We start from the raw sequence: 63,656 nt of genomic DNA on the forward strand, positions 1-63,656 counted from the left end.
TGCATGGTAAGGCTGTGGGTGCAGGGCAATGCAGCTGCAGCTGCTGCAGGGATCTCCTCAAGCTGCTGCCTGGGACAGTCCATGGGATGTGTCAGGAGGACTCTCTTGGTTTCTGTGTGTAGATAAGGAGGAGGATGTGGTGCAGAGCAGGGCTTCCCTCTGCACCATGGCAGGGACAGGACAAGGCAGGTCCCTTGTGCCGGGTTGTGCTGGCTGCAGGCTGTGAATGTGGGTGTGCAGCCAGGGGTGCCCAGCGCTGTCCTTGCGAGCAGGGTCCCTGCAGCCCAGGGGCTGTGTGCAGGGGCAGGGACTCTGCTGCCTGCCAGGGTCAGCACTCAGCCTGACTGGGAGCTCCCACGGTGATGGGAGAGAAACTAGAGGGGGAAGGAAAAACTCCTGGCATGGAAGAAAAAGTGTTCTTGTGCACTGGAGAGGGTTCTGTGTGGGTCAGGGCTGCTCAGAGCTCCACATCACTCTGAGCACGTTTGCAGAGGGTCCTTCTGAAAGACACTGAGGCAGCATTTGCCTTAGTAGGAAGGATCCAGAGCTTTTCACTCTTGGTGGGCAGGTTGGGCAGTGGGAGCTGGGAATTCACTTCTGTGCTTTGGAGAAGGCACCAAGAGTCTTGTCAGGACTTGTGTGAGCTGCTCCTGAGCCCCTGCAGAGGCAGAGATGCCCCTGGGCAGAGCCCTGCTGCCGGGAGGGGTGTGCAGGGCAGAGCTGAGCACACAGCCCATGGGATGGGCTCTGGCAGCACTGAGAGGGAGCAGAGCTGGGCACAGAGCAGCAGCTCCTGGCAGGGACAGCTCCAGGCAGCAGAGCCATGGGCAGGGAGTGGGGGGAAAGTGCAGCCCAGGCCTGGGGAGGCTGCGTTCAGGCAGCTCTCTTGGTGTCTGCCTTCCACTGCAGGTGGCTGCTGGACATGCTCTGATGGGCAAGGAGCTGACTCTCTCTAGAAAGTGCAGGGAGCTGAGAACCAGACTGATGGACACTGCAGCAACCTTGAGTAGGCACTAACCCACAGACACTTGAGCCCTTCTGTCTGTCCCATGTTGAGATTCTTCACAGTTGCCTTCAGAGACCTACATAGGAATTGTAACCCTGAAAAAGTCACTTGTCAGCTGTGACACTGGGAAAACAAACAAACCAACCAACCTCAGAGACAACCATGAGCAATTCACTCTCAGCCTTTCCTCTGCAACCTGAAAGTGATCACAGTCGTGAGTGTGTAAATTGCACTTCTGTATCTGACATCCCTCCTGTCCTAACCCATCACTGCCTGTTTCTCCCATGACAGTGCCCCATGCCCAGAGGCAGCAGATGTCCAACGGCAGCTCCATCACCCACTTCCTCCTCCTGCCATTCGCACACACGCGGGAGCTGCAGCTCTGCCACTTCTGGCTCTTCCTGGGCATCTCCCTGGCTGTGCTCCTGGGCAACGGCCTCATCATCACCAGCACAGCCTGCGACCAGCACCTCCACACCCCCATGTACTTCTTCCTGCTCAACCTCTCCCTGCTGGACCTGGGCTGCATCCTCACCACTGTGCCCAAATCCATGGCCAATTCCCTCTGGGACACCAGGGCCATCTCCTACACAGGATGTGCTGCACAGCTCTTTTTCTTTCTCTTTTTTATCATAGCAGAGTTTTATCTCCTCACTGTCATGTCCTATGACCGCTACGTGGCCATCTGCAAGCCCCTGCACTATGGGACCCTGCTGGGCAGAAGAGCTTGTGTCCACATGGCAGCAGCTGCCTGGGGCAGTGGCTTTCTCAATGCTCTGGTGAACACAGCCAATACATTTTCACTACCCCTCTGCAGAGGCAATGCTGTGGAGCAGTTCTTCTGTGAAATCCCCCCGATCCTCAAGCTCTCCTGCTCACATTCCTACCTCAGGGAGGTCGGGCTTGTTGTGTTAAGTATCCTTTTAGCACTTGGCTGTTTTGTGTTCATTGTGGTTTCCTATGTGCAGATCTTCAGGGCTGTGCTGAGGATCCCCACTGAGCAGGGACGCCACAAAGCCTTTTCCACGTGCCTCCCTCACCTGGCTGTGCTCTCCCTTCTTGTCAGCACTGGTTCCTTTGCCTACCTGAAGCCCCCCTCCATCTCCTCCCCATCCCTGGATCTGGTGGTATCAGTGCTGTACTCGGTGGTGCCTCCAGCAGTGAACCCCCTCATCTACAACCTGAGGAACCAGGAGCTCAAGGATGCTGTGAGGAAGCTGCTGACTCGATGTGTTTGATCAGCAATACACTGCCTGCTTTACCCTGGAAAGGGCTCCCAGTGTCGGTCATGACAGGCCACGTCTGTTTTTGCTGCTTTACATTTGTTTTCCTGTTTCAATTTGTGATTATTTTGCATTCATAGAAACGTCAGTTTTCATCTCCTCCTCCTTTAGTAGCTATTTGTGTTGTGTGACCAATACACTTTGTGTCACTGGGAGTCTCTCACTTTATTTAAGGGAAATAAATGATCCTGCAGGAACTTCTTGTCTGTGCTATGTCCTCCCATGGCAGGAATGAAGGGGAATGAAAGCAGCTTTGTGGCTGCTCCAGCTCTGGGATGGCTGCTCTGTGCCTGCAGCAGGAAGAGCTCTTGAGGAGCCCAAGGGTCGGAGCTGTTGTGCTGGTGTGAGGAGATGGGATGGCATGGGGGGGGCTGCAGAGCTCTCAGGGTGTCCTGGGCAGGAGAGCAGGGGACACAGGGGTCCCTGCAGGGGACTGCCCTGCAATGGCCCAGGCTGGGGCTGCCTGGCTGGGAGCAGCCCATGGGAAAGGTCTGGGTGGGCAGGAGCTGGACAGGAGGCAGCTGTGCCCTGGCAGCAAGGGAGGACAGCAGCATCGTGGGCTGTATGAGCAGGAGCACGGCAGGAGAACAAGGGAAGGGATGCTCTGGGATACTGCAGCCAGGTTTCAGATTCCCAATTTAGGAATGCTATCAGCAAGGAGCTTTGGTGTGGAGACAGTTCTCACAGGAGAATGGATATTTGGTATATGAGCTCTGAATAACTCCAAGGGATACAGCAAGGCCGTGGGAGGCCCGAGGAAGCCTAAACAAGCAAGATAAGAAGAAGCTGGAATTCACTGACTTATGAGAACTGTGGACTGTTGGCAAGTGTTCGAGGTCAAGTTCTCACACCTGTGTTTAACCAATTATATGTTAGGCGCTAAGGGTCTTCAAGACAAGTATCCAATCATGATATGCCAAATTACTGTAGGTGTGTGTGAGCAATAGTATATAAGGAGTTAATGCTTTGCAATAAATGGCTTTTTGTCTGATCACATTGATCTCTGACTGAGTCCGTTCGGCTGCACTTTGGCTTTAGCTACAGGCCCTCAGGACATGCAGGGACTGGAGCATGGTGCCTGTGGGGAGAGGCTGGGGGAGCTGGGCTTGTCCAGCCTGGAAAAGGGAAGGCCAACGGGGACCTGGCAGTCTCTGGCCTTGTGGTTTTCCATCTTGGACTGAATCAAGCATCAAATCAATTGCTCTGAACCTGTTCCTGATGGGTTAAAGTTGGGACATCCTGGGGTGCCTTCCAACCTCTGTTCTTATATGATCCTACAATGATGGGCTTAAGAAGGGCCACAAATATTCTTTGAGGGCTGGAGCACTCCTCCACACATCTTCATAACTGAATGAATACAGGCTGAGAGAGCTTGAGGTGTTCAGCCTGGAGAAGAGAAGGCTTCAGGGAGACATCTTGGCAATCTGCACATACCTAGACAGAGCCTACAGGAAATCTGGAGAGGGGCATTTTACATCATGTGCAGTGACAGGGCAAGGGGGGATGGTTTTAAGCTGATGTTCACAAGGGATGTCAGATGAAATCCAACTTTATTTTAAAGTTCACTAATACTCATGATTCAGATGAGTCTGGGCTGCACAAGTGCTGAACAAGAGAGGCTCAGCATGGCCTTAGAATCATTTTGTCTGTGTTACTTACTTAATAGTATAACACTGCTGATTTTTTTTAGGGCTATAAAACATTCTATGTATGACTGACAATCAGAAGAGTACTGAAATAGCCAGAAGTATTCAGCTCTTTCTACCTTAGTGCAGAGCCAGGAGAGCTGCAGTGTCCATCAGTCCTTTGCCGTTTGCCCTGTGCTTACACTTGCACTGCCTGTAAGATGCCTTCACACACAAATGGATCTGAAGAACCCCCACAAACACGTGTCCTGTGCTGAGAGCAGGGCAGCAGGGTTCAGAGGGCAGATCAAGGAGCTCTCATGGGGAGAAGCAAAGGACTGTGCCCATCAGAGCATGTCCAGCAGCCACCTGCAGTGGAAGGCAGACACCAAGAGAGCTGCCTGAACGCAGCCTCCCCAGGCCTGGGCTGCACTTTCCCCCCACTCCCTGCCCATGGCTCTGCTGCCTGGAGCTGTCCCTGCCAGGAGCTGCTGCTCTGTGCCCAGCTCTGCTCCCTCTCAGTGCTGCCAGAGCCCATCCCATGGGCTGTGTGCTCAGCTCTGCCCTGCACACCCCTCCCGGCAGCAGGGCTCTGCCCAGGGGCATCTCTGCCTCTGCAGGAACCTCACACCTGGCACTCCATGGATCCATCAATGGGGAATGGAGAAACATGGTCACCCCTGAGGAAGCCTTGAGAGCTTCTGGACTCTTCAGTTGGTTCCTGGTGGCAATGAGCAGAGTGCAGGGAGCTGAGGGAGGCTGGAGGGAAGTCAGCAAGAAGCAAGGTGATGGTTCAGGGCTTTAACAAACCCTTACAAGCAGGACAGAGCCCAGCAATGGAGAGCAGTTGATGTCTGTAGGTGCAGGAGGAGTAGGTGTTCCTGCAGTGTGGCTGCAGGCCCCGGACACACCAGAGGCTGTCTGAGAAGTTTCCCTGATGGGAACATGCCTCAGTGTGGCACATGGGGAATGCCCAGAGCTGGGGGTGCCTGAACACTGCTCATCTGCCCCATGAGCCGACCTTCCTGTCTCCCTCTCCTGCACTGCCCAAACTCGCCTGGAATGCAGGATCCATCCCTGAGCCAATGCAGGAACCTCCTGCAGTCAGGTGTCTGCTGCAGGGGAAGTGCAAAGCTCCTGTGAGACACTGGTGAGTGCGGGCAGAGAGTGGGGTGTGCGCAGCAGAGAGGGGGCTACAGGCAGGAAGCTGTCCCAGATGAGGTGCCCTGTCCCCACAGCATGGGATACCTTGCACCCAAGGACAACACCTTTCCTCTTGGCTCTTGCCAGGAAGTTCTCAATCCAGACCATTGGCTTTTCCCACTGCTCTCCCATGGTGCTCAGTTCTCTATCCTGATGGCATCCCCCATTCCTCTAGAAGCCTCCTTTAGATCAGCTTGATGAGGGATATTCACTCCACCTTATGGATTGACACTATAGTAGCAGCCTGCAACTACTGGAAATGTGGCTGCAGAGATGATGGAGGTTTTCTTGCTAGCAGGAAGAGAAGGAAACCTTTACAGAGTGCAGCCTGGAAGGTTCAGACTCCAGGTTAGGAAAGAGAAATGTGTGTCAAAAGGTGGACTTGTGGTGCAAGAGGTGACCCAGAGGGAGTCTGGCTCAGCCCATGGCTTTGTGTTTCAAGGCACAGACAGCCATGGGTGCAGAGATGGGACTGAAGGGACAGAAATGCCAGGGGAGAGCTGGCTGGGAAAGCAAGATGGGTGTCAGCAGCCTGAAGGGACAGAGGTGCAGGCATGGGCTAGTGCAGGACAGCCTGCAGCAGAGATGAGGGAGGATTCTGGCAAGGCTGAAAGGCCCCAGAGAACAAAAGGTCTCTGTCCCCTGCCCTATGGCACTTGCCTCTTTCATCAAGGCCTGGGAGGAGAACTTTCATTCTCAGCATTTCAGGCTCTACTTCTCCAAGGGCTGTGCTCAGGGCTTGGCCTTTCTGCTTCATCAAACACACCAAGGGTGTTCTCACCATCAGACACCTGCACTTTGCCTTTGTCTGCTGTAATCACAGCCTACAGGTACTTGCTTTAATGAGGCCCTGGGGAGGCTTTGTCAGGAGCAGCCCTCAGTGGGGCCCATTAATGCTGAAGGGACTTGGGGCTTTGTTTAAGTAAGCAGTCTTCCTCATGTGGGTAGGGGTCTTGAGGATGAAGTAAGCAGTCTTCCTCGCAGTGTGCTTTTCACCGTTGGCCCAGTTGGACGCCCCAGTAATTACACACTCACTAAAACCAGCCAGATCTGTAATTATTCTAATAACTAACACAGGTTTGAAACAGTTGTGACCTTCCTGCAACATTGATAGCAGGACAGGAGTATGCCAAGGGAGCAGATGGTTGGGAGGCTCTGTCTCTGAACTGACTGATAAGTACAAGGATGGTGTGAAATAACTCCTTCATGCTTAGTGGAGTCACTAAATCTTGTTATCTCACCACAGACTTACAACACAAACATTGTTCTTTACAACTAAAGATACTTTAGAGGACCAGTGTGAAACAGTTCACTCACATTTAGTGGGGCCACTCAATTCCACAGGCTAACAACATAAACATTGTTCTCTTTCTACAACCTAAGTTAAGCTCAAATGTACTTTAACTCTCTTATTTTATAGGCATCAGCTTTTCTTTTATCAAGCATGCAAACCCCCCCTCCCCTTTTCTTCTTTTTAACTTTACAGATTCTTCTCCTATATGACTCCGGTTTGCTCATCTTATGTCTTTATTGAGCTTTGGGTTTGTTACTATAAACTTGTATGGTTATATCCCCATAATCACATCTATGATTTGCGAAAGCCAATACATTGGTGTGTTTATCACAGGGACTAAAGGGGGCCCATGGTCACATAGGGGGGCCCGTGGAGATATAGGGGGCACATGGGGATATAGGGGGCACATGGTCACATAGGGGGGCCCATGGGGATATAGGGGGGCCCATGGGGATATAGGGGGGCCTATGGGGACATAGGGAGGCCCATGGTCACATAGGGGGGCCCATGGTCACATAGGGGGGCCCACGGGCACACAGGGGTTAGACCCCTGTGTCATTGAGGATGCTCTGCATGAACTGGGAAAGGCAAAGGGCATAGGAAGGGGGGGTTACTTGATTCCTGGTGAAATCCATTGGGTTTTAGCATTTGGTGCCCTATTTTCCACGGGAAATGGCATGGGTTTTGTTATGAAAGGTGATATCTCATTCCCTGCTCCCCTGTGTTCTGATGCGAGGAGGCAGGAAAGCAGGGAATGTCATCAGTTCTCAGTGATGGGGAGTTTGGTGGCTTTGGAATGGAAAATGATTGGGATGCCTGAAGGGAGCTGGTTTAGTTTCAGGTCCTTAGGACCTTAGTACAAAAGGGGTAAGGAAAACAATGGAAAAGCAGGACTTGGGAATGGGGAATATCCGGGACTCCTGCTGGCCAGGATGGGCACACTTAACACTAACTGGTAAGTAGAAGGATGGGATGTTGCTATGTCCGTAATATTAATGAAGCTGGGGAAAATAAAAGACCCTAAAGACCACCATCCCAATCTTGTATCCATGCGGGAAACTCCCTGGAAAACAATGTCGTATTCCCAGTGCCCATATGTGGATGCCATGTATAACAATACAGGGACACACATGAGGAGGAGCTATCCCCCCGTGTCTCCCTTTGCTGCCATGAGGAATACCTGCTGTCACCTTGGAACTGTTGGGAAGGTTGGTCCTGGAGTTTCCTCCGGATCAATTCCAAGGGAAACGGGAACAAGGCTCTCCCTGCTGCATGGATGGACTCCACAGCCCATAAAGTAGGTATGCTTTTATCCAGCACTGAGGTGCATGGGGATAGCTCCAAAGGGTTGGTTTCCCTTTACATTGCTTCTCTGAAGGTATACATATGCATTAGGTTACTCAAGACACCTATACATATTTATTATCTACCCCCACTTCATATTATAATGAGCTAGAAGGTCATTCTAGAGTCTTCCTCTTGTGAGTAGGGGTCTCAAGATGAAGTAAATGAGTCTTCCTCTTCTTCAACCTTTCACCTTTTAATCTTCACACATGGCCTTAGGGTTTGGTTGGTGCCCAGTCTGCTTCTTCCCTGCTTAGCAATAGAACCAAACATCTGCTTTTGTCCCTTATCAATAGAACCAAACATCTGCTTTTGTCCCTTATCAATAGAACCAAACATCTGCTTTTGTCCCTTATCAATAGAACCAAACATCTGCTTTTGTACTTTTTAGCTTCCTTTAGGCTGTAGGAAGAGAACAATCAATGTCTATGTTGGGAGTGGCCCCACTAAACCCCATGGTTTCACTGCAGTCTCCTAAAGTAGCCTTAAAGGACAAGGGTTGTGTTGTAAATCTGCAATAACAGGACTTAGTTGTATGTTATATTTATATTTTTATATATTTATATAGATATCTATATTTATATATATTTATTTAGTTCTAATAACAAATATATATTTATGTTATATGTAATGTTTCGTTCTATTTATATTTATATATATTTATTTAGTTATAATAATATATATTTATATATATTATATTTATTTAGTTCTATGTAGTTCACATGAATGGGTTCTTCCACCCCATCCTTCTGTTTACTTTAGAGACAGAGCCAGCTTGGGATGCTCCTTGCCTGCCCATCCTGCAGGAACTTGTGCAGGGAGGTCCCACTCTCCTCAGCCTTTGCTTGGTATCACAATTATTACAGATAGGGCTGGTTTGAGCTCATCTGGGGGATTGCTGGGTCCAGCTGGGCCAAAGGGGAAGAGCACACTGGGAGGAAGACTGCTTCCTTCATCCTCAAGACCCCTGCCCGCACTCACTGCAGAGCAGTGCGCAGGCACCGAGAGGAGGAGATTTAGGGTAATAGTTACCATTATTAGTTATTAATAGTTATAACAATATAACAATATAATAATATTATAATTGTTATAATTGTTAATAGTTATAATTATTAGTTATAATGTTCTCTGCCTATAAGGAATTATGGTTATGGATGGGACCAATGCAGTAGTGAACATATAGAAACCTATAACAAATCCTAATCACTCACACCACTGGCTATGGTCATGCACCCAGCGCTGGTTGCTTTTGCTTTATTGACTTTGTCCCTCAATAAAACCTTGTTATCCTGTTTAGAGGAGGGAATTCCTATCTCACAGGTCCATGGTGGAAGTGAGTGAAAGCCCTGGCGAGCCTTAAAGCTGGGAATGGGGAGCTTTGGGTGAAACACTGAGGTCTCTGCCCTACTGAATGCTGTGTCAGGTAAAGAAATGAGGGATGGGTCAGTACAGAAATGAGGGATGGGTCAGTAAGGAAATGAGGGATGGGTCAGTACGGAAATGAGGGATGGGTCAGTACAGAAATGAGGGATGGGTCAGTACAGAAATGAGGGATGGGTCAGTACAGAAATGAGGGATGGGTCAGTACAGAAATGGTCTCCAACTGGGCATGGAGCCATTGACCACAACTCTTTGTATGCACCCATACATCCACTTCTTTATCCACCAAGTGCTCCACCTATCAAATTGATGTCTCTCCAGCTTAGAGACAAGGATGTTGTGTGGGACAGTGTCAGACACTGCACAAGTCCAGATAGATGCCATCAGCTGCTCTACCCCTGTCCATCAGTCCCATAGCCCCATCATAGAAGGCCACCAAAGTGGTGGGGCAGGATTTCCCCTTAGTGAAGCCCTGCTGGCTGTCACCAAGCACCTCGTTGTTTTCCATGTGTCCTAACAGAACCTTCCAGGAGAAGCTGCTCCAAGGTGTTGCCAGGCACAGAGGTGAGACTGACTGCTCTGTAATTCCCTGGGTTATCCATTTTCCCTTCTGGAAAATAGGGGTTATATTTCCCTTTTTCCAGTCGTTGGGAACTTCACCTGACTGCCATCATCTTTTAGATATGATGGCCAGTGGCTCAGCAACTTCATTCACCAGCTCCTTCAGGACCTGTGGATGGATTTCATCAGGTCCCATGGACTTGTGCATGTTCAGGTTCTTAAGATGGTCTTGAACCACTTAAATGATCTCAACCATCTAAACCATCTAACCATCTGAACCATGTAACCCTCTAAACTCTATAACCATCTAAACTATATAACCATATAAATGATCTAACCATCTAAACTATATAATCATCTATACCATAGAATCATATAGCCATCTAAACTGTATAATCATCTAAACCATATAACCATATAACCATCTGGTACCCAGAAACCCACCCTGCCCCAGCCATTGCCATCCATCCCAGTAGCCCTAAGCCACTCTCAAACTACAGGGTATGCCAAAACCCAACCCACCTCAGCCATCTCCATCCCTTCCAACCCACATGGTACCCCTAAACCACCCCAAAACCCACCTTGTACCCCAAAACCCAACCCACCCCGGGCATCTCCATCCCTCCCATCACTGCTGGTACCCCTAAATGCCCCCAAACCCTATCTTGATGGAGCCCCATACGGGTCCCCACACAGAGCATGTTGGGATGCAGGGATGCAGCTCATGGCCCTGCAGCTCCAGTCCAGAACCCAGCCAGGTCACCATGGCAACGGGTCAAAATGGGGGCCCTTTGTGACGTCATTTGGGTCCCCCTGTTTCAGTGCCTGGGTCAGGGGAGCAGCAGTGGCAGGGAAGAGCAGGAGGAAGGAGCTGTTGCGTTGCTTCCAAGCTCAAGCCCTGTTGCGTTTGATCCAAGCTTTCCCCTTGGTTATCCCGATCCTTTTCCCGCATCCCATGGGATGATGGAGACACCCCCAGGACCCCCCCGGCAGGCCTGGGAGAGCGATGAGGATTCCAGTGGGAGCACCTCCTCACTGGAGGCCTGTGAGGAGTCCCCGAGTGTGCCATTGAAGCCCCGTGAGTGTTGGGCTGGGAGCAGGACGAGGGGTGATGGGATCAGGCTGGAACAGGGGAAGTTCCGCTGGGATGGAAGGAAGTTGTTCCCTATGGAAGGGCGGAGGTGCTGGCACAGGGGGGATGCTCCATCCACAGCTGGGTTGGACACAGCCTTGGTGACAGCCAATGGATGCTCTCTGGGGCCTTTCCAACCCATTCCATGATTCCTTGATTCCATGACCAGCAGCACTTTCCTTGGATGCTGCCCAAACCTCTCCTCTTCCTCCATCAGATGCCAGCTGGTTACCAGTGTACGAACTGGAGCAGGACAAGGTGGACCACATCGAGGCCTTTGACAACACTGCAGCCGTGGTGAGCAATGCTGATGGGTGCTGGTGGCTGCTGGTGGGTGCTGGTGGGTGCTGGTGGGTGCTGGTGGGTGCTGGTGGATGCTGATGGATGCTGATGGGTGCTGGTGGGTGCTGGTGGGTGCTGGTGGATGCTGATGGGTGCTGATGGGTGCTGATGGGTGCTGGTGGGTGCTGGTGGGTGCTAGTGGATGCTGATGAGTGCTGGTGGGTGCTGCCTCCACCCTTAGCACCCCGGTACCCCTGTCCCCTCTCACCCTCCCTCTTTGTGCCTCCATCCCCACTGCTTTCCAGTCTGAGCAGGAAAAGGTTGGATTCCTTCGGAACGTTTGCCTCCTGCTCTACAACGCCAGGTGCCGCGGCTTGAAACAGGGCCTGGATACCTTCTGCAAGAACAATCAGCTCATCCAGACCATCCAGGTGAAGGGATGCTATGGGGATGCTATGGGGATGCTATGGGGAAAAGGCCTCCAGCCCCCAAGCCTGGTGGCCCCCCAGATCCCTTATGCCTATTGTGTCCTATAGGCAATACTCCAAAAGCAGCCTGTCACCGAGGTACACACGGATGTGTGGCATCTCGCCATGGAAGCCATCGTGGAACTGAGGTACCACAAGTGCGCATCCTTCCTGGATGGACCACACTGCTCCCATCCCCAGCATCCAACCGGAGCCTTCTTCCCTTTGCAGCTCAGTGCAGCCAGGGTTTGAGGACCTAGGGACAAGCCTTGCAGAGATCTGTTGCACGAGCATCTTCTTCCTGCCTCCAGAAGAGGAGTTCTCGGAGGTGGAGACCTTCTACTATGAACATGTAAGGTGCTCCAGGAGCCCGCAGCTCCTTTGGAATACTGGGGCTGTGGGATGCCCGCAGTTGGTACCCGAAGGGCTCTGCTCTTGTCCCTGCAGACACTGGAAGACATGGATGGCATGTTCAAGAGCCTGGTCCTCAACTCTCCAGACCCCGAGGCCGGCGAGGAGCTGAAGAGCATCCTGCAGGTCTGCCCTATGTGGGATGCTCCTCATCCATAGGGACCGTGCCTTGGTCCTTGCGGCCAGAGCATCACCCGCAGTGAGGGGACCAAACCCTCATCGCCTGCATCCAAGGGATGCTCCAATGGGAGCTGCAATGGGAGCGGGATGGGTCCAGCCTGTGCCGCAGCCCCGGGGCTCACCCGAGGCTTCTCCCCCTTGCCCAGCTCCTGCTGCGCTTCAGCTGCAACCCCAGCACCATTGTGAGGAACCGGGCCCTGGGCAGGATCGCAGCCCTGATCCGAGTCCTGCGGCTGCACCACCGCGCGCTGAAGGTAAGGACGGGGCGGCAGCGACCCCTGCGGGGGGAGACGGGAACTGCAGCGGATCCGGTGCTCGGCCTGGTCCTGCTCCTGGTCCTGTTCCTGCTCCTGGTCCTTTTCCTGCTTCTGGTCCTTTTCCTGCTTCTGGTCCTGGTCCTGTTCCTGCTCCTGGTCCTGTTCCTGCTTCTGCTCCTGGTCCTGCTCCTGGTCCTGCTTCTGGTCCTGTTCCTGCTCCTGGTCCTGTTCCTGCTTCTGCTCCTGGTTCTGCTCCTGCTCCTGGTCCTGCTCTTCCTTCTCCTTTCTTCTTTCTTCCTTCATTCTTCACGTTCTTCTGGTCCTTCTCCTTCTTTCTCCTCCTCCTTCATCTTCATCTCCTCCTCCTCCTCCTCCTCCTCCTCTTTCCTTTCTCATTTTCCTTGTTTCTCCTTCACCTTCTCCTTTTCCTCCTTCCCTTCTCCCCTTTCTCTTTTCTCCTTCATCTCCTTCCCCTCCTCTTCCTCCTCCTCCTCCTCCCCTGCTCATCCTTTGCTTTCCTCCCCTTCCGCTCCCCCCCAGAAGCCGTTCCTGGCCCGGGGGAGCCGCTTCAGCCGCCTGGACTCGGAGCAGCTCCTGGGCCAGCTCCTGGGCCAGTTCCTCCTGTTCCGCTTCAGCGAGGACGGGACCAGCACCACGGCCCTGGATGTGCTCTGGAACATCTACAAGTACCTGCTGCGTCAGAAAGGTACCACAGGCAGCGAGCACATCCATGCTCCTGTGCCCCATCCATGCTCCTGTGCCACATCCGTGCTCCTGTGCCACATCCATGCTCCTGTGCCACATCCGTGCTCCTGTGCCACATCCATGCTCCTGTGCCCCATCCATGCTCCTGTGCCCCATCCGTGCTCCTGTGCCCCATTGACTTCACTGTGTCCCATTCGTGCTCCTGTGTCCCATCCATGCTCCTGTATCCCATTGATGCTCCTGTATCCCACTGATGCTTCTGTATCCCATTGACTTCACTGTGTCCCATCGATGCTCCTGTACCCCATTGACTCTCCTGTATCCCATTGACTGCCCCGTACCCCATTGACTCCCCTGTATCCCACTGATGCTCTTGTGTACCATTGACTCCCCTGTACCCCATTGATGCTCCTCTATCCCACTGATGCTCCTCTATCCCACTGACTCCCCTGTACCCCACTGACTCCCTTGTATCCCATTGATGCTCCTCTATCCCATTGGTGCTCCTGTATCCCACTGACTCCCCCATATCCCCCTTCCTCTTCAGAACGGCGAAAGCAGAAGCAAGTGGAAGAGCTCGAATGGAATTTAACAACCAGCCCCCGAGAACTCACTATGGTAACGGAGCTCCCCCATGGCTGGACCCTATGGAGGGCTGCTTCCCCAAGCAGGAACCATGCATCTCCATGGCTCCCACCCTTCCTTCCATAGAAGTTTGCAGTCCTCCTGTTCCCACGGGAGCGGATGGAGATGGTCTGCGTGGTCATCGAGGCCATGAAGGACTCGAGCATCTTCAACAGGAGGGTGGCAGAGAACATCCTGGAGCTGGTCCTGCGCGACCCCGACTTCTGGCTGTTGGAGGTGGGTGCCCCATGGCTGCGTTCCCATCCCATCCGCTCCTTCCTCCTCCATCCCAAACCCGAGGGGGGCTCCTGGGTACCCAAAGCAGCACAGAGGGATGGGGAAGGCGCTCCCAGCCCCGTGCTCCTGCTTCCAGATACCCAGCGTGGTGAGGAGCATCCATGAATGCCTGCGGAACAGCAGCATAGAAGAGATGTGGAGGATGGACGAGCTCATCACCCTCATGGTCGTCAAGCACCCCAGGGCATTGATGGTCTCCATGGTCCTCGACGTGCCCTTGAGAGACAGGTACCAGCCTGGAGGGCTTGGGCACCTGGGCCCTGCATCCCAATCCATGGCAATGGGGCTGGAATGGGGGGGGATCTTAAGGTGCTTGATGATGCTGAGGATCTGGTCCCTGCATCCCAATCCATGGCACTGGGGTTGGAACTGGATGATCTTAAGGCCCTTTATGATGCTTTGACATCCCTAAGGATTTGGTTCCTCCATCCCACCTCATGGTATTGGGGTTGGAATGGGGGGATCTTAAGGCCCTTTCCATGATGCTTTGACATCCCTAAGGAGCAGTTCCCTGCATCCCACCCCATGGCATTGGGGTTGGAACGGGATGATCTTGAGGCCCTTTATGATGCTGAGGATCTGGTCCCTCTATTCCAGTCCATGGGATTGGAATGGGATGATCTTAACGCCCTTTCTGCTGCTTTGACATCCCTAAGGATCGCCTCCCTCCATCCCCCCTATGTGGATCCCTCATGGAGCATCCCATGGGATTCCCACCCCACCCTGACTCCCCCATCTCCCTCCCAGCTCCGACCTGGTCATGTGGGACATGGTCCTGAGCTTCTCCGAGCCCATGGAAATCCTGCAGGAGCTGCTGGGAACGATCCAGGTACATGGGACACCTCCATCCTCGCCTTGGTTGTGAGTCCCCCCCCCCATGGCTCCCTATGGATCCTGCAGGATTGGGGGTGGGGGGTCCCAGCACCTTTGCCTTTGCCTTAGCCCAGGGCCTCCGGTGCTGGGGGGGCCGAGGGCCCCCAGGGGGTGGTGACTGTGGCTGCACTGCTGGAAAAGCTCTTGAGGCTCTCGATGGAACGCAGATTGGTGAGGGGGGCACGAATGGGGGCAGGGCTGGGGGGCGGGGCCGTGGGAGGGTATGGGGCAGGGCATGGGTATGGGGCAGGGCATGGGTATGGGGCAGGGCCATGGGGCAGGGCATGGGGCAGGGTATGGGGCAGGGTATGGGTAAGGGGCTGAGCATGGGTATGAGGCAGGGTATGGTTATCGGGCAGGGTATGGGTATGGGGCAGGGTATGGGTATGGGGCAGGGCATGGGTATGGGGCAGCTGTATGGGGCAGGGTATGGGTATGGGGCTAGGCATGGGTATGGGGCAGGGCATGGGGCAGGGCACAGGTATGGGGCAGGGCATGGGCATGGGGCAGGGCATGGCTATGGGGCAGGGCTGTGGGGCAGGACATGGGTATGGGGCAGGGCATGGGTATGGGTATGGGGCAGGGCACAGCCATGGGGCAGGGCATGGGTCATGGGGAGCCCTGTTCTCAATGGGTCATGGGGCACCCTCTTGCCTATGGGGCAGGACCTGGCCATGGGGGCCCCTCTGGCCACTAGAGCCTTGGGTTCCGACTGCCCCCCAAGTAGCCCCCATCTCTTCCTGCAGGCAAGGAAACTGCAGCAGCTCCTGCCCCACATCATGGGCAGGCTCTGGGATGTCACAGAGCAGCTCCAGATAAAGGGCCTGCTCATCCTACAGAATGTGATGAGGCACCTCTGCTTGGAGGAAGTCATCCCCATTGCCGTGGGGCTGGTGCAGGACCTGCGGCCCTTCTTTGATGCAGTAAGGGCTGCATGGGGTCCCCCCACCCCTTGGATGGCTCCAGGGCATCACATCCCATCGGGATCCATCCCCATATCCCACCTTTTTCCTTTTGCCTGCAGGGATGCGAGCAGCTCCGGGAGCTCTCCATCCACCTGGTCTGCTTCCTCCTGGAGACGATGCTTGAATGTGACTGGAGGAGGATACGGAGCAAAACTTGGGACCTGCTGTTCCCCCTCTTCTTCCATCTGAATGACCAAAGCCACAGCGTGGTCAAGGTAAGGACCCCCCCCCATCCTGTATCCCACATTCCAGAGGGTGGGATCATTCCCAAGGGGCCATCTCCCATCCCATCCTTTGCAGGCTTCCTGGGACGCTCTCCTTCCTGTGGCGACGCTCCTGGGATGGGAAGATCTCCAGCACCTATTGGAGACCAAGCAGATGTGGAGGGTTGCGGAATGCTTGGTATGGACCCTGCATCCATCCCTATTCCCATTGGAACCTGTTGGACCGCTCTGCCCATCCCATATCGGGATGGGAATGGGGGGGCATTCCCATAGCATCCCCTTCCCTCTGCAGGTGAAGCGGAGCAGGAAGAGGATGCAGGCATGCCTGCACCACAGCCTGCGGTACCTGCAGGATGCTCAGGTCCCCCTGCGAGAGGCAGCCGTCAGGTTCATTGGTGAGCCCCATCCCAGTCCCCATCCCGCTGCATCCTTGATGGATCCTAGTGGATGCTGATGGATCCCAATGGATCCCTGTGCACAGGATTGGCTGCGCGGCCCCTAAGAGGGGAAAGCTCAGGGAAGCTGGAGCAGATCTGCAGAGGTGAGGAGGGAGCAGGGGCTGGGGGGATGCTGGGGGCTATGGGAGGCTCATCCCGGTCTCTTTGGATCACAGCCCTGGAAGTGTTGCTGGAAGAGGCCGATCCCGAACTCCGTTCCCTGACGGCTCAGACCCTGCTCATCCTCCGGAGTGCACCGGAGCAGCAGAGCCTGGGATGCCGCCTGCGGGCGCTCTGCTGCTGGGAACGGCGCAGTTTTCCTTAGGGAAAAGGATGGCAGAGACAAACCTGGACCAAGGAGCTCCGGAGCCCGAAGGTGCCCATTCCCTACTCTCCATCTCCATCAGCATCCAGGCAGCACGGACTCCAAACCTTATCCCGTTATCCCGCAAGGAAGATGCAAGGATTCCTTCCGGGCTTCCGTGGATCAGGAAAGGGGACGCTGCTGTGGAAGGAAACGGTGTTCCCAAAGGAATTTGGTCCATTATCACTATAGAAATCTGTGGGGTTCTTAAAGAGCCAAGGCTACATAGTAAGTGATTCCGATACCCTGAGTCTTGCTACTTGAAGATAAAAAGAGCCTTTGCAGGCCTAAACTAGCTCAGTTGTCTTGTTATTCCTCTGTAACTTCCCATGTTTTCGTGCAGAGAATGATCCCTGCCAAGGCTGTAGTTTCCCCCTGTATTTTTAGAGTCAGGTATTTAATCCCAATTATAACAAGTTATAAACATTAGCTCTGCAAGCAATGGTAACCTCTAGAGTAACCAATCAGAGCTCAGTATCCAAGGCTGTTACATAAGGGAGTAAGGGTATAAGAAGAGCACCGTATCTAATAAACTTTGGCAATCGTTTGATCACATTGATGGTCTCTGCATTGTCCGGGACTCCAGCATCGACAAGCGGTGCCCGAACAGGGACCCTCACATCGGTGACCTCCACAGAGGGATTGAAGTCCCATCAGGAATGAGGGGTAGGAGCCGGCGCTGCGGAAGTTGGGATCTTCATCTCAACGATGAACAGGCAGTAATGGAGCTCCTCCAACAAGTTCTCTCTAAGAGAGGAGCAGAACACGACAGCGCTGCCTTACAGAGGCTGTTGAAATGGTCCCGAGCCCATGGTCTTCTGCTCACTGTGCAGGCAGCGTTTGAAGTTTCCTCATGGGAACGTATAGGACTGATGCTGTGGGATTGTCATGGTTTAAACAAAGTCCCCCAACTCCCGGAGAGTTAGGAAGGAAAATCCAAAGAATGTAGCCCCCACGGATTGAGATAAGAACAGTTTAATAGCTAAGGTATAACACAATAATAATGATACAGCCAATAACAAGTGAAAAGAATACAACACCCACCAGCCACCGACCCATAACTCACTCCACCCTGCCCGGCCGAGCACCGTGTGCTCCCTCCTCCATTTTCCTCTAGAGCTCCATCCCTCCTGCTCTCTCGCTCCCAGCTGCATCCTGGGCATCACGTGCTATGGTATGGAATACCTCATTGGCTAGCCTGGGTCAGGTGTCCTGTCTCTCCTTCCTCCCAGCCTCCCCTCCTCCACCTGGAGCACGTGCTCAGAACAAGCCTTGAACACAAACACCCCAAAACATACTTGTTATCAGCAACTGTTCCAGCCCAGAACTCAAACTACAGAACTGCACCAGATACAAGAAGGAGATAAATGACTGCTATGGATGAACCCATGACAGGGATGAAACCAGTAACGGGTCCAAGGAGGCCCCTAAATGTGCTGGTTTGAGGCAGTCAGCGACAGAGGCGCTGGCCGAGGTGAAGCCCCAACGGAGGCAGTGGCTTCGGGTCTGATGGGCACCGCACCGAGTGAGGAGGTGTCCGGACGGGGGCTGATGATGCAGCAGCCATGGGGTTTTCACTGCCCCTTGTCCCAAAGTCCACAGCATCAAAGATCTCTGGAGGTCAGAAGGGGAAGGGGACATCGATGCCACCATCACCGCCGAGAAAGGGGATGGGCGATCGGACATCGGACAGTGATGATCCTGAGGGCATCTCATAGGAGAAGCAGGACAAGGTGGTTTTGGGGTGGTTTTTGGGGTATTTTTGTCCCGTTTTGGCCTGTTTTGGGCCCGTTTTGATGCTCTGCCCCTGCATCCCATAGGAGAAGCAGGACAAGGTGGTTTTGGGCTGGTTTTTTGGGGTATTTTTGTCCCATTTTGGCCTGTTTTGGGCCCGTTTTGATGCTCTGCCCCTGCATCCCATAGGAGAAGCAGGACAAGGTGGTTTTGGGATGGTTTTTGGATATATTTGGCCTTTTTTGGGCTGTTTTTGGGTGGTTATGGGCCCGTTTTGATGCTCTGCCCTTGCATCCCATAGGAGAGGCAGGACAAGGTGGTTTTGGGGTGGTTTTGGGGAATTTTGGCCTGTTTTGGGGTGTTTTGAGCCATTTCAGGGGTGATTTTGGGGTGTTTTGGTCTGTTTTGGGGGTGTTTTAAGCTGGTTTTGGGCTGTTTTGGGTTGGTTTGGGGATGTTGTGGGGCTGTTTTCAGTTGTTTGGGCCTGGTTTGGGGGGGTTGGCTGTTTTGAGGGCATTTTGTGGCTGTTTTGGTGTATTTTGGGTGATTTGGGGCTGTTTTGGGCTGCTTTGGGGCTATTTTGGGCTGGTTTTGGGGCATCTTGTGCTGGTTTTGAGGTATTTTGTGCTGGTTTTGGCCTATCTTGGGCTGCTTTTGGCCTATTTTGGGCTGATTTGGGGCTATTTTGTTCTGGTTTGGGCTGGTTTAGGGGTATTTTTTTGGTTTTGGGCTGGTTTTGGGTATTATGGGCTGGTTTTGGCAGGTTTGGGGCTATTTTGGGCTGGTTTGGGCTGGTTTGGCCTATTTCGGGCTGGTTTTGGGGTGCTGACATACCACACCAGCCCAGCTCCTGGTGCTGAGCCCTGACCCCCCCAACCCCCGCATAGGCCACAGGGGCTGCCCCATTAGGGCACAGAGCACAGAGGTGAAGGGAGGGGCGAGTATGCTCCTGGCAGGGAGAGAGGGAGGGAGCACAAGAAGGGAATGGGGGGGGTGCAGGGGGGACAGTGATCCGAGGGCATCGGGAACAGTGTCCATGATGGACACACACCCCCGAGCAGAGGAGCACAAGAAGGGAATGGGGGGGGGTGCAGGGGGGACACTGATCCGAGGGCATCGGGAACAGTGTCCATGATGGACACACACCCCCGAGCGGAGGGAGGGGTGAGCCCAAAGGGGAGGAACAGCCCCGCCCACCGGAGAACCGGGTGGGGTTGGAACCCGAGCAGAGGGAGGGGCGAACCCAGAGAGGGAACAGCCAACACACAAAGCGGGCGGGGCCGGAGCCCAACAAAGAGGCACCGAAAACCGGAAATAGCCTCAGTCGAGTTCCGGTTCTGAACCAGACACCGGGGGGGGGGGACGAGCGGTTCACAACCGGTTCAAGGTTAGAGGAGGAGGAAACAGAGATAAAATCAGGAGCCAAAGGATTCCCACCCGAACTAAACAGGGACCACGAGGGGAAGAAATCCTCTGACAGAGTGGAAGGAAACACAAACTGCGTGTGCCGACCGGAGCTCAGCAGCCACATGAACGTTCGGTCCGGGTGGCACCTGGGGGACAGAGGCACTATTCACCAGTAAACCCCAAGGACATACAAGTGATTGTTAAGGCAATTGCAGATAAAGGGCTTAACTCTGCCATGAGTTTCTATCCACAGGACTGGATTATCGGATGTCCCCGTAACCCGTATACCCCGGTGACAAGAGAGGACGATAAGCCAACAAGCATCCAGCCTGCACCTGAGAGTTCTGCACCGATTAGATCCAAACGACAGCCAACGCAGTGCCTTTATATACTGAATAAACTCATGTCGTTTGTAAAGAGCCGGTTAGAGAGAGTTAACATCATGTTAGTAGAACGCCGGCAACTGCTTTAAAAACGCAGCCAACAACTGCTTAAAAATGTTCTTGTTCAAAACTTCCTTTACTTATCCCCAGTTATATCCTGTTATTCCCAGTTATCCTCCTGTTACCTCTTGCTTACTGTGCCTTATGTTTTCTATCCAAGTTTCTGGTATACATCCTAAGTCTGTTGTAGAGCAGAGAATAGGAGTAGAATGCATTTAGTATATTTTTACGATATATACTTTAAGATTGTTACATTTTAGCCAATTTAATTAAGCATAGGGAGGGGGGAAATGTAGGCAGATAGGGCCTGGCAGCCGGAAGATATCGTGCTGTACGGAAAGATAAGACCCCTCTCCAGGTAGCCAATAGCATTTAGGTGATGATACCAGTTTTACGATGCAAGCAGACGGAAATGACATCGTAAACCTAGGCTATATAACACCATGTTCTCTCTCAATAAATGCCATTTGCCGTCCACCACATTGGTGTCTGTGAGCATTTGGACCGAGCAGCCCAAGGGGCTGTCGCGCTGTTCCTGAACCAGGTCGTCATGCCTCATGAAGGCAACACAGGAGGGCACGGGAAGCGGGGCCTGACCCAGCAGGGGAAGTGCAGGCAGGGCTGGAGCCCACTTGGAATCCCTCTTGCAGGGAAGGATCAGCAGGAAGGAGGCACAAATACTGTTGTAGAAATGACATCAGGGCTGAAGAAGAGCTTTGAATCCAAGGAAAAACTTCTCTGACGTGTTCATGGGAAACTTTGATCCTCAAGGCTTTGGTTTGCATTTCAGGATGGTTTTCATGAGGGTGCATTTCATGAAGGAACTTGGAAAGTTACCAACATGTTTAAATACACCAACTCTACTTGCACTTAATTCTATGCATGTGAAATACGAATTCACTTCTCTAAACAAGACAACAAGGTTTTATTAAGGGGCAACGTCAATAAACCAGAAGCAAACAGCGCTGGGCGCGTGACTGTAACCAGAGGCGCGAATGATTAGTATTTGTTACAGGTTTATGTGCTTTCACAGTTCCATTAGTCACATGTATATTCATAATCCCTGCATATAGGCAGGGAACATTATAATTAAGTCCAGTAATTTATTATCAGAAGTCTCCTCCTCTTGGCGTCTGCGCACTGCTCTTCAATCATTGTGGGCAGGGGTCTTCCTCATGTGAGTAGGGGTCTTCAAGATGAAGTAGGCAGTCTTCCTCACAGTGTACTTTTCACCTTTGGCGCCCCAGTAATCACACAACTGGCTAACACCAGCCATATCGGTAATTATTCTAATAACTAACACAGATTTGAAACAGTGTGACCTTCCTGCAACATTGGTAGCAGGACAGGAGCATCCCAAGGGAGCAGATATTTGGGAGGCTCTGTCTCTGAACTGACTGATAAGTACAAGGATGGTGTGAAATAACTCCTTCATGCTTAGTGGAGTCACTAAATCTTGTTATCTCACCACAGACTTACAACACAAACATTGTTCTTTACAACTAAAGATACTTTAGAGGACCAGTGTGAAACAGTTCACTCACATTTAGTGGGGCCACTCAATTCCACAGGCTAACAACATAAACATTGTTCTCTTTCTACAACCTAAGTTAAGCTAAAAAATACTTTAACTCTATATTTTACAGGCACTAGCTTTTCTTCTATCAAGCATGCAAATCCCCCCCCCTTCTTCTTTTTAACTTTACAGATTCTTCTACTATACGACTCCAGTTTGCTCATCTTATGTCTTTATTGAGCTTTGGTTTTGTTACTATAAACTTGCATAGTTATATCCACATAACCATACCTATGATTTGCGAAAGCCAATACATTTATGTGTTTATCACAATGCATTCAGACAATATTACTGACATATCAGTTATGTCACACCTGGCATCAGTCTTGATTAAGTTCAAGATCAAGTTCTTCAGCCGTTGCATTTTGATTTGACTGCAAACCCAGTGTGTGAAAGTATAGTGTATTTTATGAATTGCTCCTCCGCGTCCTCTGTGGATCCTTGGCCTTCACCTCCAGCCCAGGAGATGAACATCTGAGGCTGAGAGAGCTGCGCTGGGGCAGCCTGGAGAAGAGAAAGCTCCTTAAGGGGAGACCTGAGAGCAGCTGCCAAAGCCTAAAGGGGCTACAAGAAACCTGGAGAGGGGCTTTGCACAAGGGCCTGTAGGGACAGGCCAAGGGGAATGGCTTTTAGCTGCCAGAGGGGAGACTGAGCTGAGCTCTTAGGCAGAAGCTGTTCCCTGTGAGGGTGCTGAGGCGCTGGCACAGGGTGCCCAGAGCAGCTGTGGCTGCCCCATCCCTGGCAGTGCTCAAGGCCAGGTTGGACACAGGGGCTTGGAGCAGCTGCTCCAGTGGAAGGTGTCCCTTCCCGTGGCAGGGGTTGGAGCTGGATGAGCTTTAAGGTCCTTTCCAATCCAAACCAATCTGAGATTCTGGCATTCTGGGATTTTGTTCAATACCTTTAGCACTGGGTGTAATTGTTAAATGATGGGCAAAATGAACCATAGATTCCTTCAAGTGCCACATATGTCAGTAAGGGTAAGACTGGAAAAGTAAATTGTGTTTTGTTTGCCAGTGTCAGGAAACATGACCAAATTCAGGTTCCTCTGGATGCTGCAACAACCACTGCATCTTCAGTAAGTGCACATGCATCTTGTTCCAGAGCTAACTAGTGCAGTTAGTTAGTAACTGCTGCTTGTGTCATAGCTGTAGGATCATGCCTCAGGCCATGAACAGTGGCAGGAGTTGGCATATATGTAAGAGCACCAAGTTTTTACAGTCATGCCTCTAACTATTTTCTCTCTGTTTTTTAAATTTACTGAAAATTCACTTAGTCCCATTCTGGCCTAGTTTCAGTTGTCAGTAAAGTCACTCTTTGCAGTTGTCTTCCTGTTTTCTCAATAGCCTTTGATCTGTAAGCATCAGTACCAGCAGCTGTGGTTATCAGCTGCTGTTTCTTGTGACTTTGCTGCTGCAGACTCTAACCAGGAAAATCCTGAAAACCTCTTGATAGCCTTAATGACATGAAGTGATGTGTCTTGTTCTTCAGATGGCACCATGTCTTGAATGCAGACATCTGCTGCCAGTGAATGCACCCACTTGCACTGGATGAGAGTCGCCAATAGCTCCACAGGTGCAGCCCCAAACCAACATCTGCATAAAGGTAACTGAGAATAAATCTAAGAGAAGAGCAGTTTACCTGCTGGCAGCATGTTTCTGACAGATGACTTCTTTAACAATAGTTTGATCCAGGTTGAGTTTCTCTAATTACATTGTGAGAGCTTTAAGACTTAATAGGATTCAAACCACCTTCACTAGAAATCAGCATTAAAGGTAGACCACAGGAGCTGAGGAAGGCATATTGAGGAACAGAGGATGTAGCAGTGTGAAAGACAGGACACGTGCACTTGTGTTCAGTAGGGAGATATTCTGTGATTCTATCATTATGGCCTTACTATTACTGAGCATTTGAAGTTTCTTAAATATGTCCTCATTCCTCTGCTTCCCTCAGTTGATTGTAAGTGCTTGGCACCGATGGGCAGGCAGGACTGGGGCAGTGGAGAGATGCCCAAAATGCTCAAGCACAGCATTAGTCAGTGATCCAAAAGTGCTGGTGGGCTTAACTGGCCAAAAGGTACCCTCCAGAATGCTCCCTGCGTTAGGATATGGGGACCCAGGTAGGGGCTGTGCTCAGCCCTTCCAGTCAGGGGAAAGGGTGTGAGAAGGAGCCAGCTGACGCTGCATGTCCACAGTTGGGAGATTCTAGGCACTGCCCCACACTGGGTGTTTTCTGGCAGTCCTGATGCAGGTACAGAGCCAGTCCTGAACTACTGGTGACAACCATCAAACCAGCAGACTCATGATTCTCAGCTCTGGTGGAATCTCAGTTGTGAGCTACAATGACTGTGCTCGGGCACCCTCAGGGGGATAATAATGATTTTCCTTGCAGACACTGGACTTGCTGTTTTGTGTGAGTGCAGTGACTAAGCAAACTGGCACTAGTCTATAGAAACATCTGGAGCTATTGATGCTGGATCTCCTGAGGGAACTGTACTATATTTGAAAATGAATTGGCACCAAGATCCATGGATTTGTGATGGGCAGGCACTATGGAATAACTAACACCTGATGTCCACAGCACAGACTTGAAGGATCTCTTCTATCTGCAGGGCTGAATAAGCACAGCATTTTCCAAGATCAAGTCTTCTTCTTATTACTGTTGATGATAGTTTGCAAATACTATGTAAAACATATTCTTTATCTATTTGAAAGGACAAAGTAATTTGTCAGGTGTGTGGGGCATGAAATCTTTACCATAACCACTTTGTGACTTGTGCAGGCAAGCTGCCTGAAATACAGATGCTGAGGCTTCTTCCATCAATCACACTAGGGTTAATCAAACCAAAGCACAACATTCTTTTTCTCTGGAAAACTGAAGTCATAGCCTTGTGTCCCTGTTATAAAAGCAGAGATTCCCTTCCTCAAGGCCAGTACTCCCACAGATCGTCCGGCACAAATGTTCAGCTAACATCGTATTTGTGATAAGCATTCATTGGTTTGGATTAATAGTCACTTGTCACAATGCTGACTTATTGGTTCTCAAAGTTGTTTCTCTTGATCTCACAGTTTCAGCATATCCTGCTTTACTCACTGATCTCAACCCATGGGAATTATGTTCTTTCTGTTCTCCTTCCCATCCCTCTGGGAGTGGGGGGAGGAAGGGGAGGATTAAGCGAGCAGCCGCGTGGTTCTGGGTTGCTGACTGGGCTTTTAAACCATGACACTCTGTAACATGCAATTTAATTATTTGTGTTATTTGAACTTAGTAGCTAGATGGTCATGTCACACATGCCTTGTGTTAAGTAGGTTTCAGGCTTCTGATAGATTTCCATTGTATACCTGGACACATAAGTGCCTGATAGGCATCCTAATCCACCCTGCCATGGATGGAAGTTTACTTGACAATTGTTATGGCTGAAGCTGAAAAGAATGAAGGGTTGCTCCGCATATAGGATGTAAGTTCAAAAGGCAAAGTGCTAAATGTGCTCAAGCTACACAGATTTGTGTAAACATTCTGCAAATACTGTTTACAAAGTTTGTTTTGACAAAGATTTTCCTTTATTGTATGGACAAAAATGTAGGAAGTGTGCTTCTATAATGAAAGAGAACAAAAAAGACTACTTTAAATTTATGATTTACATGTCGATGCAGGAGTCACGGACAGCGCAGAGACGATCAATGTGATCAAGCGATTGCCAAGTTTATTCAGATACAGTGCTCCTTTTATACCCTTACACCCTTAGGTTTCCTATGTAACAGCCTTGGATAGTGAGCTCTAATTGGTTAGTCTAGAGGTTACTACTGTTTACAAAGCTAATGTTTATAACTTGTTAAAATTGCAATTAAATACCTTGCTCTAAAAATACAGTGGGAAACTACAACCTTGGCAGAGATCATTCTCTGCATGTTTTTAGTGGAAAATTACAGAGGCTTAACAAGACAATTGACTTTGCTTATGCCTGCCAAGAATCTTCTTACTTTACAGTAACAAGGCTCAGGGTGTTGGGATCGCTCACTACGTGGCCTTGGCTCTTTAAGAATTCCCTCATAGTGTGGCTGGAAAGACATTGTGGGTGCTGCTGTGAAGGGAGGAGAAGCTGTCAGGAGATGTGCTGGTGCCATGGCAGCTGTAGGAGCAGGGCATGGGTGAGGAGGAGCTCAGCCCTGGGCTTGTTGATGTGCTTGGAGCTCAGCTCTGCCTGCAGAGGTGCTGGGGGCAAAGCAGGAGCCTTGTGTGTGCAGGAGCTGCTGGGGTCAGAGGTGCTCAGAAGGTCTCAGGGCAGGAGCAGCCCCTGGGGAGTGCAGCTGCTGGTGCTGTCACTGGGAGCTCAGCACAAGGGACCTGCCTGGCTCCCCCAAGGCTCACGGAAGCTCACCGGCCATTGGGGAAGGTGGCAGGGTCCTGGCAGGTTCCAGTGATCCCTGTGCCGGCATTCCAGAACACACAGACATTTCTGAACTGAAAAGTGATAAAATAAACACTTTCAAATAACTTTTATCAGATTATCTTTGTAATCTCCCTGCACTCAGAACCCTCCAATTGTGCTTTGTGATCTGAAAGACTTAACTAAACCCAAAGGTTTTAATGAGCCCCACGGAGTATTTGAGCTGAGTGCGTGAGCCTCAAGCACTGAGAGGAAACTGAAGAAAGCTCTCAAGAAGTGCAAGTCAGAAACAAAGCCCCAAGTCCCTTCAGCATTAATGGGCCCCACTGAGGGCTGCTCCTGACAAAGCTTCCCCAGGGACTCATTAAAGCAAGTACCTGTAGGCTGTGATTACAGCAGACAAAGGCAAAGTGCAGGTGTCTGATGGTGAGAACACCCTTGGTGTGTTTGATGAAGCAGAAAGGCCAAGCCCTGAGCAGAGCCCTTGGAGAAGTAGAGCCTGAAACCCTGAGAATGAAAGTTCTCCTCCCAGGCCTTGATGAAAGAGGCAAGTGCCATAGGGCAGGGGACAGAGACCTTTTGTTCTCTGGGGCCTTTCAGCCTTGCCAGAATCCTCCCTCATCTCTGCTGCAGGCTGTCCTGCACTGGCCCATGCCTGCACCTCTGTCCCTTCAGGCTGCTGACACCCATCTTGCTTTCCCAGCCAGCTCTCCCCTGGCATTTCTGTCCCTTCAGTCCCATCTCTGCACCCATGGCTGTCTGTGCCTTGAAACACAAAGCCATGGGCTGAGCCAGACTCCCTCTGGGTCACCTCTTGCACCACAAGTCCACCTTTTGACACACATTTCTCTTTCCTAACCTGGAGTCTGAACCTTCCAGGCTGCACTCTGTAGAGGTTTCCTTCTCTTCCTGCTAGCAAGAAAACCTCCATCATCTCTGCAGCCTAATTTCCAGTAGTTGCAGGCTGCTACTATAGTGTCAATTCATCAGGTGGAGTGAATATCCCTCATCAAGCTGATCTAAAGGAGGCTTCTAGAGGAATGGGTGATGCCATCAGGATAGAGAACTGAGCACCATGGGAGAGCAGTGGGAAAGCCAATGGTCTGGATTGAGAACTTGCTGGCAAGAGCCAACAGGAAAGGTGGTGTCCTTGGGTGCAAGGTATCCCATGCTGTGGGGACAGGGCACCTCATCTGGGACAGCTTCCTGCCTGTAGCCCCCTCTCTGCTGCGCACACCCCACTCTCTGCCCGCACTCACCAGTGTCTCACAGGAGCTTTGCACTTCCCCTGCAGCAGACACCTGACTGCAGGAGGTTCCTGCATTGGCTCAGGGATGGATCCTGCATTCCAGGCGAGTTTGGGCAGTGCAGGAGAGGGAGACAGGAAGGTCGGCTCATGGGGCAGATGAGCAGTGTTCAGGCACCCCCAGCTCTGGGCATTCCCCATGTGCCACACTGAGGCATGTTCCCATCAGGGAAACTTCTCAGACAGCCTCTGGTGTGTCCAGGGCCTGCAGCCACACTGCAGGAACACCTACTCCTCCTGCACCTACAGACATCAACTGCTCTCCATTGCTGGGCTCTGTCCTGCTTGTAAGGGTTTGTTAAAGCCCTGAACCATCACCTTGCTTCTTGCTGACTTCCCTCCAGCCTCCCTCAGCTCCCTGCACTCTGCTCATTGCCACCAGTAACCAACTGAAGAGTCCAGAAGCTCTCAAGGCTTCCTCAGGGGTGACCATGTTTCTCCATTCCCCATTGCTGGATCCATGGAGTGCCAGGTGTGAGGTTCCTGCAGAGGCAGAGATGCCCCTGGGCAGAGCCCTGCTGCCGGGAGGGGTGTGCAGGGCAGAGCTGAGCACACAGCCCATGGGATGGGCTCTGGCAGCACTGAGAGGGAGCAGAGCTGGGCACAGAGCAGCAGCTCCTGGCAGGGACAGCTCCAGGCAGCAGAGCCATGGGCAGGGAGTGGGGGGAAAGTGCAGCCCAGGCCTGGGGAGGCTGCGTTCAGGCAGCTCTCTTGGTGTCTGCCTTCCACTGCAGGTGGCTGCTGGACATGCTCTGCTGGGCACAGTCCTTTGCTTCTCCCCATGAGAGCTCCTTGATCTGCCCTCTGAACCCTGCTGCCCTGCTCTCAGCACAGGACACGTGTTTGTGGGGGTTCTTCAGATCCATTTGTGTGTGAAGGCATCTTACAGGCAGTGCAAGTTTGAGCACAGGGCAAACGGCAAAGGACTGATGGACACTGCAGCTGTCCTGGCTCTGCACTAAGGTAGAAAGAGCTGAATACTTCTGGCTATTTCAGTACTCTTCTGATTGTCAGTCATACATAGAATGTTTTATAGCCCTAAAAAAAAATAGCAGTGTTATACTATTAAATAAATAACACAGACAAAATGATTCTAAGGCCATGCTGAGCCTCTCTTGTTCAGCACTTGTGCAGCCCAGACTCATCTGAATCATGAGTATTAGTGAACTTTAAAATAAAGTTGGATTTGATCTGACATCCCTTGTGAACATCAGCTTAAAACCATTCCCCCTTGCCCTGTCACTGCACATGATGTAAAATGCCCCTCTCCAGATTTCCTGTAGGCTCTGTCTAGGTATGTGCAGATTGCCAAGATGTCTCCCTGGAGCCTTCTCTTCTCCAGGCTGAACACCTCAAGCTCTCTCAGCCTGTATTCATTCAGTTATGAAGATGTGTGGAGGAGTGCTCCAGCCCTCAAAGAATATTTGTGGCCCTTCTTAAGCCCATCATTGTAGGATCATATAAGAACAGAGGTTGGAAGGCACCCCAGGATGTCCCAACTTTAACCCATCAGGAACAGGTTCAGAGCAATTGATTCGATGCTTGATTCAGTCCAAGATGGAAAACCACAAGGCCAGAGACTGCCAGGTCCCCATTGGCCTTCTGTTTTCTGGCCTGGACAAGCCCAGCTCCCCCAGCCTCTCCCCACAGGCACTGCCTGTCCCGAGGGCCCATTGCTAAAGCCAAAGCTCCTTGCCGATAGCATTCCTGAACTGGGGATCTGAAACCTGGCTGCAGTATCCCAGAGCATCCCTTCCCTTGTTCTCCTGCCGTGCTCCTGCTCATACAGCCCACGATGCTGCTGTCCTCCCTTGCTGCCAGGGCACAGCTGCCTCCTGTCCAGCTCCTGCCCACCCAGACCTTTCCCATGGGCTGCTCCCAGCCAGGCAGCCCCAGCCTGGGCCATTGCAGGGCAGTCCCCTGCAGGGACCCCTGTGTCCCCTGCTCTCCTGCCCAGGACACCCTGAGAGCTCTGCAGCCCCCCCCATGCCATCCCATCTCCTCACACCAGCACAACAGCTCCGACCCTTGGGCTCCTCAAGAGCTCTTCCTGCTGCAGGCACAGAGCAGCCATCCCAGAGCTGGAGCAGCCACAAACCTGCTTTCATTCCCCTTCATTCCTGCCACGGGAGGACATAGCACAGAGAAGAAGTTGCTGCAGGATCATTTATTTTACTGAAATACAGTAAGAGACCCAAGAGACACAAAGTCTGTGGGTCACAAAACACAAGTAGCTTCTTAAGCAGGAGGAGATGAAAACTGACATTTTTATGAAGACAACATCACCACAAATTAAAACAGGAAAACATACATAAAGCAGACAGACATGGCATGTCATGACCTACACTTGGAGCTCTTTCCAGGGTAAAGCAGGCAGTGTATTGCTGATCAAACACATCCAGTCAGCAGCTTCCTCACAGCATCCTTGAGCTCCTGGTTCCTCAGGCTGTAGATGAGGGGGTTCACTGCTGGAGGCACCACCGAGTACAGCACTGATACCACCAGATCCAGGGATGGGGAGGAGATGGAGGGGGGCTTCAGGTAGGCAAAGGAACCAGTGCTGACAAAGAGGGAGACCACAGCCAGGTGAGGGAGACACGTGGAAAAGGCTTTGTGGCGTCCCTGCTCAGTGGGGATCCTCAGCACAGCCCTGAAGATCTGCACATAGGAAACCACAATGAACACAAAGCAGCCAAGTGTCGAAAAGAAACCTAGCACAAGGAGCTCAACTTCCCTGAGGTACAATTGTGAGCAGGAGAGCTTGAGGATTGGGGGGATTTCACAGAAGAACTGCTCCACAGCATTGCCTCGGCAGAGGGGTAGTGAAAATGTATTGGCAGGGTCCCATAGTGCAGGGGCTTGCAGATGGCCACGTAGCGGTCATAGGACATGACAGTGAGGAGATAAAACTCTGCTATGATAAAAAAGAGAAAGAAAAAGAGCTGTGCAGCACAACCTGTGTAGGAGATGGCCCTGGTGTCCCAGAGGGAATTGGCCATGGATTTGGGCACAGTGGTGAGGATGCAGCCCAGGTCCAGCAGGGAGAGGTTGAGCAGGAAGAAGTACATGGGGGTGTGGAGGTGCTGGTCGCAGGCTGTGCTGGTGATGATGAGGCCGTTGCCCAGGAGCACAGCCAGGGAGATGCCCAGGAAGAGCCAGAAGTGGCAGAGCTGCAGCTCCCGCGTGTGTGCGAATGGCAGGAGGAGGAAGTGGGTGATGGAGCTGCCGTTGGACATCTGCTGCCTCTGGGCATGGGGCACTGTCATGGGAGAAACAGGCAGTGATGGGTTAGGACAGGAGGGATGTCAGGTACAGAAGTGCAATTTACACACTCATTACTGAGGACATTTTAGTAGGAGAGAAGAGGCTCACTGTTAGCATTAGAAATGTCATTAGACCGCTAAGGCTTCTCTCTTGGTACAATCTGAAGTGCATTTTATCAGGCAGAAAATCTCAGCTCTTTCTACCTTAGTGCAGAGCCGGGAGAGCTGCAGTGTCCATCGGTCCTTTCCCATTTGCCCTGTGCTCAAACCTGCACTGCCTGTAAGATGCCTTCACACACAAATGGATCTGAAGAACCCCCACAAACACGTGTCCTGTGCTGAGAGCAGGGCAGCAGGGTTCAGAGGGCAGATCAAGGAGCTCTCATGGGGAGAAGCAAAGGACTGTGCCCAGCAGAGCATGTCCAGCAGCCACCTGCAGTGCAGACACCAAGAGAGCTGCCTGAACGCAGCCTCCCCAGGCCTGGGCTGCACTTTCCCCCCACTCCCTGCCCATGGCTCTGCTGCCTGGAGCTGTCCCTGCCAGGAGCTGCTGCTCTGTGCCCAGCTCTGCTCCCTCTCAGTGCTGCCAGAGCCCATCCCATGGGCTGTGTGCTCAGCTCTGCCCTGCACACCCCTCCCGGCAGCAGGGCTCTGCCCAGGGGCATCTCTGCCTCTGCAGGGGCTCAGGAGCAGCTCACACAAGTCCTGACAAGACTCTCGCTGCCTTCTCCAAAGCACAGAAGTGAATTCCCAGCTCCCACTGCCCAACCTGCCCACCAAGAGTGAAAACATCAGAGATCAGGATCCTTCCTCATCAGGTAAACGCTGCCTCTGTGTCTTTTAGCAGTACCCTGTGCAAACATGCTCAGAGTGGTGTGGAGCTCTGAGCAGGTCTGACCCACACAGCACCATCTGCAGTGCACAAGAACACTTCCCCTTCTCTGCCCAGGCTGTTCCTTCCCCCAGCACCGTGTGGAGCTCCCAGTCAGGCTGAGTACTGACCCTGGCAGGCAGCAGAGACCCTGCCCCTGCACACAGCCCCTGGGCTGCAGGGACCCTGCTCGCAAGGACAGCGCTGGGCACCCCTGGCTGCACACCCACATTCACAGCCTGCAGCCAGCACAACCCGGCACAAGGGACCTGCCTTGTCCTGTCCCTGCCATGGTGCAGAGGGAAGCCCTGCTCTGCACCACATCCTCCTCCTTATCTACACACAGAACCCGCAGCTTCATTGCCCTACACCCAGAGCCTTACCACAAAGAGGGCTGGGAAGGTTACTCCTCCAGAAGGTTTTTCCTCCTCCTCAGCATCCCTCACTGCCAAGGGCATTTAAGCTCTCTGAGTCTCGCAGGTCTTCCCTGGGTCCCAGCTCAGCAACAGAGGCCCAGCCCAAGGTGGCTCTGCCTCTGCCACACTGGGCTCCTTCCAGGGCTACCTGAGGCTCCAGGGAAACACCATGGGAAACAGCCTGAAGCAAGCACTGATGTTCCCTCCCTCAGCTGGGACACAAACTGCTTTCCTGCGGTGCCATTTCTCTCATGATTCAGAGATTTAAGGCTAAAAATCTTCTTCTCTTACAATCACAGAATCACTTAATTTGCAAATGGCCCTTTGAGAACATTGAGTCGAACCATTAGGCTGTCACTGGCAAGTCCACACACTGAGCATGAGAACATCCCTGGTGGGATACCCTGGTTGGATGGTCACCAACAGTAACTGTGGCTTTAAAGTTGAATTTTACATCCTACCATAATTTCACTAATTTATATCCTGTTCTATTTGTTGTTAAACATTTTGCTACACATTAGAGCATAGAAATCAGCTGGACAAGTTATGTTGATGCAGAAACCTCCTCATATAAATAATGGTACTTAAACCCATCTAAGAAATTCTGAACAATTGCATAAAGCATCCAAACATATCCCTCACTTCACTGTGAGGAACTTCATGCTTCATCTTGAAGACCTCTGACCACGACCATCCGAGGATAGTGAGCAAGCACCAAAAGGGAGGAGACTTAAGATAATAAGGACCTAAACTTATTATAACATCCCAGACAAACTCTAGGGAACCTAATGAATATGTATGTTTGTGTATAATAAATATCCAGCTTATTGAGCTCCCGGTGTGCCGGTTAGGAAGAGCAATCCCCCTCACACCCGGCATTGCAATAAACATCCCTGCTTTATAACTCTCAGAATCATAGATCCATAGAATTGTTAGGGTTGGAAAGGCTCTTAAGATCATCCAGTTCCAACCCTCCTGCCATGGTCAGGGACACCTCACACTAAACCATATCACCCAAGGCTTCATCCAACCTGGCCTTCAACACTGCCAGGGATGGAGCATTGTCATGGTTTGAGCATGTTTTGAGGGTGTTTTTGTTCAAGGTTTTTTTTTTCAGCCAGGTGGAGGAGGGGAGGCCGGGAGGAAGGAGAGACAGGACACCTGACCCAGGCTAGGCAATGAGGTATTCCATACCATAGCACGTGATGCCCAGGAGGTATACTGGGAAAGAGAAAGCTGGAGGGGTAGAGCTCTGGAGAAAAATGGAGGAGGGAGCACGCGGTGCTCGGCCGGGCAGGGTGGAGTGAGTTATGGGTCGGTGGCTGGTGAGGTGTTGTATTCTTTTCACTTGCTGTTTGCTGTATCATTATTTGTAGTAGTAAATGGCAGTAGGGGTTTTGTGTTATGCCTTAGCAATTAAACCGTTCTTATCTCAACCCGTGGGGGCCACATTCTTTGGATTCTCCTTCCTAACTCTCCAGGAGTTGGGGGACTTGGTTTAAACCACGACATTTTTGGCACCCAACGTGGGGCCCGAGGGTTTGAGATAAGAACAGATCTGAGCGGATTTATGGTCCCTTGTCACAATGCTGATTTATTGGCTCTTAGAGGTTTTTCTCTGGATCTCGCTGTTTCGGGATTTTGCCGGGTACTTTGTGTATGGATTGGATGTGTTTGTGTCGGAGGCTTGTAATACGGTGGGGCTCCGGCAGCAGGGGGGATGGACGTGGCCTTGGACTCGGACTTGTACCAGGCCGTCCCGCTGCTCTTCGCCGTCCTTGTCCTTGTCCTCGCCTCTGTCTGTGTGAGGCTGCGTGAAGCCAGGAAGGAGCGGCCCCGGGAGCTGCCGGCAGCTGAGGCTGCCAGGGAGAGCGGCACGGGGAGCCAAACGGCTGTGGCAGAGCAGCGGGAGCAGGCGGGGGAGGAGCGGAGCAGGGCGGTAGCTGAGCAGCAGGATCAGGCAGCGGGGGAGGTGAGTCCTGCAGCCGTTCCCAACCCCCCGACGGCCGAGAGTGTCCCCCGGAAGTCACCCACCGACCCCCAGCAGGATGCAGGAGACCACGCAGCACTTCCCAGCAAGGCAGAGGAGGAGGATCCGAACTCGGGAGAAGAGAAGCTGGTGGTGGGAGAACTGGCAAGCAGGGCAGCTACATCAGCCCCGGTCCCAAAAGTTAAGCAGAGTCAGGTTTGGGTCTTGTCTAAGGTTAGACAAGCACATAGGAGCAGCAGGAGACTGTTCCCAAGGCTGGACAGTCATGAGTGGCAGGGCATGTGGGACAGTATGGCCAAGTATCTGATCCACTGGGCCCCTCCAGTGCTTTGGAAGCATTGGAAGTGGAAGGCAGCTGTATGGAGTCCCCAGCAGCAAGCTGTAGAACTGCTGAAGGGGACGGTGAATGATTTTGAGCCTGGTGGGCCCAGATACTTCAGGCCATCATTCCAGAGATGCAATATAGAGATGTCGCATTATCGAGGGGTGGACTTAAGAGTGATGGTGTATTGGAAATGTGGGATCTGGGCATGGCGTGAATGGTATGGAATAAGGGGTGGATAATGTCATGGGTTCAGCCGTAGCAGTCATTTTTCTCCTTCTTGTAGCTGGTGCAGTTCTGTGTTTTGACTTCTGGGCTGGGAATAGTTGCTTGATAATGTCATGGGTTCAGCAGCAGCTCATGCTCTGCCAGGGAGGAGGGAGAGATAGGGTGCCTGGTCTGGGCTAGTTGGGGAGGTATTCCATACCATAGCACGTGATGGCCAGGATGCAACTGGGAGAGAGAGAGCAGGAGGGATGGAGCTCTGGAGGAAAATGGAGGAGGGAGCACGCGGTGCTCGGCCGGGCAGGGTGGAGTGAGTTATGGGTCGGTGGCTGGTGAGGTGTTGTATTCTTTTCGCTTGTTATTGATTGTGTCATTATTATTGTGTTAGGCCTTAGCTATTAAACCGTTCTTATCTCAATCCGTGGGGGCTACATTCCTTGTATTCTCCTTCCTAACTCTCTGGGAGTTGGGGGACTTGGTTTAAACCACGACAGGGGGTTAAAGGAATTCCTTTGCTTAAATAAAAGTATTGTCTTTCTTAAGTACTTAACATGCCAAGGCATCGACTACTGATGAGGGGGAGAAGCAGATGCTCAGTTCTACTGATGAGGGACAAAAGCAGATGCTCAGCTCTACTGGTAAGACACAAAAGCAGATGCTCAGCTCTACTGGTAAGACACAAAAGCAGATGCTCAGTTCTACTGATGAGGGACAAAAGCAGATGCTCAGCTCTACTGGTAAGACACAAAAGCAGATGCTCAGCTCTACTGGTAAGACACAAAAGCAGATGCTCAGTTCTACTGGTGAGGGACAAAAGCAGATGCTCAGCTCTACTGGTAAGGGACACAAGCAGATGTTTGGTTGTGCTGACAAGTGGGGCAGAAGCAGACGGGACATGGACCAACCCCAGCACAGCCCCAGCCCACAGGTGAGCTCCTCACCTCTCCGGCTCCTGCCCTTCTCCTGCTCCCTCTGGCCTATGGCCAGGGGACGGTGGCCCAGCAGGGCCTGGCAGCAGGAGGAGCGCCCCGGGGCATGCTGGGAGCTGTAGTGCTGGGGCTGCCGGCGGCCATGTTGGTGCTGGGGCTTGCAGGTTGTGCTGAGGGGAGGGCCGGGGCCAGCGCTGAGGTGAGCGAGCCCCTGTGGAGATGGAGACAGCCCCGCTGTGGGCACAGGCACCGGGCACCCCGACTGCCAGAGCGCCGAGAGCTGCCCCAGCCCGGCCTGCGGCCTGCAGCTGGCCCTGGGCCTGCACAGGAGGAAAGGGGAGAGCACAGAGAGGCAGAGAAAGAAGGGCCTGGGCTGAAGAGGTTCCCTGGCAGGACGGAGAGCGGGAGCTGTGGTGAGTGCCCGGCCCTTGGGGCCGTGTCTGCCTCTCATCTCTCCAAGCTCCCTGCTCCCTTTCCCCTTGCTGTCATTGTCTCCCTTCCCCAGACCTCTCTTCTATTCCTGTGCTGTCCTCCACGTCCCTCTCTTCTCCAAGTCCTTCTTTCTCTGTCTCTCTACCAGCCCCTTCTCCTGCTTGCAGCTCATTCTGTATCCCACCGTTTATATTGCAGCAGAGCAGCCTCATGGTATAGAGTGAGTGAGATAAATTCAGCTGCTGAAGGGCTGGTGGAGCTCTGGGCTGCCTCAGTGTGCTGAGGAATTAAACCTAGGGAGATCTGGAGCAGGAGTATGTCAGCAATGACAACAGGGATGTAACTGAGCTTTTCTGGGAGATGGATTAGCTGACCTTTGAGGTTCATGCCAGCCATGTGATTCTGCTGTTACATTGATGATGCTCTTGAGAAAGATGCTGATTTTGTTTTTTTTTCCTGGCACTTATTTTTTATTTATTGCTTAAAATACAGTTTGAGCAATTGAACTGCCTTTTCCCACAACATGGAGTGGAATGATGTTAAGAGTAACAAAACTAAACCCTTAGGCTTCTGCTAACTTGTACTTGAACTGCCATAGGTAAAGTAGTAGCGTAGTGTGTAATAGTCTCTTGCTAATCTCACTTAGGCACAGTGAAAGGATGGTGTTTTGAGCTCTTAGAATTCATTTCACAGCTAGGCAACTGTGAGAGCAAAGCAGGGGTTCATAGAGCGATTGTATCCCAGAAAACAGTCACATCTGTTTCATTCTGAAGGTGTGTGAAGTGCCAGATGCTGTGCTTTGGGGACCTGTAATAGCTCAGCTCAGCATCTGGCTGTGGAGGTCACCTAGTTGTGGTTAAGAAGTAGTGCTTGATAATTATGTAGCGGGCAAAAACAGCAGGAAAAGACTCCTAAAAGGAAAGTGCTGGCTACCTAAGAATCTTCTCTGTGCAGGCCTGGGTTGTGTTTGGTGCTTTTAATGGTCTGGGGCTCTTTTAGGTAAGTGTGCTTCCACTTGGGAAGAAAAGTTGAAGTGTACTGAAACAGCTCAAAACATTTTACTTGTATGTGCAGTTCTGCATTGGAACGTCCCCATTCTTCAGCTTTAATGTCCTCTTTCTATCACTATTTGATGGAGGGGTTTGGGATGATGGTCGTGGGTGTTTCTCCTTGGATTTTGATCTGTAATTTGATTTAGATTTCAGCTCTCATAGCTGAAGGTGTTGGGAGCTTCTGTAAACTGACAGCCTGAAAAAGTTGGAAGGGGTGAACAGGAGTGTTCAGCTGAAGTTCCCAACCACATTTACTTTGCCACCAGCAAATGAACAAGGGCACTCTTGGCATTTGGGAATCTGGCAAAAGGTACTTCAGAAACCCTTTCAAATTGACAATAATCAAAATTTAGAATATTTCACTCTTCTGTCTTTATTTGAAGAATTTTTACAGTTTGGTCTTTGGCATAATGTTGAAGCTTAACAAATGCTGGCATTTGAAAGCAGCCTGTTCCGTGCTCTAATTGTGATAACTACCTACCTGACGTGCTTTCCTTTTCCCATTCCAGGAAAACAGAGGGAAGGGTGTTATATCTAAACCCTTGAATTTCCTGTAAAAAATACTCAGCAGGGATAAATGAGTGTCTGATTAACCAGTGTAACTTGGTTTTGTCTTCCATAGAACACTTATCTCTGAACTGTGGCAGTATCTCTGTACCAAGATTGTCCTGTCTTCTTGAAAAGAGCAAACCTAGAGTCACTTGGCTCCATGTGAAGATGTGGGTACTACAGAGACAAAACTCCCTTGATTTTCTGAAGGAGTTTAGGAAATGAAAGCAGCAGACTTTTGGGAGATCATAAACAGTATTTGTCATCTGGAATGCATCTGTTAACATTTGAGATTTGATATCACTGCAGCTGTACATGAGCAGGGCTGGTATTTAGTGATTGTATTTAGGTGAGAGCATGGGGAGAGAGAAATATTTCAAAAGAAGATTGGTTCTGAATCCCTTAGGAAATCTGCATGAGGTGTCTGAAGACAGGGAAAGAGTTTCCTTGATACTGAAGCAACTTGTTTACCTTAGTCTGGGGAGGAAGGGGAAATGGCTTGGAATATTTCCCAGTTAAAGTGTCTAACAGTGTCTATGTAGTGTATAAAAGTGACTTTAGACCCTGTAATGAACATATAAAACCTTCCAGGAAATTCTCTTATAACATCAACTGTTTTTATCTTTGTATTCATGCCACATCCAAATTGGAGACTTTTTTAGCTCTGCTTTTCCTCCTGCATCTTTACCGTTGGAGGCCTCTGAATGTGTGTTTGTGTGAGATCAGTTACTCACCAGAGCCCAGTGAAACAGCTCATCCTTATGGACATTTGAAATAAAGCCAGTCTTAGCCAGGAGATTGCTTGCAAGAATTGCCAACAAATTAGATGGCTTTTTAGGGTGGATATGAAGTCTTGTTAAACAAACATTGCATTTCCTTTAGCAGCTGATTGATTAATTGCAAACAAAAAAGCTCTACCATCTGTTCCTTGGAAAACAAAGCAGCATTACACATTCTGCCTCTGAAATACTGCATAGAAAAATACTTACATAGTTTACCAGTGATATGTATACAAACACACCAGCTTGCATACACTACCAGTTTTACTTTTTCTATGCCTGAAATGGTTTAATTCATTCATGTATAATACACAACTTTGGAATAGTCATCTGTTTTACCCGGAGGGTGGTTAAAACCTGGAACCCTAACCCTAACAGGCATTTGGACAACGCCTTTAATGCCTTGCTTCCACTTTTGGTCAGGTAGTTGGACTACATGGTCTGTGTAGGTCACTTTCAACACAACTGTTCTAGTTCCATTCACTTCCTGCACTCATCATGAGTTGAATAATGATGATACTTCTTTGCCTGAAATGCCAGGGGCGTTTCAACTATAAAGAGAAACAAATTACAAAGGTTACAAGTGGAAACAAGATTTATTTTACTTTTTGTTCCATTATGGTCTTTTCCTTTCTATAACTTTCTGTTGCAAACCTTTACTTTCTGAGACATTACTCTCCATTTTTTATGCTACTTTGTGTTACGGTACTTTGTATTAATTTCCTATTACTTTCATTCCTGTTCTTTTCCTTGCTGTTAGTATGCTTACTATAACTTCCTTTCCATTAGTTTCCTTTCCGTTGCTCTCCCTTCCATTATGTTAGTTTTGATTCCAGTACGACCATTTCCATTGTGTTATGATACTTTCACAGTTGCGTTCCTTTATTTCCTTCCTGTTCTGTTCCTTTGTTACTTTCCAAAAAAGGAAATGTTATGAAGTGTGGTATTTCCTATACCTTTACATTCATTTCTGTTCCATGATGTTCTTCTCCTTTGTTACGTTACTCTCATTTCTGTTCCATTGCAATATGTTTCTCTATTGTCTTCTCATATTACTTTCTTGTCTGTAACTTAACTTTCTTCTGTTACCATTCTTTCCATTATGTTACTCTACTTTCTGTTACATTATTTTCCTTCCTCCATCATTCATTTCCATTTTGTTAAATTACTTGCAGTTATGTTGTGTTCTTTCCTTTCCTCCCTCTTCCATTATGTTCTTTTATTTTTGTTCCATTATGTTATCCTTTCTGTTAAATTCCTGTCCTGTTTTTCCTCTCATGTTACTTTCATTTCCTTCCTGTTCTGTTCTATTCTTTTCTTTATGTTCCTGTTGTTTCCTTTCCTAAAAATGACATTTCATAAAGGATGTTTCTTTGTTTCCTTTCCATTATGTTACTTTCATTTCTGTTCCACTGCAGTGCATTTCTTTCCTTTCTTCTCCATTATGTTTCTTTCCTTTTTGTTACTCACTTTCTTTTCTCTTACTCAGCTTTCTTCTGTTACCATTCTTTCCTGTCCATTGCTCTCCTTTCTTCTCCATTACTTAACTCTCTTCCATTACGTTATTTTCCTTCCTGTTATGTTCCTTTCCATTCTGTTCGGTTACTTTCAGCTATGTTCCTTAGCTTTCCATTACCTTCCTTTCCTTTCGTTTCTCTTCCGGGATGCATGAAAAGTGCTCTCGTGCCCTCCTGGCACTGGTGTTGCACTCAGGGAGAGCTGGAAAGTGGCAGCTGCTGATGGGCAGCAAGTCTGGAGCCCTTCCAAGCACAGGCTGCTGTGCACAAGCAAGAACCACAGGGAATGGAGCCAAGAGAAGAGCAGAGCTTGCTCCTGCTCCAAGCTTGCACTGGGCAATGGAGCCAGGGAAAGCCAGGGCACAAGTTGTGCCCTGGAGGTGTGAGAGCAGCAGGTGAGAACCAAGCTGACAGGACCCTGACAAGGGGCTGTGCTCAGTGCGACAGAGGACAAGCAGCAACCCCAGGGGTACCCTGGGAGTCGCAAAAGCTTCCTCCCCCCAGATGTGGGGCACGAGGGGCACCCGCGTGGAGCAGGAGCAGCAACCTGTGGGCCACCATAGCCCAGAGGAGCCCTGTCAAGGGCTGGCTCACTGCTGCAGGGGAAGGCAAAAAACCCACAGGGACACTCTCAGATCCATGGGGGAAAAAAAGCCTTCCCCCCCCAGCTGCAGGACACGAGGCGCCACCTTCGTGGTGCAGGAGCAGCCAGGATGGAGCAGAGGAGCCCTAACAGTGTCTTGCTGGATGCTCAGAGGAAGGCGAAAAACCCCTGGGCCAGGGCCAATGTGCCCGGGGGAAAATTCCTTCCTGACCCCAGCACTGGCGATCGGCTCTCCCTGAGCATGGGAGCAGGACCTGATTCTGGCCCCAAAGGCTGATCACACCTCCCAGAACACCCCCAAGTCCTATTTTCCCTCAACCCAGAACCACCTCAGCACTTCCCGAGAGTGGTCAAAGGCCCCTGGCCTGATGGACCCTGTGGGCAAGAAACCCCCTCCCTATGTCTGGCAGGCACCAGTGTCTGCTCCACAGCACTGAGATACCTGGAAACATCTCTGCATCTCTTTGCTTACAGCTGCTGCCCCTGGCTCCACAGGGGATGATGATGATGAGCTCTGCAGTGCTCCTCAGGTGGCATTCCTATGGTCTGGCCACAGCTATCCAGCTGAAAAGAACTGTTCCATCCCATGCGCTACCAAGCTGGTGCTGCCAGGAGCTGGCCTCCAGCAGCCTTGACCAGGTGCTGGTCTCCTCCCTCAAGGCCCCTCCAAGTAACTCCCGCAGCTCCTCAAGGACTTCCTCTGGGATGTCCTTGGGCTGCCCTGGGCCATCTCTGCCAGGGGACACAGGAGCTGCTCCCTTTTCTTCTGTCCCAGGGTGTTGTGGTTGCTGCGTTGCCAGGTGGTGTCACAATGACATGGGGGTGACGGGGCCCCCCATGCCCAGGCACACCTGGTGCACCTCAGCCCAGCAGCCTTCAGAGGAAGCCTTTGGGGTGCTGGCCCCAGGCAGTGCCTGTGCCCAGGAGTCCTAGGGGCTGTCCCAGTCCTTGGTGGCCATGCTCTGGTCACAGCTGCTGGGCTCCCTGATGTGTCCTCAGACACTTGGATCCCAAGGACAAGCTCAGGGCTGTTCCTCTTCTTTTGGGGTCTGGCAGAATCCAGCCCTGCAGCCCAGAGGCCAGCCCTGGCAGCTGCCAGGGTGTCCAGAGCTGTGCTTTACATGCTGCTCCTCAGAAATACACCTACATGTTTTCTGTCACAGCTTTTCTTTTAGCACAAACAAGTACTTATCATAAACAAGCTCCTTGCTCCAGGAAATCAATTCAGTGGTGTACATGTTCCATCATAGAAAGTTTGAATAAGATTTATTAGGGTTAAAGAGAAAGATTCTTTTTCCCTCTCTCTGTAGAGTTTTTCTAGGACTGAACACAAGACAAAGAACACCTGAGGATGTGGGGGATTTTGGAATGTTTGGGCATCCAGCTGATGTGTAACCCACACAGTTACTTGAAAGAGTCTTGCTGGAGTGCTGGTGACTGTTGTAACATGTTTAAGTGAACATAGGCATAAGCATAAACCACTTTTCAAACAATCTGCATTTCAAACTCTTCTGACTTGCTTCAACAGCTACAGATTGCACAAAGGTATCCGATGTAAAGGAAAGTAATGAAACCATTCCTGTTTTGTGGCAGCTCTGTAGAGTTTGTAACCTTTCAGCTGTCTCTTGATCCATGTTAAGGAATATGGCAGTTGTCACGCTCTGGTACACAGGGGACAAGTGCCACAGTAATAAAAGAGCTGCCACTGTCATATGAGCTCTAATCTGTCTGCAAAGTCACTTTTTGGGGCTGAAATGGATTATGAAGTAAACACACTCGAACCTCTCTTGTTGCTTTCATCTCCATTTCCACACCAAAGGCTTGCATGGTTCCAAAAGAGTGGGGAGAGGAAGAGCACGGGGCACTTATAGGAGCTGGTTTCCAGTCATAGGGCCAGAACAGCTGCAGGCTGAAGTCATGGCATGGTTTCAGCCCTTCCCCAGTCCTGTTTTGCTTCCTTTTTATGAATTTGGGAACAACTCAGCTGTAAAGCAGGTTTTGCTTCCAGTGTGAGCACTGGAATATCATCTGCCTCTGATGCAGAGGAGCTGGTATAGGTTTTACTCCTCGCTGTCACTTCACTACAGAGGCAGAAGAGAGAGGAAGGCCAGAAGCCTGAAGTCCATGAAAAGAGGCAGAAGTCAGGAATTTAAAGACTATTTACAATGAAGATCCTTAATTCCAGAGAAATCCTGTCCTGCTGCCAGTTACATTGAGGCCATTTCCATGCCCCAGTATGCTGCTGTGCTTTGTTATTTGAATGGATTATTAAAAGAATAAAGTGCTGTCATAACTTCCGGGGTTGCAGTAAGTCACATTAGAATCTCTTGATTCTAAATCTTGTTAGAACACCTGTAGGTGTTTTCTCCAGTCATCCTTGCATGTGCAGCAATAAAAAGCTGAGCCCTGTGTGCAACTGCAGAGGAAGTGTCTAAACCACAGAAAGCCCTTGTGGAGTCTGCCCCCAGGGGAAGGTTCTTGATTTGCTCTGTTTCAGTGCAGGGCAAACTTTGTAATGAGCTTTTAATGTAGCTTCTTGTTGCCAAGTAGCAGAAATGTTTCCTGCTGCCTGACCACTTCCTTGGGTTTCTTTCCACTTTTTTTTCCCTCATTCCACCACAAACTCGGAATTGTCATATACAAGAATATATGTATTCAAGCCTCTCATGTCAGCCTCTTTATTTCAGGCACTCATAGATTGGGCATGAGCATTGCAGGACATCCACACGTAAGGAAACTAAATGTGCTATGAGAACAAATGAGCAGTTGAGACTGAGATAGCACAAGTAGTTGAAAATGAAGTGGAATCTTTGTTTTGTCAAGTTACTTAGTGTAGGAGGAGGAAAAAATGCATCACCTGTAGTCAAAATATTCCTATTTGTTGGAAGTGTAGAAACTGGAAAACAAATCATTTTAGAACTGTGTGCATTGCAAGATCCCTTATATTGAAATATATGCCTCTATGTCAATAAATCCATCCGTAAGAGGGGGAGAAGAAAAAAAGGGGATGCTTAGAAATAGGATGATGAATGGTACCATCTATCTTAAACTCTTAATGTGAAAGTTAGAAGCAAACATCTAGCTCTGGATTCACTCCCTCATACATGTGTTGTAATGGAGTTGTGAGGAACTCGGTGCTAGCAGCTTCAGGCCAGTACAGTGAAAACTGCTCCAGTAGAGACCACCACTGAAAGTTCAAAGCTTGTGGTTTCTGTAAAGGTTTTATTTCTGCTTTTGGTCATGGCAGTGGAGTGAAGGCCATTGTGGAGTTAATTTGCCCCAGGAATGATGGGATAACTTGCTGGAGTTTGTAAATCTTATTTTATTTTGATGGTTGTATTTTCTGCAGGGTTATTCTGTTGTTTGGGTGGGTACAGGTATTGGGGGGGAGTGTGTGTTTCTGCCTACAGCCTACCCCCTGCATCACTGGTGTAGCTTCCCTGTGCTTTGAGGAACAAGCCCAGTGATGCGGCTGGACGGTGTCTGTCACTAGGTTCAAGTGGGGATTTCTGCTATACTAGAAATACTTTCTGACATGTGCTTTCCCCTTAAGGCTTTGTTGTCTTTAAACAGCACTTCAAAGAATGGCTTCTCAGCAACTCATACTCAGAGTTGGTTCTTTCTAACTGCTAGTAATGTCTTGTATTGTTGACAGAGTGTGACTAGGAAGAAAACTGCTTACCTGATCAAAGTGTTCTTTCTGTTGTTGTTTTCTTTGAAACTGAAATCAATGTAACCCAAAGATCACAGAGCAGCTCATTTTAAAGGAAGTGTTTAAAACCCGGTTCAGATGACACGTGGTGCATTAAGTTCACTTTGTACTGAGATAGCTAATGAAGGGATGAAAAGATGGCAGACAATTTTAACGAGAGAGAAGAGATTTGTTCCACTCTAGAACTGCCAATCAGTATTCAGGGTGCAATACTGCATATTGATGTGTAATTCTCCAGCTGGATTTCCCTGAAAAGGCAGGTTAGCTGTGTTGTGACTATGGCATTCCAAAGTCAGGCCCTCTTGCTTCCTCCCCTATGTGCTGACAGATGTTTTTAGAAAAGACATGATTTTGGGCAATGAATCAGCTGCAGCAGGTATTTGTTTTGGTAGCTATATACTTCAAAAAACATGCAGTTGTGTGTTTGGCTGTCCCTCCAGGTGTCTGTCAGAAGTTGGCACAGGGTCTTCTGGGTCTCATCCAGTCATAGATAAAGGTGTCCCCAGTCTTGCATTTGGCTTTTGAGACTAAGTTCCATGTTAGAAGTGCTGATATCTTTCTCCAGGAGAGGCTTGGAGGATGTGGCATATGAAATACCAAAGGGTTTTTGGCTGGTAGTAGTTCTTTCTTCTGTGCTGTATAGGGGTTTATTCCTTTAGGGAGGAAAAAGCTGGAATCTTGTCCATTCCCACAGAGCTGGATGGGGAGAGGGAGGTCAGGACGTAGGAGCAGCCTGACACTGATGTCCCCAAAGCCCTGCTTAATGTGGCAGTTGCCCCCTTTGCCATGTAAGAGGGGGTTCCCCCTGCTTGCTCCTGCAGCCGCTTCCCCTGTGCTGTCCATAGAGTCTCCTGGAGAGTCACTTCAGGGGACTGGTGAGGCTACAACTGCCTGTGCCCTAACCCCCAGCAAGGACAGAACCGGTGTGAGGAGACAGGAGTGTCCTCAGCCCGGTGGGCATCTGCATCTTCACACAGTTTGATTTGGAGCTGGTGCAGCTCTGCCTGTAGTTGGTGGCTCAGTGTCCTGGGAGCTGTGGGGGACTTTGGGGCACAGTCACACTGCCCTGGGACCTCAGCATGCAAGAGACCCATGGGGACATATGAGCAGGCTCCCTGTGCTCCTTGCTGTAGGAGATGAAGGGCAGTTCTGCTGAGCAGAAAGCTTTTTTCTGCTGTTAATTTCCTGCTGATTGGCAGGAAGGAGACTTGAGACCTAAAAGTTGATTTTTCTCTTGAAAGTGTTCATATAAATGTCAGCCCACAGCAGTCAGTTGAGATGTGCTGGTCTGGGGACAGCCAGGCCATGGATGTGTAAGTGCTGCAGTGGGAATGACACAGTCAGGCTTCTCAAATCCCTCTTCTTTTTATGTTGGCTTTTGAAGTGACTTTTAATCCTTCAGACATATTGGTCCTTAGGCACTTTTTTCAAAGAGGAAAAAGAACCAAACTCGAGCAGTTTGGGTAATAATAGTACTCAGTGCTTAACAAAGGCTGTGGAATTAATCTTCCTGAGCCAGTAAATTGAAATGAAGTTGTATTGATCTTGGTTGAGGAGCAGGAAAGTGATGTGAAATCAGCTTTCCTCTGGGCATAACGCAGCGGCTCCCTCTGCAGCTCCTTCATGGCCAGTGAAGGTGGCATTGGTGAACCTGTGAAGTCTGGGTTCAAGCTGAGCCCTGCATTGTGGTTCATGGCCTCTGCCCTCCCTGCTGAATCAGATGTTGTCCTCCAGGCTGGTCAGAGCTGCCAAGAAGCAGTGGGAATTGGGTCTCTGTGGTTCTGGGGCAAAGTCTGTTCTGGGATGATGGCTTAGGGATGGGGGGAGACGCTTGTGGTTCCCTGTCGTGCTCCTTCGCACATCCTATCCCACTGGGGTCAGCGAGGTGTTCCACTGTGTCACTGGGCTAGAGCTGTTAGTCTGCCTTCCTGTCACATGGAGAAGCCTTCTGGCCACCCACCCTCTGTTGATTCAAAGGAGACAGAGCAATAGAAATAGAATATAAATAAACAGAGCAATATAAATAACCATGTGCTTCCATAGGAGCCTACTGTTTTTAGCTAAAGCAGAATTGAATGTAAAGTGCTCTAGGCACTGCCGTTGGTTACAGGCAGTTGCTTTGACTCAGATTCACACCAGTATGTGAGTATCTTCAGGAGATCTGTTTGAGGTTTGTATTGGGTGAAAGCAGGAGCAGGGCTGAAAGCGTTAGTTTTGAGTTTCAGAGTGATAGCTCAGCTTAAAAAGATTGTGTTGTGCCATATTCTGGGAAGCAGCCTAAAAGCTGCAAATTTTAGGAAGAGCATTGATTTGCCTGTCTTACAAAATCCAGAGTATCATAGAATCATGGAGTGGTTTGGGTTGGAAGGAGCCTTAAGGCTCATCCAGCTGCAACCCCTGCTATGGGCAGGGACACCTTCCACTAGAGCTGGTTGCTCCAAGCCCTGTCCAACCTGGCCTTGGTCTCCTAGAATTTGTGAATCTCCTGAAGTCTTTGTTGTTTGAGGAATGGGTGGAATAACCAGCATTTCCCATGTGAATTTTCCAACTGCATAGCAAGGCTGTGCATGTGTCAGAGGTCACCTGCATGTTCTTTTCCCCACTGCTTAGTGGAGACTTTCTTTTGGATCGCCAGGACTCCTCAGGTGGAGGAAGGTAGATTGAAAGGTACCATTGTCACACTGTGGCAGGGGTTGGAACTGGATGAGCTTTAAGGTTCCTTTCAAACCCAAACCAGTCTGTGATTCCATTATCTGGGTGCTATGGATTTCTTACACCAGGGTGCATCTGTCATCACTCTGAGGTGCTCTGCGATGTGCCCTTGCTAGCACTGTGTGTGCCAGGTGACTTTGGACACCCAGGTTTGTAGTGACTGAAAACTGCAAATGTGCCTGGGGAGCAGATTTAAGCTCTGCACTCAGCTTAATGTTCTTGGGATTTGTTTGTACCTTTCTCTGCTGTCAGTCGATGCTGCGAGGCTGAGGAGGCTGCTACAGGCACACATTTGATGGACTTGGGAGCCTCTGCTGCATGGAGGCCACAGCAAGCCTGGCGAGCACCAACAAATGTGTCTGTTGCTGGAGGTAACCTCTGATGCAGTTTTGCTGTGGGACAGGGGCTCTGTTCCACTCTGTCCCTCTGCTGTTCCTGAAGCCTAGGGCAGTGTTACTTGTGTGCCCCTGTCATTTGGAAGTTGGTGGGGATGGGTTTGAAAGGGAGCAGGTTACTCCCCCTTCCTGCCTGGACTCCTCCTCTTCCAAGAGCTTCTGGAGCCCATGGGTGTGGGATGGTCAGATGTGAGCTGGGTGGGTGGGCTCGGCATCTGGGAGACTGAGGAGGTGCCACTTTCCCTAGAGCTGTGTCCTCTGTCAGACTAGCTGGGAACCAGTGGAAGGAGGAATTGGGGAGGCAGGAGACACACACCTCTCCATGTCCTGCTCTGCAATTCCCACTTGGTAGAGGTTTGGTTCCCTCTGGAGATCCCTGTCTGAGTCTTTCTCTTCTTAAAGTTTTCACCTTTTAATCTTCACACATGGGCTTAGGGTTTGGTCCATGCCCAGTCTGTTTCTCCCCCACTTCTCAGTAGAACCAAACATCTGCTTTTGTCCCTTACCAGTGGAGCTAAGCATCTGATTTTGTCCCTTATCAGCAGAACTAAGCATCTGCTTCTCCCCCTCATCAGTAGTCAATGCCTTGGCATGTTAGGTACTTAGGACAGACAATACTTTTGTTTAAGCAAAGGAATTCCTTTAACCCCCTTGTACAATTTCTCTGTATTACCCCCCTGTACATTGGTTACCTGTGTATCAGCTGGGGCTCTAGAGAACATGGGCTGACCCATCCTGTGCAAAGCAACATGAGCATCTTTGGTTTGAAATTGGACAGTCAGAAGTTTTTCTGACTTGAGGAACCTTCATCCCCACCAATTCAGTTGCAATCTCAGTGAGGGACAAGTGATGACTTGGTAACTGTTGCCTTCCTAAAGCAGTATCTAATAAATGACTTTCCATTCCAGTCAGTAAAGTGAGCCCTGTGCTCAGAGGAATGACTTTGTTAGTTCTCTAAAGGCAATGAGCTCTGCCTGGCTGGGAGCGGTGAGCAGCTCCAGTGGTGCTTACTCACTGGGCTGCCAAGGGAGGATGTTGCCAGGCTGGGAGAGCACAGGTTGGGGCTGGTGAGAGACACTCAGCAAAACCAACAGCAGTGAGGTGAAAGTGGCTGAGTGGGAGGACATGGAGGTGATTCTTTGAGCTCTTTTGTCTTGCCAGCTAGTTCATAGGATGGGGCTTGTGCTTCCTCTGGTATTCACGCCTTCCCCAGGGACCTGGTTGCCAGAAATGCCCATTCCATCCCAAAGCCTGAGTGTGCATGCGAACCCAGGTGAATTCCTCCTGAATCCCACATTTTCTATTTCATTGTCTTCAAGTTTTAACAATGGAAATACTTCATGAGGATATTGAAATGGCAGCATTAGTGCAGAAGGACTGCTAGAATTTTGGAGACAGTTTTGGAGAAGCTGTGTGCCATGTTAGCGTTAGGTGTAAGCATTGGACACTGGCCATCCTGTGAAGTATACCTTTTGAAATGTTAATTGGGGCTCTTGATGGGCTTTCATCATATCCTGGCTTGAAGGAGCACAGCAAATAGCAGGTTTAATGTGCAAGTTTTGCTGCTTTTCTTGAGAGCAGTTTAATGGCTGGGAAAGAGAATGTACTGCTTGTGTCTTTTGTCTTCCTTTTTTTCATGTATCAGGTAGCAGTGGTGCCTTTAATTCTGCAGTGGTGACTGGACTGGTAGGGAGAGGATTGCCATGCATTTTGTCCCCCTGTCCCTACACAGCAGGTACATCATAAACAGCAAATAGAAAGTGATGGCATTGCCAGAGCAAGGAATTTTGTTCCTGATAATGCACTGCAGACCATTTAATACCGTTCCCCTTCAAAATGACCCACTTGGTATTTCTTAGGAGTAGCAGCAGCCTGTGTCTGGAGTATGGGGCTTAACCAAGGAAGTCAAACAAGTGTCAATGGAACAGTGCAGTAGCTGGGATAAATCACCATGCATGATACATTCCAGGTGCCTCTGCCTCATCATCCCCTAACTGTCATTTGTCACTCTTAAGAGGAAATGTGGAAACAGCAGCCCTAATGATAATGAAAGGTGAAATGGTTCTTCTACTCATGGCAACAACCTGAATGAATGAAACAGCTTTGCAGGGACTGAGCTGAAAAATAGTGTCATTTATTTGCCTAGGCTAGGTATGGGTGGGCAGGTGGTGAGGTCTTGTATTCTCTTCCCTTGTTATTTCCCTTATCATTATTATTGTTGGTGGTAGCAGTAGTGATTTGTGTTACACCTTAGTTACTAAACCGTTCTTGTCTCAACTGGTGGGAGTTACATTCTTTCCATTCTCCTCCCCATCCCTCTGGGAGCAGGGGAAGGAAAGGGTGGGCAGTAAGAGAGCGACTGCCTGATTTAGGGCTGAGCTTAAACCAGGACAGTGTCCCACCTTCCTCCCCTTTGGGCAGCACTGTAGCAAGTGCCTGTTCTGCCCTGAGCACTAAAATGTTTTGCCATAGTTCTGCCCACATTACTCCTGCTGTCACAAATTGAAGGACCAAGGAAGTAACATGGTTTTCTTCCTATCAGGAGTACTAGTGCATAGCTGTGCTGAAGGAGGAGTGTGTGGGGGCATTGGTGGCTGGTGTTCAGTCACTTCTACTCTGTGCTTGTTTAAGACTCCTCAAGCCTTTGATGTACTGAAATGGTTAAATAATTATTTTCTCAGTTTTTTCCACTTTAGGCTGGTCACTTCATTTGTCTTTGTAGCCACCTGGAAGGTGCAACTCATTTGTAAAGAGGGAAATGGTTAGGGGTTCTTGGTTTGGGCTTGGTTTTGATTGATTGTTGTTTGGTGGTGGTTTCGGTGCTGTTGCAGGTTAGAATAGCGTGTGCTGAGCACGGTCCAAGTCTTAAAATGTTCATCTAAAATGCTGATTGCAGCTACACTAATAATATCTACAGCTGTCACACCGTATGCTGCCTTTTTTTGTATATAGATTTTGTCAAGAATGCTGTATTCCTCAAAGAAAGAGATCAGTTCCCTGGCTGAATGTGAGGATACTGAACTGGAAAAAGGGGAACAAGATCAAGATGTGGAGCCACCCATTGTTGGTCCTGTAGATCCAGAGCAGAACAAACTCGATCCTCTGGGGGGTTTGGATGAAGCCACCAAAATATGTTTCTTGGTACTTAATGTTACCTCCTTCGACATTTCTTTGAATTTGCTGGTTGCATAAAATATTTAGCAGTCTATGTGGCTGTTTTTCTTGTAAGTTCACAGAATACGGGTCTATGTTTTCAGTGTATTGTTATCTAAAGGTAATAAATGACATCTGCAGTCATGAACACTACAAAATCATTATGAAGCTTTTTCCTAATTGTTTTTCACTTTTACTAATCAAGATATTAAGTTCATTAATTCTCTACCCATATGATAAATACATGGGAAACTAATATCTAGGTCATTGTTAAAGAAACACATCTTTTTGCTCTGTAATGTCATCTGGTTTTCCTTTTTTGTTCCCTCGCTCAGATGACGCATGATGCGCTCAATGCACCTCTCCGTATTCTTCGAGCCATGTATGAGCTGCAAATGAAAAGAACAGATTCTTTTTTCCTGGAAGTTCAGAAGAGGTATGTGCAGGAGTGGGTCCATCCAGCAGAAAAAACAAGTTATTAGATGTGGGTGATAGCCTAAAATCTAATAGGTGCCAATCAGAAACTGTTCCAAGGCTACAATTTGGTTTTCATGTATGGCAAAGAAAGGAAATAAACTCCTGCTAAGGTGTATTTATGGAACCAAGGCCTCAACCTCTGAAATATGTTGCATGTTCTTTTCAGTATGGTAACTCCCATATGAAGATCTACTATGTCTTTAAATGCTCCTAATGGGGAAAGAATGGACAGCTTATGTGTGGCTTGTGGTAATGAAAGCATGTCCTGGAGCCACCGTGTTCTCACAGAGATGAGCAATTTTAGAACACTTAAAACCTCCAGGGAAGCCAGTTAACGTGATATGATAGAAACAGAGTTTAATGACTCTTTCAAAACCAGAAGGTGGAAAGATTTAATTTCCATTTAATTGCACCAATTTAGTTTGCATTACTTTTAAAACACATTTATGACTTTTGTTTCTTGTTTTGCCTCTTTTAAGGTTTGATGGAGATGTAATTACAACAGATGAGAGGATCTGAACACTGGCTCAGAAGTGGGATCCCAGCAAGCATCTGAGGCTGTAGGAAGAGAGTTCAAAAGCAGTAGATACAGATATGATCATCTTACCCTGTTTGGTATGTGCATCTCCAAAAAGGAGCAGTTGTGAAATAATTTAGGCATTGAAGTAAGTTCAGTCTTGTTTAGTAACTTCAAACCTGAGGTTTTCTCTTTTAATATGTGAAATAATCTGTTGTCAATGTTTCATGCCAAAATGAATAAGCCCGTACAAGAAGCAAGTATTTCTTCCTTAAGGAAATAGGAAAACTTGATTCTCAGGTCAGAGGAACAAACTGTGATTGCACGCTGTGATTTCCTCTCTTTATACAAGAGAGAGAGATTTTGCCTAATTCATGTAACCTTATGTCGTGTTACTGTTTTAGCATATTGTTATCTTGTAGTAATTTCAGCAGAACAAGGAAGCAGAAAGTTAGTCTTGTGAAGTAGACACTGCACTTGCAAGCTTTGGGTTTCCATTCAATAGCATGGTCCCACAGCTGTTTGCTTTCTTTTGGGTGCTTATTCCTTTCCATGTGTTATCACCTGTCTGTCAGTTGCAGAACAAAGCTGTGAAATATCCACCCCTGGAAATTCTCCAAACTTAACTGGTCAAAGCCTTAATTTTGAAGTTGTCTCAGGTTTAAGTTGGATTTGGTCTAAATGATTTCCAAAGCTTCCTGCCAGCTTGCCTCATTCTGTGTCAGAAATAGCATGACACTTGCTTGGCCTCTGTAGGTCAGCTTAAAATAACACTTCTGGTTAGAGTCTGAGCTGCTGTTTCTGCTCGTGTACAGTCATGAATACATCAGTGTATAGTGAGTCCGAGATAAAGTTTCTTTTTGAGGAATCCTGTCCCTGTAGGTGTGTGTGAGATCACACTTTTCCCTTCTTTGATGCTGTGATTTTCAGTATGTAAAAGACAAATGCATTTGTAAACTCAGCTTTCAGTCTGATGGACTGGTCAGTTATCCAGCCATAAGGAAGTAAATTGTCAGGAGCCTATTTTCAAACTGCAATTTCTTTTTTTCAATCAAAACCTGCACGCTGTGAGAAAGCAACAGAAGAAACCAATCCAGTCACCCAGAAACTGATAACCAACACAGAGAGTGAGCTACAGCTTACTTATGCCAAGCAACGTCCCACTAAGAGTTCAATGCTCCCACACAGGGAGCTGGACTCCAGGAGTACAAAGGCTGAGGGACTACGTGCATGGTGTAAATGGGGCAGCTGCTGTTCTTTATGCCAGGCATGTTCTGGCTTCATTTCTAGCTGACTGGCCAGATGATGTGTTGATAAATGAGGAAATCCTAGATCTTAGTGGTCCAGCCCATATGACATACATACTGGACATGCTTATGCAGTCAGAGGAAAAGCAGTTATGGGAAAAAGTAAGTGTGCCACGGAATGGACTCAGTCAGAGATCAATGTGATCAGACAAATGCCATTTATTGCAAAGCATTAACTCCTTATATACTACTGCTTACACACACCTACAGCAATTTGGCATATCATGATTGGATACTTGTCTTGAAGACCCTGAGTGACTAACATATAATTGGTGAAGCACAGGTGTGAGAACTTGACCTCGAACACTTGCCAACAGTCCACAGTTCTCATCAGTCAGTGAATTCCAGCTTCTTCTTATCTTGCTTAGTTAAGCTTCCTCGGGCCTCCCATGGCCTTGCTGTATCCCTTGGAGTTATTCAGAGCTCATGTACCAAATATCCATTCTCCTGTGAGAACTGTCTCCACATCTCCCCCGTTTTAGTTTTACTGAAAGTTTTTTACAATTTCGTGTGTCTGCTCTATCACTGCTTGACTTGTGTAACATAACCACCCACTACTCTAGGTAGCATTATTTCAGTAAGATTAGTCTGATTTGAGGTCACTTGAACCTTTATAACATGTGGCATACCAGTGAATCCTACACACCATGTAACAGGTTGGACTAATGGGGATTTAACAGATGTGCTCAGTGTACTTGTCCATTACCCATGGTCACACATAATAGAACAGATAGTACAAAGATTTCTGTCATTGGTGTTTCTTTATGTTGTTGAGTTCTGGGGCTTTATACTTTTCGCTGGCAGTCAGTATGGTCCTGTCGATAGCTGTACACAGCCGTATCCTTGACCCCATATCAGCAATGGCACTGGGCGTTTGCACTCGTTATCATGTAGGTCTATATATAGAACCAGTGGTTTGGGCAAGGAATTGTCTGTCAGATGTCAGAATTGCTGTATTGCAGAAAGAGAATCAAAACTAGACAAAGAGTTTTGTACAAATTGCGCTTTTTGCTAACTGTCCGTGGAAAAAATCCTGGCATTCACCCTATTTTTTATTTATTTATTTTTTAATCTACTTTCAATACCTACTTTAGATGACCTGACTTGAGCAGAGGATTTGGACTAGATCATATCTCCTACACATGCCAAACACAGGCTGCTGGGCCTGCCCTTTTTCTCCTGGATGGCTCTCTGATAACAGCGGAGGCCATCCCTCACATCAAGGTCTGGCATGACATGTGTCCCCACCGCTCCACACCAGCTGGGTCGCAGCCAGCAGCGGAGCTAAAGGTTCTTCTTGGTGGCAAACACAGAGGTCAACCCAACCAGTCTTGCCCTTGACTGTGGTAGCAGGCATTTGGTCAACATCAGTCCTTGCACCCTGTTGTTGCTGCAGAGTTTCACCTGCTTCATCCAGTAACAAGTCACTACTACAGCAAAGCACACACAGATTTACATTAGCAGTGACTATCACAGAGTGCATCAGCATGTGAAAGATACTGATGGCAGCGAGGGACTAACCAAAGAAATTTCTTACAGTGGAGTTCTCCCACCCTCTTAATTTGTTCCATTACCAGTTTTATAACACTGCCATCATCTTAGAATCTTTCTAGCTTTTGCCTTAGCAGTTTCTAGCAGCTGCTGCAAATTTGCATGCTCGAACATCTCTTTTACAAGTGACAATTCCATACAATACAAGGTATAGGTTCTTATTAGCAACTGGCTGGTAAATACAGGTGGGTTTATACACAAAATCACAACCTCTGATAATTTACAAGCACACATACTCAAGTTGTTACTTTTCAGTTACCCCCAAGTGATGTTTTACAATAATTCGTTTTTCCTCTGTCTCATTCTGCTTGGGGTTTTCAAGGTCAGCTCCTGTAGCTGATGCATCAAGTTCTTCCACTCATCTGTCCAGCTCATGGCAAGGCTTGACAAACTTTGCAGGCAGCCACCATGGACCTCTAGGTAGGAGGACACAAATATACCCCCTCTTCCAGGTTATCAGTTCTTGAGAAGCAGACAGGTTAAAGAGATTCCTTAAAGCAGAAGCATTCTGATACAAACGGGATGTGAAGCAGCTGCAGAAACAGACTGCACATTTTTAACAGTCAAAGGGGTTTGCTCCATCATTACCCACTTTTTTGTTTGTTTTTCTTTCTCTGCCACCCTGATGCTGCTTGGGTGACGGCTGATAGAGCTTGTGGTTGCATTTCCCCTCTCGCTTTTTCAGCCAGCAGTTCTTGTTTCAACCGATCTGTTCCTCCAAGTCTTGGATTCACCCCCAGCTTACAAACTGCCACAGTACATTTTGTTGTTTATTTTTCCCCACTCCTCAGCTCCGGTGTCCATCGCGGCCGTTCCACCGGGGAGCACCGGGAGCCCAATCGAGGGCGGCTTCCTCTGAGCATGGCTACCGGACTCTTATCTAATCATTGATGTTTGTTTTCCAAAGTCACTCACCCTGCTTTGTGCGGCTACAAACGCAGCTGCCGCCTGCTCGGCAGCACCGGCAGCTCCCCGGCTGCTCGGCAGCACCCACAGCTGCTCAGCAGCACCCGCAGCTGCTCGGCAGCACCCGCAGCTGCTCGGCAGCACCCACAGCTGCCTGCCTGCTCAGCAGCACCCACAGCTGCCGCCTGCTCAGCAGCACCCACAGCTGCCTGCCTGCCTGCTCAGCAGCACCCACAGCTGCTCAGCAGCACCCACAGCTGCTTGGCAGCACCCACAGCTGCCCGCCTGCTCAGCAGCACCCACAGCTGCCGCCTGCTCACAACCTCAAACGCTGCCTGCACAGTGGGCAGAAAATCGCGGTCTTGGGACCATTTCAACAGCCTTTGTAAGGCGGCACTATCGTATTCTAGTCCTGTCTTAGAGAGAACATGGAGGAGCTTCATTACCGCCTGTTCCTCTTTGGATAGCGAGTGCCCCATCTCCTCCCCAGCCGCTCACCTGATCAGGGCAAGATTCCCAGTTTTGCAGCTAGCTGTCTTCCTCCAGTGCTGGGGCAGCGCTGATGTCGGCCGGCTCCTGCCCCCTCGTTCTAATCGGACTTCAAACCCTCTGTGAAGGTTACCGATTTGAGGGTCCCTGTTCAGGCGCCACTTGTCGATGCAGGAGTCCAGGACAACACGGAGACGATCAATGTGATCAAGCGATTGCCAAAGTTTATTCGGATACAGTGCTCCTTTTATACCCTCACACTCTTAGGTTTCTTATGTCATGGCCTTGGATACTGAGTTTTGATTGGCTAATCTAGAGGTTACTACAGTTTACAAAGCTAAGCTAATGTTTATAACAAGTTATAATTGTGATTATTGCCTTACTCTAAAAATACAGTGGGAAACTACAACCTTGGCAGAGATCATTCTCTGCACGTCCTCAGTGGAAACTTAGAGAGGCCTAACAAGACAATTGACCTTGCTTATGCCTGCCAAAAATCTTCTTACTTTACAGTTACAAGGTTCAGGGTATCAGGATCGCTCACTATGTGGTCTTGGTTCTTTAAGAATTCCCACACCAGTTCCTTGGGATCTGAGTGGTGAAATGTAGCCCACACAACGTGGAAAGCCAGTAGTCCTGGCATTCAGTAGCAATGTCTTCTAGGATCTAGTCCTCTGTTGAACCAAGACTTCTGAGATGATAGAAGCTGGCACCTAAAAAGACTTATTTCAGGGTAGCTGAAAAACATTCCGTTGCTGGAATGAAAGACCTCTGGACATACCTCAGTACTGAGTCTGATCAAAATACACCTTTTAGAGAAAACCACCATCTGCAGTAAGCGGAGCTGCCTTAATGCTGAACTGATGTTATTGTTCACGCCAGGATAGAGAAGGAAGCAGTAGTAGAAGCATGTCAGCTAGTTATTTTTTCACTCAAACTCCCCCCCGCCATCTTTGCTTACAAAGCATTACTTTTATGAGTCCTCGGGTAGCAGGTACAGAATTAACTTAAAGAACTAATGAATAAACCATGCACTATTTTTTTTCCCAAAAAAGATAAACCTGCTTTTACAAAAGGTAAAAATACTTTTCCTGCTCCTGAGCTTGACAGGAGCAGCCTCAGGTACCAGCTTGCCAGCTTGTAGCCAGTTAAAGTTTTACATCTTGAGTGATGCTCAGTCAGCGTGCATATGGAGACTGCTTTACAGCACTCAGAACGTGTTCTGTTAAATCTCTAGTAAACAGAGATTTCTGCTCATGGCAGAAATGCAGCTAGAAACTCTTGTGCAGTGACTGGACAAGCCACCCCCCCCCAAGAAGCACATGAAGCAAAGCCACTGCCCATCAACCCTGTATAACTGAGACAGCCACAGGTGGAGAATAGACCCCAGATTATCTTGGCCTTTTTGTACCCTAATGCCTTGTTTTTTAAGACAAGGGCAACACTAGCCAAGTAAAAAATGCTTCCATAGTGACTGCTTTTTTCATTATTGAGGACAGATTTTAAGACAGCACATGAATGAAAAAGTACTTAGTCATTTTTATTTTTAAAATCAAGGTTTATTTGAGACAAAACAGAAGCAAACACAGCTTAGCCAGCACAGGTTTCTGGTTAAATTTGTGCATTAGCTGCTGTCTAATATTGGAGTATACTAAGTCAGGGCTTGAAGGGTTTTACAGCATCCCCTAAAGCTCTGTGACTGGTGGAGCTTCTCGCTCAGTCCCCAGATGTTCTTGTGAAACAAGAACTTTAATTATTTGGAATGTTTTAGGTTTTATTTCTATCTTTGACAACCGTGAAATGATAAATAATTTCAAAAAAACAACAGTTCAAGTCTTGGTCGATACTTCCAAGTTTTGACAAAGCCAGCATCTTACATGAGAAATAGTCTGAAAAATGATTATGGACTAACTCTGTGTGATGCTGACTTACCCACAGAAACCAAGCGGCATGTCCTGCAAAATCAGAGTGTTTGATAGAGCTGCTAAATACATAAGCATCACACAAGGTGGCTCTGCCAGATGTTATTTAACCTGAGAGAACAGAAACACACTCACCAACTTTCTAAGCCCTTGCACTTGTCCAACATTTGCTCTTCTAATGGCTCTTTCCCTTCCACAGCCACTTCCCTGCCTTTATACTCCTTTGTGCTCCACTTTCACTCTCCCATCCATCCCTGAAGTCGTTTGCTCTTATGTTTTTGGTTCAAATGAGTTTGTAGCCTCGGTCCCTAGCCTAAAGTTTTAAGGGCTTTTTTTGTGTTTTCATATTCCAGATCAGTAACAATTAAAAATCAATTCAAGTGCTATTTAAAGTGTGAAAGCACAGTCTCCTCAAGGACATAGCAGTTGGTAGGAAACTGATCTAAGCCCATGCAATTGCTCCGTCCACATTCATACAGAAAAATTTATGCTTATTCATATTCCACATTAAAAGATCCAAGTCTTAAACAGATGCAGAATCATAGAATGGGTTGGGTTGGAAAGGACTGTCACCTCTCTAGTTCCAACCCCGCCATCGCAGGAACGCCTCACACTAGATCATGTCGCCCAAGGCTCTGTCCAATCTGGCCTTGAGCACTGCCAGGGATGGAGCATTTACCACTTCTTTGGGCAACCTATGCCAGTGCCTCACCACCCTCACAGTGAAGAAGCTCTTCCTTTTATCTAACCTGAACTCCCCCAGTTTAAGTAACCTCCTTGCCCTGTGATAGAAAAAAATATTTCCCTATTTGCTGATTGTTTCTTCCCTCCATTTCCCATCTCTTCAGCAGATCATCTCTACACCAAGGCTCCAGCCAGGGGTGAGCAAGACAAAACCAGGAGCTTCTCTAGCCTGGGAGGGGGCTAAACCTGGGGATATAACTTGTCTCTGCCGACAGAGGTGAGAGCCCCAACCAATTCTTTGCCACAGGAACTAATTGTAAGAATATATCCAGCTACTTTTCCTCACCTGGACCGATGACTGTTTGCAGCGTTACAAGCATCGCTCCCTCACTGTGCAACAGCCGCAGGCAGGACATCCCAGCAGAATGCTCTAGGACCAACAGTCCCCCCCTTCCTGCTAAGAATGACCACCCCAAAACATGTGAGGACAAACCCACTGCTCTTACACTGACTCAGGGCTCAGACAGTATCAGATTTCTTTAAAAACAGAGTTAATCAGAAGAGAGGCTGACTGCTGGTTTAGAGGTGTCTTTCAATCACAAACCTATGTGCTCTGTGCTCTGCATCCAGACACCCCAAATTGGTCACTTCCCCATCACCAACACCTACTGGTTTACTCAGCACATTCCCAATGGTGACAAGGGGTTCAAAAGAAAGCACCTTTGCTCAATGGCACCACAGTTCATGGGTGGTATGTCTGGAAGATGGAGACATAGAGGAGGGAGAGGAGAAGACAGAGAAAGGCTGGGTGGCAGAGCAGGGGTACGGTTCCCGACTCTGGAGGAGCTGTCACTTCAGGCACACTGCCGCAGCTGTACTGGGATGTTTTATACATCACTTGAGGTAAAATACCTAAATGCAAATACCAAACTTATTTCCTCAGGAAACTCTGTAGGTGGCTTTACCAAACTACAAATATACATTTTTTATACTACAAAGATACATTTTTTTCTTTCTTTGCTCTTTTTATTTTTTGCTTTTCTGAGGGGCAGGAATTGGTCTCTGGCAAGTCACTATTTACACTGGAAGAGATTTTTGCTTGATTTTCAGCAGCTGAACAGTCCTCATTAATCAGTTTAGTAATGAATAGTTCTGTCAGTTCATCCACTTCGTCCTTTTCACCTCTTTCTGTTTCCTTTTGTGGTAATGTATTTGTGCTTGAATCATTATTGCTCACAATCAAACCTGGTTCAGGCTCTTTCACATCTCTTTTTTTATCAGTCTTCTCTTGCTCACAGGTGTCTTCCTTTATTGGCAAGACAGAGAGTTTTTAGATACAATAAGAAGATTCCTATGTTGTGAAGTAAATGCTTTGGACAGCTTGTGGCATTTATAATGCCTTATTATGTTACTTTCGCTTGTAACTACAGATGAACATCCTTTTATCATACATGGATACAGAGTTATGAACCTGCTCGCACATTCCAACAAGGCATCATTTCTAGCCTTTATGGAATACACATGCTTGCCACGTTTCAGTGAATAACCCTGACGTTCTTCAACTTGAATTCCTTTTACATTTTTGTTGTCCAAGTTCAGGTTTTTCTTTAGTGTTGTTTTCCCTGACAGCCTGTTACATGCTTTTCCCAATCTGTTTTTTAGTACTCTCTGTTTGGACTTCAGTGTTTTCTCCTGGTTTGCTTTGCTTGAATTGTTTTCCTGATCTGGTGTCAGTCTCCTCGGTCTTATTAGGTGATCTTTATGCCTGTCATTATGTTCGTTAAAAATATGCCTCAAGAGCTTAGACCTAGTAGCATAAACACAGCCTTCACAGTCACCTCTGAATACGCCATCATCTTCTACTTTGTTTGGCTTTATCTTAATGCCACGATCTGCCTCAAGGTGTACAACATAGTTAAGATAAGCTGTAAATGAGGACTTACACTGAGACTGATTGCAGAAAAACCTTCCCATTTCTGGAGCTGGTTTCATGTTTCCAGTTTGCTCTGGGGTCATGTTATGAAGCTTCATGTAATGTTGTATCAAGCTGGTAACTTTCCTGGAAGATGTAAGAGCAGTCACTCACCTCACACCTGAACTCTCTGACAACAGGTTTGGTTTCCACCTCATCACGTTCCTCTCTGCCTGGCTCATTCTCCTCCTTCACTTCAGCAGAGAAGGCTGGGAGGTCCGATTTGTGCATAGCTTGGTCATGAAGGATTAGGTTTTGCTGTATTGTAACAGCCGTGAAGCAGCCCTGATGGACACATCCATAGGGTCAGTAAGGGCTGTATCTAGTGGGAAACTCCAGAGACTTTGGTACAGGTTTCCTACATTTTCTGTCCTCATTTTCCTTCCTGTACCTCCTAACCTTGTGTAATTTGGCTTCTGCCTGTGTATTACCAAAAGAGACTGCATTCTGTTGCTCTGGTAGAACAGAAATCACTTGGGGCGGTTTTTCCAGTCTTTCGGGAATGTTTTCTGGTAAAAGTTTTTCCAAGACTATTACAGGCTGTATGACTTCCTTTGTCTGAGCTTCTTTGACCAATGGAGCTGCAGTTTTGGGTCCTATTGTTAGTGGATGCAAAGTTCTTATTTCAACAGGCCGTGGGGCTGTGTTTACTGTCTCATTTTGAGATCTTCTGCCAGAAGGCCATTTAATTTTTAATTTCACCATCTCCTCTGTTGTAAAATGATGTACAAGCTGACAGTGTGCTCGGAGATCAGAGTTTCTTGTGAAGGTTTTTGGACAGGTAGCTACAACCCATTTGAATGGGGCATACTTCAGTTGATGCTTCTTAATTTCTAGTATCTGCAGACAGCTGGATGAGGGTTTTATTTTCAGTCAATACAACAGAAACTCCTGGTGCTAGTGTATCTGTTGGAGGACACCGGGAAACAGTCTGGGAGACTGGAATGGGTGGATCCTCATCTAGTTTCAGCTTTTGCAAGCGCTCTGTAATTTCCAATATTTGAGTATCATCCTTGTGAGACATCTCAGACTGAGCAGAGCTACTCTTTGCAGCACCGACATTCCCCACATGCACGGCAAACTGCAGCAGTTTTACACTATGTGCAGAATCTCCTAAAGAAGCCTGTGCGTTATTTATTTGTGAGTTGTGTCCTGAGGCATCAACAGTATCCTGAATTTCAGTTTTCACCTCAAGTGTGTCCGTATTCAAAGCAGTTTTAAGCATTTCCAGAGTTTTTTCAAAGTTCTCCAGCAGTGAGGAAAGAGGAACATGGGGGGAGCACGTACGGGGGTTTTGTGTCAGGTGAAATTCACACGAGATATCAAAGAGCTTTTCAGAAGATCCCATCTGTCCATCAGCTTTGGTCTCAGCTGCCCTCTGCTGGCTCTGTCAGCAGGAAGATGACTTCCCCCAGACTGCTCCAACACACAGCCCTTGGAGTGCAGGGACCCTGCTTGGAAGGACAACCCTGGGTGCCCCCGGCTGCACACCTGGCTGCACAGCCCTGAAACCACCCCCAGGAGAAGGCAGCCATCACATACACCCCTTTGATGGTGCAGTGGGGAATCTGATGCTCCTCCAGCCCCGCCACTGGGAAATTAAAAGGGGGAGCTCACAAGCCCCTGGCAGCCCCAAGGAGCTGTGCCAAGGATTGTTGGTGACCCACACCCGCTGCCTGCAGGCTGCCCTGTAGCCATGTCAGCGGGTGCTCCTACCCATCCCCAACGGACCTTCCCGCACACCCTACTTTGGAGACAGATCTTCTACAGCACTCTGATCTGACAAACCATGGATCCCTCCTCCCCCATTCCTCCTCTTTATTGGTGTTCTTTTTCTTCTCTGGTTTCAGTTGAGGTTTTCTGGTTCTGCCATCTTTCCATGAGCCTGCACTCCATAAATGCAGGTGTACTCTGGGTACCCCCAGTTGCTCTTCACAACCAGTTTGATGTGTGAAAAGGCTCTGTGTGTGTTCTGTGAAGAGAGAGACAAAAAACCTGAGGCATTAAGTGTGACAGGGCAATTGATGTTTCTCCCCCTGCCAGCCCTGCTCCTGCTCAGGAGCAAGCTTCCAAAAGTGGGTAGGAGTGGCTGTAGGCATCTGAGGCTCACTGCTGGTACCGGGGCTTCTGCAGAGCCCGGAGGAATGGGAAGGGAGAAGGCACCCTCTGCAACCTGGCCTGCTGGGGACTGCGCCTCCTTCCCTTTGCCCCTTTCCCTCTGCAGCTTGCTCCGTGCTGACAGAGAGGCTGGGGAGGTCCTCCTATGCGTGAGACACTTGGTGTGAAACCCCATTAAGTTCTCGATATCCTCTTCTCTGCCCTCCTCCTGGCAGGTGTGAGGGCAGCAGGAGAACAGGCAGTGTTGTGCTGGGAGGGAAGGACACTGCCCAGCCTGTCAGCAGGCCACGGGGTGCAGTGACAATGCTGCCCTGGCAGCTTTCCCCCCAAGGCATCCCTATTGTTCCTGGCACAAAGATGTTGCTTTGGTGGAGAGGCCACGTGTGCAGCTGGCTCTGCTGAAGGCAGCAGCTGCACCAGGGGTCTCTCAGCACTTAAGCTCCCACAGGAACAACCCTGCCCTTGCAAACCCGTTGCTGCTACCACCACCACACGCTACTCAGTCCTCCCAACTCCACCAGGCCTCCTGGGCAGTGCTCTGGGCCCCTGTGCCAGGGGAGAGAGCATTCACGCTCTTCCTCCCACGGCCTTGCAGGCACTCCTGGTTTTCTCCTGGGCAGCTTGCCCTCGTGCATGGACCGTACCTTCAGAGGGAAGGTCTGAAGGGCCTCTTTTGCCACGTTGTACATGAACATCCCAAGGAGAGTTTCTTCTTCTCTGTCTGCATTCAATCCCTCAATTTAAGGCCCCTTGGTGTCTTTTCTGTGGTGCCTTTCTCCTTGCCATCTCTGGGCAAAGGCAGCCTCCCTGCTCAGCTCTTCCTCCTGAGCTTCAGCAGTCAGGGCTCCTCAGGCAAAACCGGCTCCAGCACCAGCTCCACGCTGCCCTTCCACAGGAGTATCCGTGCCCAGGGCAACACTCACCTGCAGCTGTGGGCTCCTTCCCTGCCACACAACGCCTTATGGGTGCCCAGCTCTGACTCAAGAGTGGCAGCTCTGATGTCACAGTGGGGCTGAGCAGGGCTGCAT

At 49.3% G+C, this 63,656-nt stretch overlaps 1 protein-coding gene and 1 pseudogene across 1 annotated transcript; one reads left to right on the plus strand and one right to left on the minus strand.

The window, feature by feature from the left end:
• The first annotated feature begins 1,311 nt into the window (after nt 1-1,311).
• Nucleotides 1,312-2,244, plus strand: LOC117436911 (olfactory receptor 14C36-like). Its single transcript, XM_034068986.1, has one exon. It carries the CDS (start codon nt 1,321-1,323, stop codon nt 2,242-2,244), a length of 924 nt encoding a protein of 307 aa, XP_033924877.1. The 5' UTR covers nt 1,312-1,320.
• A 27,908-nt stretch (nt 2,245-30,152) lies between these two features.
• LOC117436912 (olfactory receptor 14C36-like) lies at nt 30,153-60,741 on the minus strand (annotated as a pseudogene).
• Between the last annotated feature and the right edge of the window lie 2,915 nt (nt 60,742-63,656).

Source organism: Melopsittacus undulatus, chromosome 13 (genome assembly GCF_012275295.1).
Source record: "Melopsittacus undulatus isolate bMelUnd1 chromosome 13, bMelUnd1.mat.Z, whole genome shotgun sequence".
NCBI classification, from domain to species: domain Eukaryota; kingdom Metazoa; phylum Chordata; class Aves; order Psittaciformes; family Psittaculidae; genus Melopsittacus; species Melopsittacus undulatus.

Bases quoted from the DNA above. Each gene is read 5' to 3' on its own strand.
- LOC117436911 (XM_034068986.1), top strand. From the start codon at position 1,321: ATGTCCAACGGCAGCTCCATCACCCACTTCCTCCTCCTGCCATTCGCA.